Consider the following 72089-nt stretch of genomic DNA (forward strand, 5'->3'; position numbering starts at 1 on the left):
CAAGATATGGTCAGATTCATTTCTTGATGCTCGATGTGATATTTCACTTCTTGAACATTTTTCTTCTTGATATGTTCTTCTATCTTCAGAGTTTGAGGAGTGGTAATTCTTTCCAATGCTTTACAAGATATGGTCGGATTCATTTCTTCTTTCTCTGGGGTTGGTTCCTGGTGTATGTCCTCTTCTTTTGATGTTTCTTCATCCTTTTCTTCCTCCTCTTCATAATCTATGTAAAATAATTTCTTCTCAACACACTTATGACCTTTAGTGTATTTCCTATCACAATTGTAACAAAGCCATTTTTCTCTTTTTTCTTCCAATTCTTGTGGTGTAAACCTTGTAGGTTGTGGAAGGCTAGGAGAAAAAACTATTCCATAATTATAGTTATGAGTGGTGGGATTCCTTGTTTCCATATTTCGCTTTCAATTTTTCTTGCCAACCTAAATGCCTTCTCCAATGAATCAGGTTCCCAAAGATGAACCTAATGTTGAATGTTATCCTTTAAAGTCCCCATGAAGACATCAACCCTTTTCTTCTCTGGAATATCATTTACCCTTATATTCAATTTTTGAAAGTACTCAATGTGCTTTTCCATTGAACCCTTTTGTTTTAGATTTTTTAATTGGCTAAAGCATGTGTTTCTCCTTGTATCCTCATAATGTGCTATCATTTCCTCCATGAAAATTGACCATGTAATAAGTGGTTTACAAGAACAGAGCCCTTTATACCATAAAAATCAATCTAGTTCTAAATATGAAGACATAATACGTACCTCTTGTAACAGTTGTGCCTCATGTACATCAAAATATTGCTCCATCTGTAGTATCCAATTTACTGGATTCTTGCCATCAAACTTCCTCATATTGCCTTCTCTTTATTTTAGGAGCTCAATCTTGAAATTTTTGTAACTCTATAATTTCAGATCTACCAATTCTGAAATTATGACTTGTAGTAGTTCTCTGAGTCCTCTTTCTAACCCCACAAGTTTGATCAATATTGGATTCTATAAGGAAGAGTTATGTGAAAGCTCCCACAATGACCTGATTATAGACTGATTCAGTAGAGCGAACTTGTACGAAGTTCCATGTGTCACTATTTCAACCTTAGGAACTTCAGCTGATACACAGAAAACTACAGTCCGTCCTCTTTATGTAACTTCATACAATTTCAATCTGATTCTCAAAGAGAACATTATGATAATTTTCCCCAGATCATCTATTTAGGATGTAATTTGGGAGCCTGCAAAAACCCTAAATGGCTTGGACTGTATCTCCTAAAATATATCGAAAAAAGATCTAAAATTTGGACCCAAGTGTCACCAAGTTTTTGATTCAAATGGGTGATTTTTTTAGCTTCTAAAATGTCACATAAACACAGTTATAGTGAAAATTCCACGATGACCTATTTGAGATGAAATTTTGGAGCTTGAAAAAACCTTAACTTCCTCAGATCATATCTCTGAAAATATAGTGAGACAAGATCTAAAATTTGGACCTGAGGCTCAGAATGATCTTGGCTCAAATGGGTTTTTATTTTTAGCTTATAAAACCTTGTAGCGAAATAATTATAGCGAAAATTCCACGATGACCTATTTGGAACAGCGAAGCCCTAGAATCCAAAGATCTGATACCAAATGTTATGAAACCAGCTCACAAAAAGATAGAAAAGAAAGATCAACGCCATATAATTCAACCTATTCAAGGGGGCAACCTCCTTTACATTACACAAATGAACAATTCTTGGATGATACAAATGACAAGACCTCCTTTCTATATATAGGAGTCTAAGGGGACATAATATAATCAAAGCTGACATAACAATAATAATGTAAGGGCACAATAATAACAATAGTGGACTTCTATGCAGCACAATAATAACAATATAGGTACTAGATGGGCACAATAATATAATAAAGGGGTTGTACTAATAACAATAATGGTTGAAATTAGTAGCATAGGGACCTAATAATTTGTTTCTCCTTCTTACGTTCCATTCTACAAACTCTTGGAAATATTTTATATGCTTAGGGATTATCATCCACTTAAAATCCCACTCTTCCCAATCATGGTTAGGAATTATTGTGAAATTCAAGTCCAAGCTACAACAATGGGGAGTGATTTGGTTGAACTTTATTATGCATAAAGTTCTTATTTACGTGGTATAATTAGTATTTCCCTTTTACCAGTTCATAGCTTTCCTATTGCCAACTAGGACTCTTTGCAAACTAGCTAAAATTATGAGGAAAGTTTTATTGGAGGGTGGTAAGAAGAGCCACGAAAAGTTTCATCTCATCAAAGTGGCTTGGGGATGTGGGATTCTTCCCTTATGAATCTTGCATTAGGTGACAATTTGGTGTGGAGATATATTTTAAATCATTCTTCCTGATGGAAATAACTTTTGTATACATATATATATGGCCTCAAATTATTTTCATTTTACTCACCTGTTGTATAATCCATGATCTACGCATGAATTTTGATTTAATACAATATTCTCATTACTATTTAAAAATATGTAAATTAATTAGGGATAAGGTGTATTCTTAAGGAACTTACAATGTTATTAATTCAAACCCCTAATTAACCCTATATTCCATGTGAACAACATTCACATTTACACCCATCTTAGCCTGTCCCAAAAGTGTAAAAGAAAATTGGCCTTAAAAAAATCCATAATTTTAAAATTACCCATCAATTAACAAGGCTAAATTAAATTTTGGTTTTTCAAAAGAAGGGTAATGTTTTTTAAACCTGCTAATATTATTTTTTTAACTTAATCCTAATATCCATGTTTTCCAACTAAATCCCTCACGATTCCTGGTCCAAAAGAAAGATTCAGTTGTATTCATTTATGGACGAGAAGAGATCAATTAATCATTTTTATTAATATTATATGTATTATATGTTTAATTTAATTGGTTTTTTTAGTATTATCATGTGATGGATTTACATTACATCAAGGTTATTTAACATAAAAATTTGAAACCCTCTGCAATTTGATAGAAACCCTTATTTCGGTCAGTTGACAACAAATCCATCTTGAACACTTATAATGTCTAAGTGCTCACACATTTAAATACAATTTAGATTCAACTTCAGATCTAATCTCTGTAATATCAAGTTTTCGAATTTTGAATATGCCATTGATTAAGAGAATCACTCTCCATGGTTTAATCCATTTATTTCAAGGGTTTAAAATGTCAATCTCCATAGGCTTTCAAATCTACGTTTTTTTTTTATAGCCATGTCACTTTGACCTAATTCCTAGATTGAGGTCTGGAAGAAGAAATATAAGTCTCTAGTCAATGCAGAAGAATATAACCTTAAAAGAGAGGACAATCTAATAGAAATACAAAAAAAAATAAAAGGGAAGATAATTTGCAGAAGAAGAGAAGAGAAGGGATGCAAGCCACAAAACAATTCTTTCAACAGGGGAACTTTGCTACTCTCAATAAGAGGGTATGTTGAACTCATCCATTTTTCAAATAACTAATCTAAAAATTAGGCTATTCAGGTTATATGTTTGTACATATGCTTTTTGTTCTTCCATATTTCCTTCACTTAAAATTTTAAAATATCGATTTAGTTGGCACCAAAAATAGTGAAATTTTTTATCAGGAGGTTTTCAATTAACATAAAATTAGAGAGGGGGGACCCTCAAAATATGTTTTTTAATAGAAAATCAAGATCATATGAAACTTTGGGTTTGACATATCTTCTATAATTGTTTATGTTTTACAATTTCAAAAAATTAAAAAAAAAAAAAGATTAGGGGACCCAAATGAGAGAAATTTCATTCATAAAGCTTTCAAGAATTTCATAATTCAATAGGGGAAACCCTGAAAGCTTGTTTCTTAAAATGGTTCAGGCCCCAAATAGATTTTTTGTTACATGTTATCACTTAAAACTTATGTTCACGTTTTTGTTTCTCATTCAGAAAATATTGAAAATAAAAACAATTTCGGCGGTCCCAAAATAACAAATTTTCATTCACAAGGTTTCAAATAACTTAAATTCTATGTAGCTCACGACTTGTTCTTGTCTTTAAAACCAACATTTTGTTGTTTTGGGAACTATGTTCTTCTGCAAAAACCTACCAAACAAGCAAGAACTCCATCGGGGATTCAAAAAAATTTCTAACTGTAGCTATGCGATTCCTTACCAAATTTGGGGAATTTTTGGGATTTTGGAGGGAATTCCTAGATTATTCCGAGCAAAAACCTTATTTGTAATGTTAAAAAATGGGGAAAATACAATAATGATTACTTCTCCATTTTAATAATGATTTGGCACATATTGGCATATTTAGGTATGGATTTTTTTATTCAGAGACGTACTTGTTGCAACTAATTTTGTGTTGTATGGTCAAAGGCTTGGAAACACTACAAAAAATATTGAAATCTCTATGACAAGATCAAGGCTAGGTGGATGGAATGGGGTGATTTTCCTCCCATCAATGGTGAATGTGATTTTAATGAAGAAACTGTTTTCAAAGGTAATTTTTGACTTAAGAAAATATTAAGATCTGGCAAGTTGCAAAATCATAATAAAAAATGATGTTATCTTACCTCAAGTCATGATTCATGACTCATGAGTCTTGTAAATGGGGGAATGGACTTTTTTGCTACTATAAAGGAACTGTAACATTGTTCTTCTAGAAAGACTATAAGTGAAAATGATCATATAAATAATGCAAGAGCAATGATGATCATGCCAAGCCTAATGGGTGAAAAGTGATACGTTGAAATTAGTCCAGGTGATAAGAAAATACGTGAGAATAGAATATGTTCCAGACACCACAAATGACCTTAGTGAGATTTATGATGCTTATGATGAAAGATTTTTTGCACTATTCATGGTTGTAATGATCGAAACGTGTGAAAATGATAGCAGTAATAGAACTCAACTCATATTGAATCCTCGACCAATTACGAGAAGGAATATTTATCATAAGATAACAAGCTCATGCAAGGATAGTGGTTGGGATATTGAATTTTGGAAAGGCAGGTGTAATAAAATAAAACAACTTAAGAACTAGTAAATAATTAATATGTAGGTATATGCAGTATGTATGTATATGTATATGTATACATATGTATACGTATGTATACATCTAATTACCTATGTATGTAACCCACTTCCCTTGGAAAGGAAAGTGAAATCAAATAAAGAAACTAAAGAACTAGTAAATATTGATATTTATGCAGTAAATTAGTTCTATTTCATGAGCCACCAACTAACCAACCAATGAAATGATTGGGGGTATTCTCTAGTGGTTCTAAATTAAACATGCTTAAAAGCAATGATAGATTAAGACTTTCAATGGAGATTCTAGATATGTTGATGTTCCTCTCTCTTAGTTAACCTCATGCTCTAAATGAGGTAGATTGGAATGTTATTTATGATGTATGGAAACAAATGAAAACTAGAAAGACTTTTCCATTTGGAAAATAGATTGAAATTTTCAATAATGTAAGTCCAAATATTTTTGAAGATCATCTAATGAATGACACAAAAATTTTCTTAAAATTTTTTATTGAACACTCTCGCAACGATATAAAGGAATATCGTAAGGATCCTTGGATTCCATCTATACTCTCCACCCTCGAAATACCTTGGGGTTCCCCTAATTAACAAATCATTAAGGAAATCAACCTGGGAGGGCCTCGTCAACAAGTTACACAAGAAACTATCTAGATGGACATTCAGATCTGTCAACCTTGTTGGTTGTCTCATATTGGTCAAGTTTTTTCTTCAAGCCATGCCTCTCTACCTTTTCTCAGCTCGTGTTTCTCCAAAATTTGTCATAACCCCATACGTAACCTCCAAAGTAGCTTCCTTTCGATGGGCTCCGAAACAAAGAAAAAATGGGCCTTCATGGGGTGGGAATAGATTTGCAAACCAAAGAAATAAGTGGGCTTGGCCTCAGAGATCTTGATCTCTTAGGGAAATCCCTTAGGGAATAAACCTAGTGGAGATGGTTGGATAACCCCAACATGCCTTGGGGAAAGCTCTTACTAGAAGAATATGCTCCTAATTACACCCACAAAGATCTCATTAGGCTCTCAAGGCAAGTCCATGGCTCGCCCATGTGGAACCAGGCATAGAGGAACAAAGATGTAACTTGAGGGTTCGGTTTCTTGGAGATTTTTAATGGGGAAAATGCCCATTTTTGGGAGGACACCTAGCAACAGCTTATAATCCTCACCAAATATCATCATTCCTATCTCCAAAGAGTCGTGCAAGAAAAAGGTAAATTTTAGGTAACCTATTCTTGGAGGTCTATCACTCCTAGAAGTCGATGGAGAGAATGGTTGAATAAGAGGGATTATCTTGCCTTACCCGAAAATTTGGAATGGAATTATTTTGAAGATCTCCTCAAAGAGTGTCAAATTTAAGTTGACCACAGGGATGTTAGGTTAATATGGGGAAAAGATTCTGCGGGACTCTTTAACCTTAAGGAGGGTTATGTCTATATCGCCAATCATGATTAGATGTAACAACATCAAAGGTGGAGCACCCTCTAGGGAAGACAGAAATGGCCCAAAATCAACCTCTTCCTTTGGCTTGGTATGCATGGAAAAATCTTCACATGGACAATCTCTAGCGAAGAGACTTCACAGGTCCCTCTAGATGCTCTTTTTGTGAAACGTAGCTTTTGAAGACCTATGACTACACCAATAAGTTATGGGGTTGGGGGGATGAAATTTTCAGGACAATAAATAGGGATATAGACTCAATTGATATCACCCTGGACAATTGGTGTTAAAGCATATCCCCTCACCTTGTAGTTAACTAGGCCTAGAGCCTCTTACCAGGGGCAATTTTCTAGGTAATTTGGAAGGATCACAATGAAATAATACTAAATAACATGAAAAAACTAGTACACAACCTCCTTACAATGATCAGGTAGACTATTCATGAAATTGTATCCATATCCAATCTCCCCTTCGTGCAAGCCCCCCCCCCCCCCCACCCCTCATGTTTTCAACCTTCACATCTTGCATCTTTTGGATCTTCAGAACCTTTCCTCAGTTATTCCTACCCCCCACCCTCCTCTCCTAGAGATTTAGGATTTTGGTCTCCCCTGGAAGGAAATGTGATTAAACTGAATTATGATGGAGTCACTAGAGGAAACCCAGGAAATGCAGGTTTTGACGGTGTGTTTAGAAACCACAAGGGGGGGACTCTATGGGTCTATTATAGGAAATTAGGAATATCCACCAACAATGTGATGGAGCTTCAATCCATGGATCATGGTTTAGCCATTGCAAAAGTGAATCACTTCACACCCCTGACTGTGGCAGAAGACTCGACATTGGAAACTCAATCTTCTTGTAAGCTTCAACATGGATCCACAACTAGTAAGATAATTGACAATTGGAGGCTGACAAAAACACTTCACCACATTTAGCAACACATCAGTGTATTTAGTGGGCTCCACTTTCATGTGGTGAGAAGGAAATTGAATGGCATTGAAAACGTGCTCACCAACAAAGTATAATTGGGTAGGGAAGCATAGCAATCCCTCGCATCGAAGGACTTCAAGGAAGGCCCCCTCTATCGCGACTATGATTTAATCAATTTCAAGGATAATGAGGGAAACAACATTAATGATCCCTCCACCAGCTTGCAAATCTCCCCAGCTCAACTCATACATTCCCCCTAAGTATGTATGATGAACTCTACTCCAATAATCAAATCTCATAATTTTTCCATCGTCCCTTGGATCTCAATCATATGTTAGGTTTGCAAGCATCACCTTCTCGACCAAAGTACTAAAAAAATCCCTCGATCTACTACAGGAATTGATTACATGTCCCTAGAAAAATTTTATAGTTTAATTTCTGCTGCCTTTCTCCTCGCCATGTTCATTCCCCGATCATCCTATGAATACCCCATGCCTAATGTTATCCACCATCATTCCTATGTCCCTCACTCTCAGGGTCTCTCTATTGTTTCTTCATGTGCCCCTGGTTTCTTCCCTCTACATAACTCCTCCTGCAAAATTCCCCTCTCTCTATTTATCAGCATTACAGGTGCCCCTTGCTCTAGAAAACCCCATTCTACTAGTCAGCACTAAGGGTGGAATATGGAGTGTTGGAATCACGCCAACATGTGCCTGAGGACCATGGTTGTGGTGGCTACCAGGCAGGCTGCCCTGAACTACAAACACATTGTCCCTCAAGTTACCCGTGAGAATATTTCCAGGTTGGAGAATCAAGTCAGGGTCATTCGACGTAGAAAAAGGACTCATGATATTGATGCTCAGTTTGAATGGATTCCCAACCCGAGGTTCACCAAGGCCAATGAAAAATTATATAGCTGCACTATCGGGATTTCTTGGAAAATGAAGGCAACTATGGCTTGGATCTGGAGGAAAACATCCAAGCCAACAAAACCATAGATCATAATTTGGATAAGTGCAACGACAAGTTCATAGTGTATGTGCAAACTGTCCACCATATGTGATTCGTCACCAGAGACTCCACACACTATCTCTTGCTCAAGCGATGGATGGTGTCTTCATAGCTAGGACATGAGAACTCGCCAATGATCAAGTGGGAGACGGGAGGTGCCTTGACTAACCATCCGACCACTAAGGGCACTCTTGCTAGAGGCACTCCAAAGATGCCCATAACATTGGAAGAGGACCTCGTGAACTTACTAGTCTTATGTGGTCTGAGTCCATGCAATCTTGGCTAGCCCTATGGGCTAGTTATTTTTGTTTTGTGTCCAAAATTGGAGAAATCAAGTTATGTGTAAGAGTTATAGAGACCTCATCGATTGCCTAATAGTCACCAATTTTTCCACTGTCTCTAGTTTTAATAAAGAACATGTCTCTCATTTTGTAATCGAATTGGTCAATTTGAGTCAGTCTAGAGCCATGATGAATTACATGGTAGATCAATGCAGAAAGCCTGGGAAGACACTCTACCGCCATTGGTCAAATATGGAATTTGATAAACTAAACATGCTGGAAGGCAATTGTAATCTTCAGATTTATATAACATAATGCAAATCTTTCCTTATTTACTAGTTTTAGTGAAATTTTAGAATATTTTGATATAAACATGATCTAAGTTTTTCAATATGTAGAGATTTAAAAAGGTGCTACTTTATTTATGATTTTTTTAATGAAGGGTTTATTTACTTTGCACTTGTCAATTGAGGTACAATTTTCTCTTAACCTTTCATCCTTGAAGGGTTAGATGAATATACACCCTTCCAAATGAAATTAATATCATCCCTTCAAATTTGATCATTGCATGTGAAGAGTCACCTTTATATGTGTAAAGATTATACAAATTTAGCTTAATTATCAATTTCTCTCGTTAAAAAAAACAAATATTTAAGAAAATATAACAAATATAAAATATATGTGAAATATTTAAGAAGATATAACAAATATAAAATCTATGTAAAGGAATTTTCCAAAACATTATTAATTTATAATTTTGAAATAAAGGTAAAGGAGATTACATTATATATAGCTAAATTAATCAAATTTAATCTAATAATTTTAAAATTTTGCAATAAAATCATAATAACCACTAATATTTTAGATTAATTTAAAATTATATATAATAATTTTAATAAATGTTAATTTAAAAACAAAAAATAAGAATCCATACTTTGAACTTAATTTCAATTTCTTTTCAAATCATTTGATAAGATTGCTTTTACCTTTTGATATTTAAATTTTATTCTTTTTATCTTATATGATTGGGTAATGTTTATTTTTATTGATCTAAAAATATAGTGAGTATTATTATTTTTATTAAAAATATATTATATTAAATATTATTATATTATTATTTTAATAATAATAAAATGATGTTTAATTTAATATTATATATATTATTTAAAATGATTATATAATGCTAAATTAAAAATATATATAAGTAATTCAATATATACTTATCTATAATAAAATTTTAAAAATCATAAATATATCACTCGTCTTAACAGTCATGGAATTTTAATTTTGGGATGAAAAATCTGAGCATTGTCATGAAATCGAGTCTCAAGAGTGTGATTGGCTGTCTAATTAGAGCTTCAGGGGATGTTTCTATTGATTGTAGTAGTGATATTTTTTTTCTTGCATCCTCTCTTATTCATTAGATCTGGAAAGTGATGAGATTCTAGCATGGCCAAAGAATGTTGTGTCTAGTGAATACACAACTAAGTTTGGCTATTCTTGAAATATGGAATTAGATTTCGTAGGTGGGTGGTAGTTTTTGTGGAAACACATCGGACCACTAAAATCCAAAAACAATCTCTAGCCCTCCCTTAAAGACAAGCTTTTAGCTTCGAAAAATTTCCAAAAGCGGGGATGGTCTGGCCCAAAAAGATGTATCCTATTTAAAGTTCGAGCTTAAACAACCTCACAAAACTTTATTTCATGCAGTTATATAGTTCATGTTTGGGCGCTAATCAAAAATATTTTTAAACATATTTCTTCAAACTAGAATAAGCACACTTTATTGGATTGTGTCAAAGATTTGGTGGATGATGTCTCGGATAGAGAGAAACTTGTTCTTCCTACTGCTTTTGTGAAATCTATCTCATGGGCTCGTAATCAATATATCTTCCAAGATTATTATATTCCTATTGAGGTTTTGGTCGCAATCATTTAAGGGCATCTGCACAAATTTCAAAGAACAATCTTAAAAGAAAGAAAGAAAAAAAGAGTCTCAATTATGCCTCCTCTTATCCCAGACATTCCTTGGGTCTTCTTCCCAGATGTTATGTGGGTGTTATCATATAGTTTCATCAGAACCACCATATGTTGATTGGATAATCCCCTTCACTAGGAAAGAACACAAAATTAGAGTTTACAACCCTATGGATCTTGTTATATGTGGCAATTTTTTTTTTAAAATTAAGAAGTTACAAATTATGGGAGATTTGAAATTGGTGGTAAATCTAGTTGAAATAAAGGAAAGCATTGTTGTATGGAACACATTTTTTTTGCATATCAGCAAGGAATTAGGGAAGCTAGATTGGTATTCAATCAAGCATATTTTCCAAGAGCTAAGCATGAAAACAAACACCTTATATAAAGAAACTTTACAACTTCCATCAAGTTCCTTTGGCATTTATGAGGTATTACATGGATAGGAGACCATATCTAAGGAATTTCATCTATAGCAATTGTATGAATTACTGAATCGATATATGTTTCTTTATAAAACTTCTCATTTAAATGATGAATGTGATGATTTAATTTTGAATTGATTTGACAATGAATATTTCCTATTTTTGGAAATATAAGTTGTTTCTGGAAATATATATATATATATATATATATATATATATATATATATATATATATATATTCATCTATAGCAATTGTATGAATTACTGAATTGGTATATGTTTCTTTGTAGAACTTCTCATTTAAATGATGAATGTAATGATTTAATTTTGAATTGATTTGACAATGAATATTTCCTATTTTTGGAAATATAAGTTGTTTCTGGAAATATATATATATGCAAGATAAAGAAAGTTGGAAGACCATAGAGAAGAGAAAGAAAGCTACATCACCAATCTCGCCAAGAAAGATGAGGAGCCAAACAATTAGAAACTAAGAAAATTATAGGTCCGATATACCAATTTGGTCTCAATGGACGTTAACCATCATCATCATCATCATAATAATCATATGTATATATCTATCTATCTATATATATATATATATATATATATATATATATATATATATATATATATATATATTAACTATCTGTCACACATTCAATAGGTATTGCAAATAATATCTCATAAACTAATCCTTCACGTCGTTACCTTGGAACGATGCAAGGAGGGGACTTATGGGAGGATGAGAGGGAGTTAATAAATTATTCATCACATCCACTTAACATATTAGTATAAAATAAAAATTGATCTGGTCTCCTCCTTCCTTCAAACAAAAACTAGTGGCATGAGGTTGAGAAAAAACAATCCAAGGTGGCACAAATTTTAACTAATAAGTTGTCTCCCTTTGTAAACTTATGCTTCTCTTCCAACATTTGAGAACTAGGGTGCTTACCTTCCCTCATCTTCAGTGATTCCAATATTTCTCAAGCAGGATATTGGCTTCAACCTTTATTGTTTTCTTGTTTCCTTCATTCATTATTATTCAAAATAGGTATTTCTCCTCCAACTTTAAGGAGAGGTGTCCACTATACTCCCCAGAGTAAACTTAATCCATTTCATTTATTGAATAAATAGTACAACAGATGAATTATATAGCTATCTCGTTTTATTTAAATAACTACCATAACCATATCAAATTAAATTACTAAATATTGATAGGTATCAAACCATTTATCTCACAATACATCTAATATTGTTAAGACTAAAAAAATCGTAAAAATTAACTAAATTATAACTTTATTGTGTCGGGAGGTACATTCTACAACTCAATATGAGGGAGATATGTAATTCCTTGTTAATATTACAACTTAGTATGAACAAGAGATTTGGTAAAAATATTTAACTCACTTTTTTTCATAAATAAAATACTTGTATATACATGTTGAGTAACATAATTTTATATAAACATTAGAGAGATCAACTACAATAACAAAAAAAAAAAAAAAACTTATATTTTAAATTTCAGTGTGATGAATATTTATAATCCTTATAGTTTTTAAATATTTCAATATAAAGCTTAAATAAATTGTTTGAATAGAGAGAGAGAGAGAGGGTAAAAAATATTAATTATTTCATGAAATAAAATTGATGTGGCATTTAAAAAATGTTATTAAAAAAATCAATATGGGTTATAAATAAAGTATTTCAACATGCAATATTAAGCAATATTGATATATTTTTTTAAAATTATATTAATCACCATAAATATTTTAATATAAACAATATGGCTCATAAATAAAAAATTTCAATGCTCACATTAAGTATAATATATTAAAATCAACTATGTATATATTATGTGTGATTAAAAAAAATTATAATTATTGTTTGGACGTGGAATTGGCACCTTTTTGTACTGATTTTCCCTACCTTTTGTAATTATTTTGACTCTCAAAGTCATGCCTTGCCACTTTGAGAGCTATCATTGGCTAAGGAATGATTCCTTTTTGTATGGCATCCTTATTATCTAGTTTTTCTTATAATTTTACACAAAAACTAATTTGTTTAAACTATTTTATTAATGAATTGACAAAGGATTGTTTTAAGTTTTGTGGCTTGTTGAGATGTTATTACAGGACAACATTTTCCCTAGATTTTCCTCACCAAGGATGGAAAAGAAGCTCAATTGTCATTGTTGATACACATCGACATTATTTTGGATACTCTCCTATCTTTAGTAATGGAATTTGATTTGGAAAAAGACCCGATCAAAGACAACTCGACTATTGAAAGGAGAAAATTGTGGAAAACACAGTTGACTCAGTTGAAATAGTTAATATTCCCAAATGATAAATCATTGTAATTTCGAAAATTTATTAGAGTTTTGTTTCAATTAGGATTTTTTTTATCATACAATTGTTATATAATTTTGATTTAGATCACATGAGAATTGAAATATTCTCATGACGATCTTACTTATTGAAAACATGTTTGTACTCTGAAATTATAAAAGAATGTACTCCCATCCCAGGAACACATAGATAGGTTTGGAAGGGGAGTAATAGCATTGTAATCATGTATTGCAAATTTTCATTGATGTAAATCTCTACCATCTGTGGCTCCATATATTTCTCATGATTGGCCTACATGTTGTGCAAATCACCAGCCCCTGTTAAGGAGGAAGGCACCTCCTTCTTAGAAAAGGTCACTGGTTATAGATGTATTATAGTTCGATATCATTTTGGGATTCAACTGCATTAAGTAAGTCATTCATGTATGACCATTTCCATGAGAGGCAGTCGTAACTGACTAAATTCTCATTATTTTTGAATAGCTCAATTAGCACTCATTGCATCGGGTGATGCTCACAAGGGTGAAGAAGTGGGATTGAAACTAGTGAAATAAATCACATAGCATCAATCATCACTTCTGGGGCTTGCACCTAGTAACTAGGACTTCCTGGGAGGTCACCCATCCTAGATTGCCTCTAGATAAAGTGTGCTTAACTATGGAGATTTCCCCACAATCAGGCCCACTTAACTTGCTACCCCATTTGCAAAACCTTAGCAAGTATTGTTCCTCGTGAATCATTCAAGTAGAGATCCCTTCACTCTTTTTGAATTTAAGTATTAGGGGGTTTACGCAGTGCATTATATTAGATATCAATTCAACTATATTAAGTAAGTCATTCACGTATGACCATTTCCATGAGAGGTAGTCGTAACTGACTAATTTATCATGATTTTTGAATAGTTCACTTGGCACTCATTTCATCAGGTGATGCTCACAGGGGTGAAGAAGTGGGATTGAAACTAGCGAAATGAATCAGATAACATCAATCATCACTTCCGGGGCTTGTACCTGGTAACCAAGACTTCCTTGGAGGTCACCCATCGCAGATCGCCTCTGGCTCAAGTGCGCTTAACTATGGATTTTTCTCCATAGTGAAGCCTAGTTAGTTTGCTACTCCATTTGCAAAACCTTAGCAAGTATTGTGCTTCATGAACCATTCAAGTAGAGATCCCTTCACTCTTTTTTAATTTAAGTATTAGGGGGTTTATGCAGTACAATATATTATATATCAATTCAACTCCGTTAAGTCATTCAAGTATGACCATTTCCATGAGAGGTAGTTGTAACTAACTAATTTCTCATGATTTTTGAATAGTTACACTCATTACATCAGGTGATGCTCATAGGGGTGAAGAAATGGGATTGAAACTAGTGATTCATGTGTGATTTATTGTTAGTGTTACAGATCTTGTCCATGCATTAAGTAGTTGCAAAATTATAACTTCTATTATTATGTAAAAACATAGGTCTTGTCCCCGTCCCTTCATTAGTCTGATAGTTATTTGATTTTTCTTATAGTTCTTTGGCTTGTTCATTTTATTGAATGAGAGTTTCATCAATTATCTAAAGGTTGAGTGGCTTTCAGGAGTGATGTTTATTTTTAATAATAGTGATTGTGTGGTTGAGAGTAATTTATTCCACAATTGAGTGTCTTTTATTTCATCAAGTGAGAGTAAGGTTTGAGGTGTGACAGAAACAATGCTTTAAATGCTGAGAGTGATGTTACAATGATTGGTTTTGATTTCATTAATGTTAGTTTCCATTTATTCCTACATATAATTTGCATGATAGCCTTGAAACAAAAAACCTACCCGGATTGACAATTTATGTGAGTGGATCAGATGTTCTAATTAAAAAGAAAAATTGATCCACCCAACAATCATATTGCATTTTTTTCACGGTTCTTTTTCATTAAAAATAGTGTGGAGAAATCATTGCTCATCACATTAGAGAAATCACAGCAATCTATCCCCTAAACAACAAATGAATAGTCAAAGAAAACACTAAAAAAAACCATTCTTTACTTCTCGTGATCCTGAACTTGATTTTTTACATGGGAATGAGAACAGGCATGCCTAGAATCAACATAATCCTGTAAATCTAACAATCTAGATCATGTTAAGTGCTACTTGCAACTCTCTGTCATTCAATTGTCGATGAAGGGAATCTTAAAATTTTGCATGGCAGACACATGTAGGGAAATAAGAATATGTGGCGGAACAAAGAGATGGGCACACTAATGGATTCAACGTTAGCAAGACCAATATTATTAGAGATTTTATTTTTTATTGAGGGATTTTTTTTTTATTAATGATTTTTTTTATTAAATTATTTAAGAATATATATACTATATAAATTTATATTAAATTATAGCAATTAAATTTACTTCAGTTGGTTGGGAAAAATGATTGTTGTCATTTATATTTAGGTTAAATTTTTATAAGTGATATATCAAGTTTATATTGAATATGTTTTTATACAAACTTGAGCCTATTACCATAACTAACTGGAGAATAAAGTGTTTCATTACATTAGGGAATAAATATATTAAAATGTTTTAGATCTATACTAATTTTGAGTTCTTACACAAAATAAATTTATATCAAAAATTAAAATGAAAATAAATCTCTTTATTTAAAGGAATGGATAAAAAAAATTACTCTAATGCGATTGTTTTATCTATAGTTATATGATAGTGATATAAATAAATCAAATGTGATATTTTAAAAAATTTTATATAAACTATTTAATTTTTATAATACATATGTTGAAGAATAGATTAGGTGAAAAAATTGTGAATAGATATATGAAGGAAAATGTACGATTAGAATATGAAGTGACCTTAGAATATGAATCCTAAAGGTTATCCCTCTTAATGTTATATAATTATGTTTACATTAATACAAAAATTAGTTTTGGGAGTTAGTCCTTGGTGTGACATGGTATTAGAGCCATAGGTCCTAAATTTAGGCACTTCTTCCCTGCTCAGTAAGTCCTTTTACATTATTTCCATATGATCAATCTTTCCATATCTCAAGTCCACCTTTCAATCTTTCCATGTCCTAATAATTTTTCTCATTCTTGCCATATCTCGAGTCTACCTATCAATTATGCCATATCCTATCAATTATGAGGTTAGCATTTCTCTCAACATGTTCATTCTCCATGCACTTAATTTGTCTAAGGTTCTTCCATTTGAGTGGTATTCTACGAGTTTTGAAATAGTATTATAGGAGGGTGAGCCCAAGGCTTCACATATCCCCCATGTACGTATTACATTTTCCATTACCCTTAATGAGCCTAATTCTCTTGGGGCTCATGTATGCATCGTTTTGATGTCGAAATTGCAAGAACCTAACATCCTTGATAGATTCTTTCTCACACTGGAATCAATGATCTTAGCCAGTCCCACATAATGTAGCAAAATATTTGAAGGCACCTTGATGTCTCTATGGTGTAGTGGTTAGCACTTTGGACTTTGAATCCAATGACCTAGGTTTGTGCACCACAGTGGGCTCCATTAGTGTTTTCTGTCTTTTAAGCTTCAGATAATCATTGATATTTCTTTAAAGAAAGTAGAGTCAACGCCAAGGAATATGGGATGCATGTTATAGTTTCAAATGAACTCTCAACATGGAAATAGAAGGTTATATTTTTGACAAATCAAAGTCAAAGAATTATTGAGAAAGAGGGGACGTTCAAAATATGTTGAAGTTGTGAAGAGTACCATTCAAGAGCATAAATCTATAATAAACAAAGAAGTATCAAATCTTTATGTTGGTAATTACCTTGGGCTTGGTGTTTCAATGTTCTATAAGCTCATGTTTGGATTTTGAATTAGATCTTTTTGGCTATTGATGATTTGTACAGAACAAGAAAATTAGTTCTAATATTTTGTAAAGGCATTTGATTTGGACAGGTATACTCATGTATGGGTATTTTTTAAGGTTTCCGAGAAACCTTTCCTATTAAACATTTCAAGAAACAAATATTACTATTGCAACATTTTTTTGTGTGCTCTAAGTTCATCCCGAAGGTGCATTCTATCATCTATATAGTTGGATTAGTATTGAGTGGCAAAGAGAACTGCCAAGAATGATCCAGAAATGTTAGGCACGCTAATATTTAATGACTTATAAAAAGGAATATGTGAAGGAGAATGTGAAAATGTACTTGTCAAGCCCACATCAAATGAGGAGCTAGCCATTTACGAGAAAAAATACAACAAGGTCTATACGTTAATTATTGCTTCTATAAATTCCTCGATGTGGGTGGAAATAGCAGAAGTTGAGGTGGCGATCAACTGGGTTGGCGTGTGAATGTTGGCATTATGTTTTCTGGTATGACTGTATGTTACAGATGTTGTACTTGATGGCAACTCCAGTGGTAAGGCTCTCAGTTTGATGAAAATTAAGAAGGACGCAGGCAATCGGTTCAGAAAGTGCGCCCCCGCAATTATACCATGCAGAAACCGCGTCCAGGGACGCCGGCCGGCCGTTCAGGGGGTGCTTCCACCCAGTGCACACATTTCAAGGCAGAGAAAAGCACGTGGGGGTTTCTTGTGTGGTATCTAGCCGACGGTTTTGTGTTTCTATGGTGTCGGCTCGTGATATTGTTCCATATTTTGGGGAGAAGCTTGCCTATATAAAGCAAAGGAGTTCATTTGGGTTGATGAATCGTCTTGGGTTGAATATCTTATTTGGTGAGATCTAGTCCAGATCTAAAAGGCGAATCTTCTAATGGACTGTGATCTCTATGGCGCATGAACAGATCGATAGATCTGACTGTTTGGGTTTGTTCTGAAGTCTTCATATCATTTATATCTGAAGGGTCGCAGGTTCAGTGAAGGGAAAGTGCGCCGGGACGCAGGTACTGTAAAGGGCAATTGCGCCAAGACGCAGTACAGTAGAGAGAGACCTGCGTGGGGACGCAGGGCGATCAAGGTTCAGGTGCGTCTCTGAAGCAGAAGGACGCGGTGCGATAGTGTTTTCAGGTGCGTCTCTGTAGCAAAAGACGCGGCGCGATAGTATCCTTGGGTGCGTCCCTGAAGCAACAGAACGCAGAGCAGTCAAAGGAACAGTGCGTGGGCACGCAGCGAAGCAGAAGGATATCTACGGGTGGACGCAGAGTAGCAGAAGGTTAACAGCGTCTGGTCGCAGGCCACAGAAAGGAAAACTGCGTCTCTGTTTTAAGATGTTCTGTTGATTGAATTTCTCTATTGATAAGGTGTTCTGGGTTAGTTCTGTTGTTGCTGATCTGATATCTGTAGTGATCTATATCTGTTATGTACTTGTTGATCATCTGATGCTTTATGAAAAGAAGTAGGGGGTTGTAGCTCCCTTCCAGGAGTAGACTGGAAAACAAGAGAGAGAGAGAGTTGCAGCTCTCTGCAGGTTGCAGCCTGCGTACTGGTAAAGGACTGCACCAGTACAAAATCATTGTAAAAGAAGTTTCTAAATTGAAAGAAGATAGAGACATATTGCAGCAGGTGGTTTTCACCTACATTGGGTTTCCACCTTACATCTTGTGTTCTTTGGTGTGACTATCTGTTTTTCATGCTCATTATTTTATGGTACTGACATGCTAAAATAATTCAAAGATCAAATAAGGAAGATTTATTAAATTGCTAGATAATACTGATTCACCCCCCCTCTCAGTATTATTTCCAACAATTGGTATCAGAGCAGGTCCTTCAGAGAAGCTTGATCGCTTGAAGGTAGATCGTTCATCATGAGCAACTACGAGAGAGAAGCATCAATCAAGCCACCGATTTTTGATGGGACAAACTTCAATTATTGGAAGGTAAGAGTTACTGCATATCTTCAATCTCTTGGTACAGAAGTTTGGGACATTATAGAAACAGACTATGCTTTTCCTTCAGCTACTCCTATAGATCCAGCTGAGACAAAGAAGTATGAAACAAATGCAAAAGCAGTCAGTACTCTATTAGGAAGTATATCCCAAACAGAATTCATGAAGGTCATGCACTTCAAATCAGCAAAAGAGATATGGGACAAAATGATCACTAGCTATGAAGGAGATGAACAGGTAAAACAAGCTAAACTTCAAACTCTCAGGATTCAATATGAGACTCTCAAGATGTATAATGATGAAACTGTGGCTAATTATTTTCTTCGGGTAGATGAGATTGTTAATTGTATGAAAAATTTGGGTGAAGAAATAAAAGAGACTATAGTAGTTCAAAAGATTCTAAGATCATTATCCCCCAAGTTTGAATCTAAAGTATCTGCAATAGAAGAAAAGGAAAATCTCCGTGTTCTCACTATGTCTCAGCTACATGGAATTCTAACTGCTTATGAAATGAGAAATGGAGGTCCATCAAACAGAAGGGAAGCTGCTTTTAAGGCATCAGGCAAAGAAGATTACTATGAAGCAAGCTATGTTCCAGAAGAAGAGGAAGAAGAATCAAATTTTGTCAGAAGTCTTCAAAGGGGTTCTGGAAGGTTCAGAGGTAAGCTACCTTTCAAATGCTTTGCTTGTGGAAGAGTAGGTTATTATGCTGCAAAATGTCCTTATAAGGATAAAGGAAAAGAACCTGCTAGATGGAACAAGAAACAAAGTGCAAATAAGAAAAGCTACTACACCCATGAAGATAGTGATGGCTTATCAAACAGTGATGAAGATGAACAAGGTAATAAATATAAGCTGTTAATGGCATTTGAAGATGATGATTATAAGGATGCTATAGATGTGGATAATCTCTATGATGAAATTACTAGACTCAAGAGATGCATAGAAGAAAAGAATGTGATCATTGATACTTTGCAATTTCAAATTGATGAAAAGGAAAAACATCTTGAAAAACTAGAAGGTGAAATTGTTGGTCTCAGAAAAGAAATAGAGAAAACAAAAGCTATTAATCTTAAGTTTGTCAAAGGATCTGAAACTTTGGATGAGATTATCAATGTGCAGCGGTCTCCTCTAAACAAGACAGGTTTGGGCTATAATGGAGAAACCTCTCAAGCATCCACCTCAAAAAGTTATCTTGATGTAGCAAGAAGAAATGAGCAGAAGAACAATGAAGATAATCAGGTAAAGCAGGGACGAATTACAAACAGAAACTATCATGGACAATCCATCTTAAGGGTGAACAAAAGCTACAACCAGCCACAGGTAAAATCTTCTCAGTTTGGTTCAAGAATAGATGAAAATAGAAATTACAATCAGTTGGCTGGTAGATTCAATAACCGCAGAAGCTTCTTCAATGGACAATGCTTTTCTTGCCATAACTTTGGTCACAAAGCAGCTCAATGTGTTGCATATAAAACAATCATGACTAGGGAAGCTCAAAAACAAAGAAGTATGACAGGGATTACAAAAAGGACCTATAACAACTTTTCGGTTCTTGAAAATGAAGTTGAATGTTCTATTTGCAATAATTTTGGTCATGAAGACTCTGAATGCAGGAGCAGGTTTTAGGAGAAAAAGGAACAAGCCACAAGCACCAAAACATGGAGAATAAAGGAACCTCAAACAGAAAGATGTGGGATAGCATTTTATGCAGAAGGACAGGAAAATCTATGGTACATTGACAGTGGATGTTCGAACATATGACAGGTGATAAAGAAAAACTTGAATCTTATTCTACTTTAGAAAAGGGAAAGAAAGTTTCTTTTGGAAATGATACTCCTGCAACTATAAAAGGAAAAGGTATTGCTCCTTTAAAAGAAAAGGTCAAGGCTGGAAATGTTTTGTATGTTGATGGATTGAAGCATAATCTACTAAGTGTCAGCCAGATGTGTGATCAAAAAACCGAGGTTATTTTCAGATCGAATGGATGTCTTGTTCGTGATCTTGATACAGGTAAAATAGTACTCAAAGGCAAAAGAACTCCAAATAATCTGTACATATTTGAAGAAGGACAACAACAATGCTATCTTAGCAAGGATGAAGAGCACTGGTTATGGCATCGAAGGTTGGGACATCTAAGCTTCTCACAAATAAGGAAAGCATGCAAATATCAGGCAGTTCGCGATCTTCCAGATATCAAAATTCCTGACAACACCATATGCAGATCATGTCATTTTGGAAAACAAACCAGGACTAACTTTCCAAAGAAAGAGGGATCAGCTAGCATGCCTCTTGAGCTAGTACATACAGATACATGTGGCCCATTCAGGAAAAGAACACCTAGAGGAGAGGAATACTTGATATTATTTATTGACTATTTCTCCAGGTTTGTCTGGTTAGGACTTATGAAGCACAAAGATGAAGCATTCGAAAAATTCAACACCTTCAAAGCCTTGGCTGAAAATGAATCAGGTCACAAAATTAAGTGCCTCAGATCCGACAGAGGTGGGGAATTTACTTCAAATGAATTTTTCGATTTCTGTGATGAACATGGGATAAGGAGAGAATTCTCTACAGCTAGAACTCCTCAGCAAAATGGAGTTGTTGAAAGAATGAACAGAACAATCCAACAAATGGCTCGTGCTATGCTTGATGAATCAGGAACTCCCGCAACTTTCTGGGGTGAAGCTGCACATGCTGCGGTTATTATTCTCAACAAGACAAATGTCCGGGTGAACAGCACTCAAACTCCTCATGAGCTCTGGAGTGGTAAAACTCCTTCGGTAAAGCACTTCAAAATCTTTGGGAGCAAATGCTATATCAAGAATACTGATGAGCAGCTTGGCAAACTTGAACCTAGAGCAGATGAAGGCATTCTTCTTGGCTATTCTCCACACAGCAAAGCATACAAATGCTACAATAAAAGACTTGGCAGAATTGTTGACAGCATTGATGTAGTGGTTGATGAGAAGGGATATATTCCTAGGCAAGTACATCATGAAGATATAGAAGAAGATGAAGGCTACCCTCAAAGACAGAATAATGAAGAAGAAGAACCCCAAGGAGAACTTCAAGAAGAACCAGAGGAGCAGAAAAGAATAGAAGAGAAAACTCCATCCAGATATGTTCAGAAGAATCATCCAGAATCTCAGATTGTGGGGCAGAAAGAAGCAGGTGTACAAACAAGAAGAACAGCTGCAGAAGCCTCAAGCTATTTCGCATTACTCTCCTCTACTGAACCACAAAATGTGAAAGAAGCATGCAAAGATGAATGTTGGGTGAAAGAAATGGATGAAGAACTTGAGCAAATCGAAAAGAACAACACTTGGGAGCTGGTTCCTAGACCAAAGGATAAGAATGTTATCGGAACAAAATGGGTCTTCAAAAATAAATTGAATGAAAATGGAGAAGTAATTAGAAACAAAGCCAGACTTGTTTGTAAAGGGTATGCGCAGCAAGAAGGAATAGACTTTGAAAAAACTTTTGCTCCTGTTGCAAGACTTGAGGCCATCCGAATGTTCTTGCTCTCTCAAGTTTTCAAAACTTCAAAGTATTTCAAATGGACGTGAAATCAGCCTTTCTGAATGGAGACTTGGAAGAAGAAGTGTACATTGAACAGCCAGATGGGTTCATTCTTGGAAATGATCCAAATCTTGTATGGCGATTGAAAAAGGCTCTCTATGGTCTCAAACAAGCTCCAAGGGCTTGGTACTACCAGTTGGACAAATATCTTCATCAAAAAGGTTTCTCAAAAGGTTCAGCAGATAGCAATCTGTATATAAAAGTTGAAAATGACAAATTGCTAATACTTGTTGTGTATGTAGATGACATTATTTTTGGCAGCAATGAAGAAGCTATGAGTCAAAGCTTTGCCTCGGTCATGCAGAAAGAATTTGAAATGTCCTTGCTAGGAGAACTGACATATTTCCTTGGTTTGCAAATCCAACAAAAGGAAGGAGAAATCTTTTTATCTCAAACCAAGTATCTCAAGCAGATTTTGAAGAAATATGGCATGGAAGATGCAAAACCTGTATGTACACCCATGGTCACAGGATGTAGTCTCAGTGCAAATGATGAATCTGCAGCAGTACATCAACCAACCTACAGATCTATGATTGGAAGTTTACTATATTTGACAGGTACCCGACCAGACATCATGCATGCAGTTGGAATAGTTGGAAGATTTCAGGCAAATCCGAAGGAGACTCATCTTCAGGCAGTAAAGAGAATTTTCAAATATCTTCAAGGGACTCAAAATTATGGCTTATGGTATCCTAGAGATACAGATCTTACTCTTCATGCTTATACAGATGCAGATTGGGCCGGAAGCGTGGATGACAGGAAAAGCACAAGTGGTGGTGCGTTCTTTATGGGTTCTAGACTGGTATCTTGGTTCAGCAAGAAACAGAGTTCGATTGCCTTGTCTACAGCTGAAGCGGAATATGTTGCTGTTGCATCTTGTTGCACTCAACTCCTTTGGATGATGCAGACTTTGCAGGATTTTCAAATCACTTGTACACCACCTATCCCCATCTTATGTGATAACACAAGTGCAATCAGCATCTCAAAGAATCCGGTCATGCATTCAAAAACCAAGCACATACCAATCAAGTACCATTTTCTCCGGGAACAAGTGCTTGAACAGAAAGTCAAGTTGGAGTATGTTCCTTCCAAGGAACAAGTTGCTGATATTCTTACCAAACCATTGCCCAGGGACACGTTTGAATACCTCAGGCAAAAGCTGGGGGTTGTTGATGCATCATCTTGTTGAACCTCTTCTTATTGGTGGTACAGGCTCAGGGGGAGCACATAATGCATTGTTGGCATTATGGAGAAGGAGATCTTGGAAATAGCTGCAATATGTCTCTATCTCTTTCATGGTGGTGTGTTGCTACAGATCTGGTTCATATTCAGGGGGAGCATGCGCTTAGGGGGAGCATACCCTTTGCTCTTGATGTCAAAGGGGGAGAATGAAGCTGAAGTTTGTGAGGTTGCCATCAAGTCCAAAGGGGGAGATTGTTAGCATTATGTTTTCTGGTATGACTGTATGTTACAGATGTTGTACTTGATGGCAACTCTAGTGGTAAGGCTCTCAGTTTGATGAAAATTAAGAAGGACGCAGGCAATCGGTTCAGAAAGTGCGCCCCCGCAGGTATACCATGCAGAAACCGTGTCCAGGGACGCTGGCCGGCCGTTTAGGGGGTGCGTCCACCCAGTGCACACATTTCAAGGCAGAGAAAAGCACGTGGGGGTTTCTTGTGTGGTATCTAGCCGACGGTTTTGTGTTTCTATGGTGTCGGCTCGTGGTATTGTTCCATATTTTGGGGAGAAGCTTGCCTATATAAAGCAAAGGAGTTCATTTGGATTGATGAATCATCTTGGGTTGAATATCTTATTTGGTGAGATCTAGTCCAGATCTAAAAGGCGAATCTTCTAATGGACTGTGATCTCTATGGCGCATGAACAGATCGATAGATCTGACTGTTTGGGTTTGTTCTGAAGTCTTCATATCATTTATATCTGAAGGGTCGCAGGTTCAGTGAAGGGAAAGTGCGCCGGGACGCAGGTACTGTAAAGGGCAATTGCGCCGAGACGCAGTACAGTAGAGAGAGACCTGCGTGGGGACGCAGGGCGATCAAGGTTCAGGTGCATCTCTGAAGCAGAAGGACGCGGCGCGATAGTGTTTTCAGGTGCGTCTTTGTAGCAAAAGACGCGGCGCGATAGTATCCTTGGGTGCGTCCCTGAAGCAACAGAACGCAGAGCAGTCAAAGGAACAGTGCGTGGGCACGCAGCGAAGCAGAAGGATATCTGCGGGTGGACGCAGAGTAGCAGAAGGTTAACAGCGTCTGGTCGCAGGCCACAGAAAGGAAAACTGCGTCTCTGTTTTAAGATGTTCTGTTGATTGAATTTCTCTATTAATAAGGTGTTCTGGGTTAGTTCTGTTGTTGCTGATCTGATATCTGTAGTGATCTATATCTGTTATTTACTTGTTGATCATCTGATGCTTTATGAAAAGAAGTAGGGGGTTGTAGCTCCCTTCCAGGAGTAGACTGGAAAACAAGAGAGAGAGAGAGTTGCAGCTCTCTGCAGGTTGCAGCCTGCGTACTGGTAAAGGACTGCACCAGTACAAAATCATTGTAAAAGAAGTTTCTAAATTGAAAGAAGATAGAGACATATTGCAGCAGGTGGTTTTCACCCACATTGGGTTTCCAGCTTACATCTTGTGTTCTTTGGTGTGACTATCTGTTTTTCATGCTCATTATTTTATGGTACTGACATGCTAAAATAATTCAAAGATCAAATAAGGAAGATTTATTAAATTGCTAGATAATACTGATTCACCCCCCCTCTCAGTATTATTTCCAACAGTGAAGAGAGCACATGGTCTCCCATAGGGTGGAACAAAGATTCAAATATGGAATTAACCATAGCCATAAATGTACCTTGAATGAACACTGCTGCCACTATGATAACCAACCTCAACCTCAGCTCAAAGCAATGATTGGCTCTTTTGAAAATACCACTGCTACTCCTGCCATTCCTCCTTTACAACCTTAGCCCCTACAATGCCTCTGCCCTCATGCAGTGGTGGTTCCCAGTTCCCACACAACCACTGGAAGACGTTGCAATCTTTATTGCTGCATTGATTTTGGTTCGAGCATCCATTTCACCCACAACTTGAATTTTGAAATTCGCATTCCCTCAGCCTTGGTAGCTCATCCCTCTACTAAATTTCCTGTTAGCTATGCTGCAACGCTACAGCCCATTGCACCTAATTTGGACCAAAACTTGCCTCCAACTATAGAAAGCATGGCGCACCATAGAATGTGCAGCCGCAGAGGTGGGAACCGAGGAAGCTTGAGTCACTCTAGGTACTCGCCTGCTTCGGAGACCACCTCCTCTCTGGTTGAGCAGAACACTAGCCGCTACCCCAATACTTGTAGTGGCAGAGGTCGTTTCCACTCGGGGGCCTCTCCTATGCCTCCCTCCACCTCAAGCCCTTCTCCCAAAAGCACTCTGCCAGCTCCTCAAACACACTCCCAGAACGCTCAATTTACCTTTTGCTCTACCCTGAACTAGCCCCTCATCGCTACAACCATTACCATTAGTTTTCATGAGGAGAAGCAAAATTCGAAGGCACAAGACTCTGAGGTTGGTGATCGAATCACAACAACTAAGGAACATAGAGTAATGGGTGAGGGCTGCACTGAAGAAATGAGGCTCTTAAGCATTGCAGCAGGGGTACACACAACTATGGGGAGTAGCCAACCCAAGGCCAAAACAGAATTAGCATAGTTGATTCTTCAGGGTGTAGGGGAATGAAGCACAGAGCTTCCAACTAGATGCGTAGGGAAGGAAGTCGAAATGGCTACACAGATGAATTGGGTCATCGATGAATACTACTGCATAATCGAGGAAGAGCAACGAGAGCTGTAGGTGGGCAACACGGAGACTACGCCACTGGCAAGTGGCGCCATGGACGAATACAGATGCTTCATTGTGGAGGAGTAGACTCCGTCGCCGCCACGTCCCTAGCCGCCACCTGGATGCCATGTGCTCGCCACCTAGACTGCCACCTTGTGGACATTCAACGTGCCATGCACCTACCTAGTAGACTACCACTCAGCCGCCATGTGTCTCAGGTTCATTGGGACTTGTTCTTCAGTTTCTTTTTTTAAATGGTTTTTTTAGGGAACAGTACAATTTTAGGCTCTTCAGTTGGGTTTTCCTTTTTAGTCTCTTCAGATACAATCATGCAAAACTTGTTAATTCGCTAGTTTCCCTTGCGTGGGCAGCAAGATCATATTTTTTAGAAACTTCGGTTAAGAACTGGTTTTCGTTCTGGGCAGTTCAATTCTAGCTTTTTGCTATTTGATGCCTTTCTTCTGGCATAGCTAAGTATAGGCTTCAAACCTCTGTGTATGATAGTTTTCTTACCTTAATATAATTACCATAACTTAGGAAAAAAATAAATCATTGCTTCTATAAATGAAGAGGTGAGTCATCATATTATTCTAATTATAAATTCTTATGATGCATTGAAAATTTTATATTTATATGATTCATGCTCATAAATAGAAGTGGTTCAGTTGATCATTAAACTATTAACCTTGAGTTGAAAGATAATGACCCCTTGTCCCTAGCCTCAAATACTAGAGTCATCATGGATGATGTACAGCCACTCCAATTAAAATGGGAATTTATCTCATAACTTTCTTCAAGGCCCTCTATCCTACATGCTCTCACAATCTTGAATCATTACAAGCTAGTTCCCAACCCAAGGACATTACTTTTTACACTCTTATGAGAAAGTTTGCATGACAAGAGAAATATTTTGTTTCGAAATACTAAGAGGGAGGTGAATCGATATTTCTTATCAATTATTATTTTTAATATTTTAGAGAATTAATTATCTTTAAGATTTCGTCAACATAAACAATAAACAACACCATTCAATAATGCATAATAATCGAGACAATAGACACATATATTATTAGTTGGAAAACCCCCTCCAGGTCAAAATCCACCAAAATCTTCTTAATATTTGTCTTCAAAAATATTTACATCAAGTTTCCAGCTCCAACTCAAAGAGAATGAAACACCCTATTTATCAACTGCAACTTCGAGGGTGCTCCAATGAGCTAGATCTCAAGCTCCAAACTAATGGATGTTACAACACCCTATGTACAATTTGTAGCTGAACAGATGCTCCAATGCCCTATACAAGCTCTAACCTACCCTAGCACCACCTTGTTTCCCTGAAGTGTTCTCAGGTACCAACATAAAGGTGACTCTAGTCAACTACCTTGCACCACCCTACCACCCCAATTAGTTAGTGGACCATGTTTCACAATTTTCAGATTAGATCCCCCTAGGCTTAAAATCAACCTAAATAAGTTGTAATGAAATTTATGTTGTTTGATCGGTATATATATCATTGTCATGTCCTGGAAACCTCACTACTTAATTCTTCTCAATCTAACCACTATACAATCTTACCTCAAACACAATCATGCCCCTACTCAATCATAATGACAAATCAAGCCACTACATAAACTGCATATCAAACCCTAGCTACCACATCATCTGACTACCATACAATATTTCCAAGACAATCTCTGTCGGGTATCACTATGTTATGTCAATAAAGTAATATCATAACATCAAACCACACAATTTGCTTAAAGTATAGTTATCATGAAGAAGTTGTCATGCATAAGGAACATTGTCAAGTACCAAAAGACACTTTAATGTCACAATTCTACCAAGGTCAAATCATAAAGTGTATTTTCATGCCATAAGGTCATGCTGCCATGAAGTGTATTGAGTGGGCCTAATGGTTAAGAGAATATGTTTCCTCCTAATAGGTCATAACTTCAAAACAAGGGGGGCGTAGAGTATGTATTCCTTCATAGACTTAGCAGACAAATCACTGAATGGAGGCGGGTCCCTTGTCCCACAAATAAAGGGGTCACATACACCAATTTGGTGTTTGGCTTGGCTGTGACCTTAAAATTGCATAATAATAATAATAATCAATAGAGTCACTTTTCACAAATCATCAAGAGTACCATCATGTCTCACTAAGACTTATTGTATAGATTTTCAATCACAATCACATCTTCAAATTATTCAAACAACACTTTTTAAAATTATCACAAAGGTTATCAAGGTAAGATCATTGATACTGTCACAAATTCACTAAATAGGAGATCATTATCACATCATTGTGTTCATTGACATATGAGAGGAACATTTCCTTACTAAATCTCTGCTATATTGTTACAAATATCATATGTATAGATCATTTCTATGTCTATGATGTAGTTAATAAAATATCAATCTCATAAATCAGTCAAATGTTACTTGCAAGAATTGTTACTATTATGCACAAAAAAATAGGAAATCACTCATTAGCTTTGTGCATTTAATCTATAGAGTCTTGTTGTAGTGGCTATAACCATCCTCCAAAATTATGGCTTAGCTTCCATCCCTTCTAACATTCACAACAGCTTGCCTTGCTTCATCAAGTTCATAAGCTTCAATGTCTTTCTTGCACAAAGGCAGCCTATTGATCATAGCTTGATCTATTCCCCTCACAGGCCATTCACCAAACTTGGTCTAGCTGTAGGATGAGAAGCTTCCCCAAGAAAATTGTGCATTTCTAAAGGAAAACCAGCCTTCCCTCTAGGAATTGTCCAAACTTGTATGGTAGCCTGCTGGGCTCTAATATTGTGCAATTCTTCCAGTCAACACTCTGAGCGAGAATTATGCAATTTTTCCCAGCAGGGCTACTCAATCTAGAATTTGCGTAAATCTGGGTAGCAGTCAGCTGCTCTGCCCAGAAATTATGCAAATATCCTAGGAAGTCAGCCCAGCTCCCAACTAAAATGTGCATTTCATTCAAGTAGTCAAGCAGTCTCTTGCATGTGCAGTTGAGTTGACCAGTTCCCTCCGGGACCGATAAAAACTGACTTGCATGCGTAGGCTACATCTCCCAAGGCAACGTGCAAAGGCATCCCTTGTTTCAGGGATCTAGGTTTCACAGTTGGAGTTTACATTCAAGGATCATTTTAGAAACCTCTCACCAAGTGTCGCTTTCCCTAGATTTGTGGCATGAGCGTCACAACCTCGATGTTATCGAAACTCATCAGTTGGAAGTTGTAGAGCTCATTCCTCACATCAACCTTATAGCTCTAACAACCTACATCACATCTAGGAGTAGTTGGCACATTCAACTCAACTGTTTCGGGGTAAGCCCACTTCCCATGCCTTGTGTTGCATTTCTGTCGCTTTGTGTTTACGCTTGTATGAGTATTCTTTTCTTGATTTCTTTGAACGCCTATTGTCATTTACATGTGTATTAGATTTTCCTAGCACTGTTTCAGTTTCCATCAATATCTCACTGTTGTCCCATGCATGAAACTATTTTTCTTAAATGGTCGCCGATTTAGTGACTCTCCTCACGAACATGCATGTTGTTCTATTTTTTGAATCTATCATTCACCATTTTCATGCATGATAATTCAATTATTCTTACACTTAGTATCAGCATGCATTCATGCTCACATTTACTTTCAGTTGCCTATCGGCGAGTCTGGGCAACCTTAGCCTAGACTCCGCCTCACCAAGAACCTAACCAAGACATCATAGCGTAATCATGGGAGGGAAGGCTCTACCTTCCTCTCTAGAAATGCACATTTCTTCCCAGAATTTTTTCCCCGAGTCTACTTTGCACAATGCAATCACTGTGCCTGTAGCCATTTCTAGATGAGATTGTGCACTACACAATCCCAGCAGTCAGTAGCTAGAATAGACTGTGAATTGCGTAGTTTCAGTAGTTAGTCAATCTCCCAGCAGCCTAGACTATGTCTTGTGCAATCTTGGCAGTCGGTCTCCCCACCTCCCAGCCGAAATTGTGCAACCTTCATGATCATTCACATAGGTACGTTTCCAGTTAGTTCTCAAGTTCCTTTTGGTTTTCGACTCATAGATTGCTTGCCATGAGTGTTTCCATATCTCTAGGTATTGTAGGTGTTCATCCACCTCTCAACAGTGCAGGTACAATGGTTTCCAAGAGAGAAGATTCAAAGACACCATCCAAAGCACACCTGGAGATGAAATCGGCTAGATGTCTATGGGCTTGCCTTCTCACAAAGATATCAGGTTGTTCATAGACAAGGACATCAAGATATGACATCAACAGCATCACAGTAAGCGGCATCATGAACAACAGCTAAAGGAAGCATACCGAACACAACAAATGCATCAAATTCAGTGAACACAATGAACACATCAAATGCACCAGATGCAATGAATGCAAGGGGAAGGATGTTGACAACATAGAGGTGGAACAAAGTTGCAAGCTCAAGGAGATCCACTGATGATGAAAAAAACTTTGGATTCTCAAGCTATGAGGTGACGACATGACATGAAGATCGCATGAAGACATGGAATGGAACAAAGAAGGAGTTGCATGTGCTGAAGCAGCAACTCAAGGAAGAACGTGAAGCTGCATAGATAGATGAATGAGTTGCCACAGGATCGGGAACAACAGTGGGCGCAACATGCACTCATGGATGAAACTATGCCCATACAAGTTAAAGATCCATCCCATCAGCTAACACGGAGCATACATGGTGAGCAGTGTTGGTTATCGCATGAAAGGGATTTAACATCATGCATGTCATTGTGCACACTCATGCACCCCAACTCATTCAGCACACTCACTAGGGCAAAGACAAGAAGCAATTCCAACTGAAGTTGAACATGTACTTCAGCAAGTTGATGTGCATGACCACTACCACACACTTGAAGGTGAACATAGACATTATGCATCAATTTTTTTCGGTTTAGCTGCACCTAAGAATACCATGTGCATATTAGCAGATGATTTGGATGAAGGGGCCGAACCAATGCACCAGTTGCAATGGAGGAAAGAGTTTGATTCAACAAGATGTCACCATGAGGTGCATGCACACCATCACGAACGACCAAGCTTGGCATCATCTCATCACCTTCACCATCACGAGCATGGCAAAGAGTTGGTATCATCACAGTAGACCGATTGTTAGTGATATCTTGCATGGCTTGATCAAGCCATGTTATCTCACATGAGTACATGTGCATTGTCATGTTGAGTCATGTCAAGTGTAAGTCAAGTGTCAATAGTTGGATGTAACAATCATAGAGTAGTTGAAGAGTCATGAGGGTAGTTGAACTATCATAAAGGGGAATGTCAAGAGTCACCCCACCCTTTGCTATAAATAATCCGTCATAACTCATTGTAAGGGCTTTTGGTCAAGCAAGCTTCTGATAAGACTATCTTGGAAAGAGCTTGGACAGTATTGTAATGCGCCTTAGCTTCTCCACTACATAGAGATAGTTCATCTCTTTGGAGGAGCAAGTGGATGTGACTGTAATGTTCCACTACTGGGGCTAGTAGGTTTACATGGATGTATTGTATAATTGGAACTTACACTTCTTTATATAATAAGATCCAACACCTTTTCACACATGTATTATATTTGTTGAAAGACTCATTTTTAACACTTGTAATTCATGTTTCTTTAACATCTGTTCTAAATATGAATTGATTCATTTGTTGTAATGCATAATCTATTAATGGAAATGTGTTTTATATGCTGTTAACGTTGTCTCATCCGTGTCGAATTCTCTTCCAGACATCAGATAGACCTTTCACATGAAACTTGTTGTAACAACTGTTGCACTCAGTCATACTGATCCATGAGTGTTGTACGTGTTATCTTACCTTCTAATTTGCGACTATCGCATCCGAGTGGACTGATCCCCGGAAGCTATGTATGTCCTATGTGTTGTGTGTTCCTATCCATGTTGGGACTGATCCCTTTCAATATGGAACTCACCTCATCCTCATCTCAACCCACCTGTGTTAGAACCTCTCATGCACGTTCCTTGACTCACTGCAACGGTCACACCCTTTCTACTGATAGAGTTATCTTACTTTCCTCTACTAGACATCGGAGTCAAGGCATTACTATATGACCCACTGTTAGGACTCCTACAACAAATGGTCTGAGGTCTAATTCATAATTCTTACCGAGGAGATCCCCTTACATGTTGGTGGTCCAGCACCATCAAGAAGTCCCAAAACTGCATTATATTGACATCCTTTTTGTCCATATTTACCTCCTTTTTCCTACCACTATCATCTAAATAAATGCAACATACATAATGCTTTGACAAGGTAAACATTCATATGTCCTCTTTTTCATATTTTGTCAACATTCCTTATTGTTCTATTAAAGTGTACATGAAGCTGTAGAATTAATCTGAATTTGCATCTAATCCATAGATCTACATCCCCTTCCATTTTTAACAAGGTTCTAGTGCATCACCTTAGCAAAGGAGTATATGGGTAGATGGAGAATCATAATCTAATGGATTTCTTCCTATTTACTTGAACTAATTCATCAGGATATCCACAATATAACATGGTCAACCATGGAGGTAAACAGCAGGATAGCATGCTGGAACAAGTTGGAATTTTAAGAGATTTCATCGATTTGCATTTTCAATAGAAAATCGACAAATAATCAATATGATATAGTTTTGATAAGGACTATAGTGAAGTCCTGTAGGATTAAATTTCTCGTATTGTTAAAAATAACTCTTTAAAAACATTGTAATCTCTGTATAATGGGTGTGTCACCATATGTAGTTTGAGCATCTTATAGAACTCTTTTTCAATTAATGAAAAGTTCGTATTTCATATATTTTATGTGTTGTTAATCTAAGGCAACTGATTGCCCCGTGGAGGGCCCCTGTGCGTAGATCGAGTCTCTGATTCATAGTAATTAGATTTTCCTTTTCAATTTTTATTTCGTAGATTTAATTCATGGATGTCGTATTTTGATGTTTTCAAGATGTAGCCCAATGAAGATCATGACTAGGATCACTTGATTGATTTCTTTATCCTACATTTCATTTTCTTAATACCTAACATAAACTTAGTAATTTCATTTCATTCATTTGCCTAGCACAACTTAGTGATTTCATAGTTCAGTAATTTCCTTTCTGTTTTGATTTTTGCATTGAAATAAAGTTGCAGTACATAAGAGCGGCAGTCTTTCTCAGCTTCCGAATTCAAGCACATTTCATTTCCAAATTAATACATTAGGATTTTCTTTATTTCATTTCATGCTTTCATAGTTATCTTTGTTTAGCTACAGCATAAAATTCCAAAAACAATTGAGAAGTTGAAAGGAATATTAACATAACACATTTATTGAAAAGAGTTAAAATCATTATCCAATCATTCTAGAAACTTGATTCAATCAGAACTAATTCTAGAGATAATATTTAGGATAATCAATTAACAATAAAGTATTAGGAATAACATCCTAGTATAGATAATAACATCACCTCAACGTTTATTTTAGATTTTGATGGTAACTTAGAAAACGCTAACATAATCACCTTAACGACATAAAATACTTCTAGCACATACAATGCACTTGCACTTCATCAGTTTACCTTCCATGGCTGATAATTTATGCTTACAATTTAAGAACATTAAATTGACTAAACATTTTGGCATCATTGTCAGGGACGTTCAAATAGAAGTAAAAATAAATCAAATAAAAACATGATATGTGTAAGGAAGAGACTCTACAGGTAGATTTGTTGTTTGAGGAAGAAGCTTAATTCCCAAAACTCCGCTCACTCCACCATGACTTTTAAGTTCCACACCACCCACTCAAACTCGAATTCCATCCATAGGCCAACAAATACATCCTGAAGTATTAAGATCTGAAATCCAATCCAAAACTTCACCTACTTCATCTACTGAGGCTATAAGCAAAGTAGAAGAAGATCCTACATCCCTAACTATAGCAGTAGTTTTTCTATCCTCCCATGGTGAGAAAATTCTAGGAGAAGAATTAGAAATTCCCAGTGAGGAAGAGGAACAACAAACTTATCTTGATTATCCATTAATAGAAGAGCCAAATAATGAAGAATCCATCATGGTTGAAGAAGGAGATGGAGAGGTACACAATGCTAATGGTGAACAACCTAGGATTAGAGGAGGAGGTAGAGGTAGAGGAGGAGGCAAAGATGGAGGCAAAGGAAGAGGTAGAGGTGTAGGAGATCAAGACCCTTTTGGATTTCCTATCTTTTATAAGGACACAACCCTCACAAGGAAGAATATTCCACCTTCTATTCTTCCTAATTTCCATGGAAAAATAAGTGAAGACCCATAGACATTTCTCTTTGAATTTGAAGTATTATGCAGATCATATGATTATCTACATGATGCTCAAAAATTAAAATTTTTCCCTGTTACCTTAAAGGATTCAACATTGAAATGGTTCATGTGTCTATGAACGAATACTATAAGGACATGGGCACAAATGAAGAAAGCATTCTTACATAAATATAAGGACTACTATATGCCTCACAACATTAGGTACGAAGTCTTAAAAATGACACAAAAATAAGATGAGAATCTTGAATATTTAGTTGAGGATTTGTTTATAATCTTAAAAAGGAAAAAATGGATAGTCTCGATGAGAAAATTTTGAAAGCCCTCCTACTCAATTCCATTAGAAATGAGTGGATTGATCTCCTTAACTTGACAATAAAGGGAGATATTTCTCAATTACCATTTGCATATATTTTTTATCTATGTTTACATATCTCAAGGGGTAAAGCGGGAGTTGGAAAAAGTCCTAGGGATCCTCTCTCATCAAGAATCAATAAATCTATAGCTGGGTCAGTTAGTAGGGAAAAATTAGGAAGCTTTCTTGATACTTTGAAGACAACTATTTTAGGGACTCTTAGTGAAAAAATTGACTCCCATGAAATACAAAACAAATAAAAGGCCGAAAATGTCGCATTATCCATCTTTTGTTCCAGGTGTAGAAAGAAGCATGCTCTGAGAGAATTTCCTTTAGACATAAAACCCATAGAAACTTATGCCATATGTGAAGATAACCATGATACTAAAGAATGTCCTTCTCTACCAGGTCTTAAGGTTGTATTTAATGATGAAGGAATACCATAACAAGTAGAACCTCTTTGTTTTATTTCCAAAATACCATTGCAGAACTCTCAAGCAAATCAACCACAAGGCTTTAAATCACAACAATTTTCTCAGTCTTCACAAAGCAATTGGAATCCATCTTGGTAGCGTTGGTCTCAGCCACATACAAAATCTTGGAACCAAGGATGGCAAAATCCTTATGGGGCTTATGCTCAATATAAACAATATTCACCATCCTATCCTAATTTCCCACCACAATTCTTACCTCAATCTAATAAAATCACTCAACCTAATCAAATTCCTCAAGATAATAAATTACCTCAAGTTCAAATCCAAAATCAAAATCCATATCTCTCCCTATCCTTTGCACAAAAACCAAATCAATTTGCCACTCAACCACTTTCGAATCCAAATAATAAAATGTCACAACCTGTTTACAATATGGAAGGGCAGAATCCTCTAACCTATGTAATAACTCCACTAAATCTAAATAATGTTCAATTAAGATCTAGTAGAGTATTACAAAGAAAACCCCTTGTTTTCATTCATGAAGCAAGGACAAATCTTCAAAAAGATAAAATCAATATAAAAAAATATAAATCTCTCTTCCTCATAAAGAAAATAACCAAATAGGGAATGTTCCTATAGTTTCTCATGATACTCCTATTATAGAACAACCCTCAGTATCCATTAAACCACCTTTTCCTGAACAGTTGAAAATTTATGGAGTAGAAAAAAAATCACATTGCCTAATTATAATATGTTGGATGAATTAAGAAATGTTTGTATAAAAATCCCTTTTTGCAAGATATAAAAGAAATACCATTTTTTTGCATAAACAATCAAGGAATTGAGTACTCAAATATCAGGAAGAAAACGAAAATACATAAAGAAAATTCAATTAGTTGGAAAAATCGCAGACATCATGATGGGGAAAGCACCAATACAAAAATATCTAGGTCCAGGGAGACCCGTTGTGAAAATTAACATCAATGGAATTGAAATACCAAACAAACTAATTGATCTAAGAGCTGCCATAAACATAATGAGTAAACAAATCATGGATTCACTAAGGCTTCATAATCTTCAATACACACCAAAATTGTTGCAATTAGCAGATAGGTTTGTAATTAAACCTGATGGTGTGTTAGAAGATTTTTATGTATCCTTAGATTCTTCAAAATATCCTGTCAAATTCATGGTTTTAACACCCAAGAATAATTTAGGAGGACATCCATTAATCCTAGGAAGACCTTTGTTAGCTACAATTGATGCTTTCATCGGTTGTAGATCAAGTGAGATGTTTATCTCAGATGGAATTTCTAAAAAGAAATTTACATTGTATCCACCTGCAAAAACAACAATAGAAATAGAGAGTGAGGAATGGATAGATCATGATGGTTTTATACAACCTGTTTTCACTAATTAACAAGTAAGTGAAGAGCACTAAATTTTAAATCTAATGGAAAATAATGAACCCTCCTTACATTATGATCATAGTAGAATCAAATATCTATCATCTAGACAAATTTATTTATACTTTATGAAAAAATTTGGAAATTCTTCAATAGAAAGTTTTTCCAGGCAAAACTTTGAACAATAATGAAAACTGGAAGAATTACCGAAAAATCAGCTCGTAGAAATTTTACAAAAACACTCTTCTGCTTATGCATGGGAATACATTGATATGAGAGAAATTAATTCTAAAACTTGCATGCACCATATATATACATTGAACAAAGTGCAAGACCAGTTAGATAGCCACAAATAAGAATGAATCCAACTCAGAAAGAAATTGTTAAGGGGGAATTACAAAAACTGTTGAATATAAACTTCATCTATCCAATATTAGATATTCAGTGGGTTTCACCCCCATTAATCATTCCTAAGAAAAATGGGAAATGGAGAGTATGTAGAAATTATAGGGAATTGAATAAGGCAACATTAAAATACCACTTTCCACTTCCTTTCATAGATCAAGTTTTAGATACATTAGCATGGAAAAATCATTTTTCATTTTTGGACGATTTTAGTGGATACAATCATATTCAGGTAGCACTTAAGGATCAAGACAAAACCACATTTACCTATCCATGGGCAACTTATGCTTACCGAGTAATTCCTTTTAGATTATGCAATGCTCCAGCAACATTGCAAAGAGGAGTCCTCAAAATTTTCTCTGATCTTATTTATGATTGTGTGGAAGTATATATGGATGATTTCACAATTTATGGAGATCATTTTGAAGAGGCACTTGAAAATTTATAAAATTTTCTAATAAGATGTAAAGAAACAAATCTTTCGTTAAGTCATGAGAAATTTTTTATGATGTTTAATGAAGGAATTGTTTTAGGTCACGGTATGTCAGGAGATGGAATTAAGGTAGACTCATCTAAAGTAGAGCTCATTTCTAAATTATCAGTACCAAATTGTCAATGAGATGTTAGGAGTTTTCTTGGTTTTACTGGATATTATAGAAGATTCATATAAAACTTCACAAAATTTGCATCTCCACTCTTCAAACTACTTACCAAAGACTATGAATTCAGTTAGGATTATGATTGTCAAAATGAATTTGAAACTTTGAAAAAGAAAATCTCTGAAGCGCCTATTTTAAAAGAACCTAATTGGAAATTGCCTTTCCATATATCAACCGATGCTTCAGACACAGCCTTAGGAGCTTTATTAGGAAAAAAACACCTTACTCCTCATGAAATCTATTATACCAGAAAAAAAATTAACTCCATTGGAGCTAAATTATACTATAACTGAGAATGAGTTTTTAGTTGTAGTTCATGCCATTAATAGATTCAGAAATTATATAACTGGCTATGAAACTTGCATTCACACAGACCATTATGACATTAGATATCTAATGAATAAACTAATCACTAATAGTAGAATAACTAGATGGCTCTTACTATTGCAACAATTCAACATCACCATTCTAGATTGACCCAGAAAACAAAATACAATTGCCTACTTTTTATCTAGAATTCAAAATTACAACAATGATAAACATGTGGAGGATAAATTTCCTCATGAATATCTTTTTGCAGTATCTACTAAATCATCTTGGTATGTAGATATTTCTAATTATTTAGCTACATGGAAATTACCATTTCATTTGTCTCCTATATGAAAAAGGAGGATAATTCAAAACAAAACATCTTACTCATGGATAAACGAATAGTTGTACAAAACAGGACCAGATCTTGTCATCAGAAGATTTGTTCTAGAAAACGAGATACCGGAAATACTTAAAGCATGGCATGATGAACCATGTGGAGGACATTTCTCTAACAGAAGAACTACTTATAAGATCATTCTCTAAGGATATTATTTTCCTTTCATTTTCAAGCATACAACGGAATATGTTAGGAGATGTAATAGTTCTCAAATAATGGGGAAACCTACTCTTTCAAATGAAATGCCATTACAAACTCAAGTACTCATTGAGCATTTTGAGAAATGAGCGCTAGATTTTGTTGGTCTAATAAATCTACCTTCAAAACAAAAAAGGTATATTCTAGTATGTACTCATTATGTCACTAAATGGGTAGAAGCTAAAGCACTTCCTTTTGCTACTGAAAACATTGTAGTTTCATTTCCATTTTAGGATATTTTCACAAGTTTTGGTGTCCCAAAAGAAATTGTAACAAATCAAGGAACACAGTTTACATCCAAAGTAGTGCAGAAGCTCGTGGAATAGTACAAAATCAAGTATCGGAAATCTACTCCATACCATCCACCAGCCAATGGATAAATTGAGTCTACAAACAAGGTTATTGAAGCAATTCTCACCAAGGTTGTACACTTACATAGGAAGGAGTGGGCAGAAAATCTTCCAGAAGCTTTGTGGGCTTATAGAACTACATGGAGAAGCACTATAGAACATACTTCCTATGAACTTGTTTACAGGAAGCAAGTCTTACTTTGAATAGAGTTCCATATACAAACCTATAAAGCAACAGCCCAGTTGGATCTTGAGTTATCAGAAGCATAAAAGCAAAGGATGGGACAACTCAATGAGCTTGATGAAATAAGATAAGATGTCTTCCAAAAGACCATCCTAGTTCAACAAGAAAGATTTATATGGCATGACAAATATATCAAAGAAAAAAATTTCATCCAGGAGATTGGGCATTATTCTTTGATTCAAAGTTCAAGAACTTCCAAGGAAAAATCCTTGGCTTGGACCTTACGAAGTTGAAAATGTCTTTGACAATGGTGCAATTAGAGTCAGGATTATTGATGAAGATAAAATTCCTCTTTAGTGAAGGAACATTGACTTAGACTTTATCAGAAGCCATTGACAAAAGGGGAATTTGTCAAAATTTTCCAAGATAACTCAAAATTGAAGATGGTTGAGAGTAATTCTTCTTCTTCTCCACCTTAGAAATTTTATTTTTATTTATTTCATATATATATAAATAACGTATAAACATGAAAACCAACAAGTTTTTGGCATGCTTATGCATAAAATTTAAAGTGAAAACCAACTCCTTTTGGCACCTTAAATTTTCCCCTAATCATCTAAACAAATCCGTTTTTCTAAACATCCCTTTCTTGAAAGAAAAAAATTAACTACAGAATTAGTGACTTTCTATAGCTCTATTAACTTTCTGCAGCTCTGGCAAAGTTTATGTAGCCAATCTGACAGGCACACTTAGTTGCTCAAATTGAAGAAATGATTGACTCCTTTCATGTGCAAAGTACCTGCGAATGACATCAAAGGACAAATAAAGGTTAGGAAATAAATATAAGGTATGTAACACTTTAATTTTACAATAGTGGTTAATATGTTGTATATATGAATTACGTGGACATAACATTACTGAAAAACTAAAATCATTGCAGTTCATGGATCATAGTCACTTGTCAAATCCATTATAATATGCCAGCATTTTAACTCATATCTCAAACTCATTTCAGATTCATCGATTTGATCACCAAACCATTGAATTAAACGCTTTCAAATGGCTAACTCAACCCCGTGAACCTCCATTATACTTTTCCATCCTCTCATTCTTTCAGTTCATACAGTCTCCCCATCCTAGAGAGAAATCCTACTGATTATTTTTCCTGTCAAGTAAAATAGTTCTGGAGACGAAACATCTCTCACCATGGGCGTTATTGTTCAAACAAAGCCAACAAGAAGGAAATTTTTGGAAGGATACCCCCAGACCATAGCATTGTTATAGAAAGTTTAGTCGTTAGATTTCATAGAAAATTTTGATGGTTTCCACGGTGAGGTAACAAAAACCTTTGCATGATCTTCTGATGGTGCGAGCGTCAAAATGGGCGATGTCAAGTTTGTAGTGACAGAGTCCCTGATTGCAGAAGCCACCAGATTACACAGAGCTAGAGAAAAGTGATTCAGGAATAGAGGAATCGAAGGGTAAGACTGGAAAATTTTCTTAAAAATCCCAAGGATGGATACTGCTGCCTTTAGAAAAGTAATTCCTAGCTCTGCCCTCAAAAGTAAGTGGAGAAATTTGCTCCTTATCCTTCATAAATTTGTTACTTGTGAAGGTTGATTTGGGTGTATGTTTTTCTATCACATTACACTATTGATGAATTTCCTTGAAAAACATCAAACGAATCTTCCATACTTTTTGTTTAACAGCCTTAAGAAAATGTCAGTATGTATTCAGAAGAAAATCTAGTTTATAGACAACAAAATGGACCATCATGGGTTAGTAAAAATTTTGATCGAGTTTCATCTTCAAAGAATATGTGATAATTGAGAAGATTTTCTACTGAGAAATCACTTTGAAGAGAAAACCCGTGAACAACCAAGTGGTAGTAGAACCCTAAGGGGAAGAAAGTGAAAAATTGAGACAGTAATAGAACAAGAACCACAACATCAACAATATTTTGTGAGAGCATGATCTATCAATTATAGAAATTTTGCAGAAAATGAACACATAAAGTATTAAAAGAAAGAAATCGAGCAAGAAAACAAAGGTTTTACCCCAAATAAACATCCTACCTCAAAAATAAATTTCAAAAGTTAAAGAAAAGAAGATTCAAAGGATATTGACCACAGGTTTCAGAAGAAGCATCAGATTGAACACGGTAAAAGAGGAAACCTCAAAATTTACAGAGCATATTGATCTTGATTCAATGTAGCAATCTGAAGATCTCAAGAACTCTCCAAGAGTATCACTGAAAGTGTCACCAAGCGTATAACCACCTCCCTTCATTTCACCTCTAAGGAGTCGAGTACAAAGCCCAAGTATTGATCTTGTACAACAATAAATCTATGATTACATAGAATCATTAGAGAGAAGGGAAGTAGTAGCCAAAGGATCAATTCAGAGCCTGTAAGAAGAAATAAAATAGTTTAATGAGACACAAGAACCTCCAGTATCTAATGTCTTCAATCAAGAAATATTTCAGCTAGGGACATTAAACAGGAACCTTAAAACTTAAAATCAAACTCTGAAGGCACAAAAAGGAATTCAAATTGCCAAAAGTGGTAACCTCATACTCCACTTAAGTCTATGGTATAAAAATAATAAGACATTGAAGAAAGAAAAAAAGGCCATGAAAAGGGAAATCATTAACTTGAAATGCAAGATCCTTATGAGGAAGCCAAGGATAGCAGTAATTGCTAAGAAGAAGAAGAAAGTGAAACTTGGATGTGTTGGAAAAGGTATCTAAAGTCATACAGAAAAATGACAATTATGTGTTGCATGAGGAGATACAAAACCTCAAGTGTGGGAGAATGTAGAGTCCCAGAACTTCTTTATCTTGACATCCTTTTTGTCCATATTTACCTCCTTTTCCAACCGCTATCGTCCAAATGTATGCAACAAACATAAGGTTTTATCAAGGTAAACATTCATATGTCCTTTTCTTCATATTTTGTCAATATGGCTTATTTTTCTATTAAAGTTTACATGCAGCTACAGAATTGACCTGATTCTGCAGTTAATCCACAAATTTGCAGCCACTTCCATTGTTAACAGGGTTCGAGTGTGTCAGCTCAGAAAAGGAGTATATGGGTAGATAGAGAATGATCCTCTCATGGATTTCTTTTATTTACTCGAACTAATTCATCAGGAGATGCACACTATAACATGGTCAACCATGGTGGTCAACAACAGGATAGCGCACTGTAACAGAGTCTAAATTTTAAGACTTTTCATCAATTTTCTTTTTCAATAGCAAATTGACAAACAAATGATATGATCTAGTTTTGTTAAGGACTATAGTGAAGTCGTGTAGGCTTAAATTTCTCGTATTGCTAAAAATAACTATATAAAAACACTAGCAACTCTATGTAATGGGTGTGCCGTCATATGTATTTTGAGCATCCTGTAGAACTCTTTTTCACTTAATGCAAAGTTCTTATTTCATATATTTTATGTGTTGTTGATCTAAGGCGAATGACTGCCTTGTGAAGGGTCCCTATGTGTAGACTAGGTCTCTCATTCATAGCAGTTAGATTTTCCTTTCAATTGTTATTTCATATATTTAATTCATGGATGCCCTGTTTTCATGTTTTTAAGATGAATTTCAATAAAGATCGTGACTAGGATCACTTGATTGATTTCTGTATCTTTCATTTCATTTTCTTAATACCTAGCATAAACTCAATAATTTCATTTCATTCATTTTCCTACCACAGCTTAGTGATTTCATAGCTTAGTACTTTCGTTTCTATTTTTATTTTTTCATTGAAACAAAGTTACAGTAGATAAGAGTGGCAGTCTTTCTCAGCTTCTGAATTCAAGCACATTTTATTTCCAAATTGATAAATTAGGATTTTCTTTATGTCATTTCATGCTTTTATAGTTATCTTTGTTTAGATGCAGCATAAAGATCCAAAAAAATTTGATAAGTTGAAAGGAAGATTAATATAACACATCTATTGAAAAGAGTTAAAATCATTATCCAATCATTCTAAAAACTCAATTCAATCAGAACTAATTCTAGAGATAACATTTAGGATAATCAATTAACAATAAAATCTTAGGAATAACATCCCAATATAGATAATAACATCACATCAACATTAATTCTAGAGTTTGATATTAACTTAGATAATGATAACATAATACCTTAATGACATAAAATACCTCTAGCACATACAGTGCACTTGCACTTCATCAGTTTACCTACCTTGGTCGATAATTTATGCTTACAATTTAAGAACATTAATATGACTAAACATGATCCTTAAAGTTGTTCACTGAAGTATAATTGTGCTATTTTAGAAATATGTAATACGCCACCCTTCCAGATCTCCATAGTTGTAGATGAATTCAAACTCATAATTGCTCTTAGTTTTAAATATTCAACATTATTATTGGACTTTCATTACTATTAGATATTTATCTAACACCCTCCTCCCTTATCTACCCAAGTAACTATCCAACCATGGTAAACATGAGATGGTATGCCAGTATGGTTGCATTCAACCTCCTATCTGACCTTAAGGAAGTGGAATCAATAGAAACATCACGCACAATCAACCAACATTAGCTTCAGATTCCTAAGGAGACATGTAATTCACTAAAACAACCTATACCTAGGTCCCACTGATGTTATGGACATCTTAGACCTCCGTTGATCTCATGTTATAGGCAAGCGAGCGACCAAAAACCCAAATTCACTCTCACAGGCTTGCTTGCCAGTGACCAGAGACCAAAATTGCCAGTTCTATTGCAACCACCCTCTAATTTAAGCCAATTGTTCAGGCCCAGAGCCCGGGTCACTTCCCAAAATGGAGTGATAGCTTAAAATCAGTAGAAGTACATGGAAATAGTGATTCAAAAGTAATAAGTTGAACAAAACCTTAACTTGACCCCTACTAGCCATGACAGACATTTCATCTAACATATCATCAAAAAATAACCTACAAGTGTAAACAACAGAATTAAGCGTAGGGATCTCATACTCATCTGAGACTTGTTATGAACCATTGTTCCCTTATGTCATTTGTTTCATTATCATCTATTAGGTCATAAACACATTATCCCTCCATATACAAGTAAAAACATGTTGAGGGCCACACATAGTTTCCTTCATAAAACATACATATAACTAGCATAATAGGAACAAAGATATCATAAACATATCAGTCATAAAATCCACATATGCATTTGTACATTTACACATGAAAATTAGGGGAATCGATTTCTCATTAATTAATGTAATAAACCAACCAGAGATGGGACTACCACGTTCAAACTCACCCAAAATTAGCTGAGCCAAGTCTCTCTTCATCCAATCACCCCCATGCCATGCTCCAAGCATCAATGTGGGACTCATCGAACACACCAGAAACACCAACAAACATGAATACCACCAAAGTTTTTCTCTTACATTGTGAGGAATTAGAGTGCCTCCCAGTCTCTCTGGATTTATTGCAATCCACAGTCCAATACAAGGATCACTAGGCCCTAGAACGGGACATACTCTCCAGGCTTTACTATGCGTCCCATTCCTAGACAACTAGGCCCAACAGAAAGAAGATCCACCTCTTGGCTTTACCATATATCCTATCATTCACCAACAAGTATGCCCAGGCCCACAGAGACACATAATCTATCTTTCCTACAACCCATAGTCTGCTTGAAGGGTTACTAAACCGGTGGCTTTATTGTGATCTATAGTCTAGTTCATGGACCACTAGGCCATGTGTTTTTCGATCCGTATATCCACCCCACTCAACTTCAAATCCAATTCGGTCATCCCACATTAACCAAGTGTGAGAACCCATCTCATTAAAGCTATCAGGAGATGGCAAGGCTAGGCTGAAGAACACTCTCACACTTGGAAAAACCCATGCCTGATAGAAAATAACCACATGTAATCCCATCCATGGAAAATCTAGCAAGGAAAATATGCATGCAAGTTGATATGTACAATGATGTCTATTGTAGCTACTTTATCCTACGTTCCCCTGCCTGATCTTTGCTTCCTCTTGCCTTCTTTGCCTTTCTTGCTCCAATGCCAAAGTGCTCCAAGAAACTCTAAGTGTCTAAGGGTGAGAGAGACAGAGTGACATAATAATGAAAAAGCTATGAAAATTAATTCACAAAAGGTTACCATCTTGAAGATCTTTTACATCCTGAAGATGAACCATCATTGTTGGTTCGAAACGCCAATTGTAAAGAAACCTAATGTGATGAATCCGGAAGAAAGTCTACAAAAAAAGGTTACCAACTGATCCTCAAAACGTTTTTATGAATGAGGCCTCTATTTTCTTCATTTTCCATTATTTTCCTCCAATTTCCTCCTCACATGCAACTTATGACCTTTCGCCTCCTTTTTCTCCTAATTTCCTTTATTTTTATAAATTATTGTTCCAAAAATGTCATTTTTCCTTTCCAAGGCCTTAGCCATTTCCTTTTTGAATTTCCTTACCCATAATCAACCAAATGGACAACCCCTAGGATGTCTTGCGCAACATTCAGCTTGGAATAAGTGTCCCATCAACTGTGGTTATTATTTTTAACTTTTATTACATGGAATTTTCACCAAGGTTGTTATAGTATTATCCCCCTTGGGGGACACCATCCTTGGTGTTCAATCACACATATACCTCAGCAACCCACTAAAAGAAGACATACTGCTCATGGAATATTTACAATGAAAGACCTGCTCAAAAGAAAAACAACATGACAACATATTGTATACTAGCTCTTTATAACATATCTCATTACGGTATTTCCAATGATCATCCTATTACGTTCCAACACACATGACATCATAACATCATGATATCCTAACCACATGATAGCATAGTAACATGACAACATAATCATAATGACATGACACCCATACCGCATAGTGGAGCTTTATAACATAGCCCATGGTGGTATTTACATCCATACACATGTACATATAGCATCACTAAAAATATATACCAAAAACATATACCAAATCATACACTAAAACATATGTAAAAGCATATACCAAACACCATATCTAATCATATACCAAAACACCATATTAAATCATATACCAAAACACCATATCAAAGCATATACCAAACCACCATATCAAAGCATATACCAAACCACCATATCAAAGTTGTTTTGCCTCAGTTGGCAAACAAGGAAGGATACATAACCCTCATCTGATCCACCATCTCCCAACTAGCTTCATCGGGCATAAATTCCTTCCATTGCACTTTAAATTGCTCAATTTATCAGTTCTAGAGCATGAGCACCTTTTTCTACAATATGCACTAAGTCTCTTTCTAGAATTCTCCATCTGGTTCCACCTACAATATAGACTAGTCAATCACATGATCAACATACTTAACACACTTCTTAATCAAATATACATGTAAAACATCATGGAATTTATTGTTGGAGGTAGTGCAAGTCGATAAGCTACTTGCCCAATCCTCTCAATGATATGGAAGGGTCCACAAAACCATGGTGCCATCTTAGCACATGGTCCAATCCGGAAGGAGCTCTTCTCTGGTGATGTGTAAGTACACTTGCTCCCTGACCTAGAACTCCTTGAACAACTTATTCCTATCTTCATAACTCTTCTTCCTATCCTTTTTTTCCTTTAGATTCTTCTTGATCACCTACATTTCATGTTCCATGTCTGCTAACATCTCTAGTCCAATCAACACCCTGCTAATCGGATCACTCCAACTGATAGGAGTGTTACAACTCCTCACGCACAATGCCTGAAAAGGACTCATCCTCAATGACTCATGATAATCATTGTTGTATGTGAGCTATACCAAATGGAGATACTCTTCCCACTTTCCTTGTTGATGCATCAAATACATCCTCAACATGTACTCTAATATCCTATTGATCCTCTTTTTTTGTCCATCTATCTACGGATGATAAGCTATTCTCAAGGCCAACTCTTTGCCCAAACCTGAAAATAACTCCTTCCAAACCTTGGAAGTGAACTTCACATCCCTGCCTAACACAATATTCCTTGGAACACCATGCAATCTAAGCACATCTCTAATGAATACCAATGCCACATCACTAGCTGAGAATGTAGAATTCACTCAAATGAAGTATGTAGCATTTGTTAGCCTTTCCACAATGACCATGATGGAATCATGTTGCTTCACTATCTTAGGCAACCCTGTGATGAAATCAATGGAAATAACCTCGCATTTCCATTATGGAATCGCAATTGGTTTTTGCAGTCCACCTGGATGTTTACTCTCTTCTTTCACTCACTGACATTCGAAACAACTTTCCATAAACTTTGTTACATCCCTCTTCAAATTTGGCCAATAGTTAAGTGTCTGCACTGATGTCAGTGTCTTCTGATAACTTGGATCACTTGAGTAAGGTTTTGCACGAAACTCCCTCAAAGTCGCCTTCTTGAGATCATTGTCATGTGGTACATATATCATGTCTCGGAACATGACCAATCCATCCACTGTAAGACAATAATTCATACCTTGTGCACCTGTAGATGTAGTTGTACCTACACCTGTACTTGTACCTGCACCTATACCTTGCTGCAACCTATGCACAATCTCCATATACCTAACATCTTGTTGACCTGCCTGCAGGATTCTATCTTGTAACTCTAACCATAGGAGCTCATGGATGCCAAGTGATGTCCCTCTAGCCATCTACGAAGAGTGTCTACCACCATGTCCTCTTCACCTTTGATCTACTTGATCTCAAAATCAAACTCGTTGATCATGGCCAACCATCTAGCCTACCTAGTGTTCAGATTCGACTGGTCAAACAAATACCTCAACCCAATGCGATTACTCATATGTACAACCCTCCTGCGAAGAAGATAGTGTCTCTACATCTTCAATGCATGGATCACTACTAACTCAAGATCATGTGTCGGGTAGTTATGCTCTTGCTCGTTTAGTCTCTGGGACTCGTGGTATACCATCTCTTCATCCTACATAAGGACTCCACCAAGCCCTCTCTTGTAAGAATTTATTCATACCACAAACTCTTTGTCCAGATATGCAATATGTAGCACTGGTGCATGTGTCAAGAACTACTTGAGCTACTCAAATCTAGCCTCACGCTCCTCTCTCCATTTGAGATTCTTACCTTTCCTTTGAAATAATTTTATAGGATAAGAAATCTGTGAGAAGTTCCTGATGAACCTCCTATAGTAACCTACCAGAACCATGAAATATCTCACCTCATCGACACTGTTAGGAGCTACCCACTCCATGATGTCTCTTATATTCTCTATATTTACTACAGTTCCCTCCTTGGAGAGAACATGCCCCAAGTAATGTACCACAGTCTGAAAGAAACTGCACTTCATGAGCTTAGCATAAAACTGATTCTCTCTCAACAACCTTAACGCTGCTACTAAATGTTCGACATGATATTCCTATTTTTTATAATATTCCAGTACATCATCAATGAACACAATAACAAACTTATCCAAATATGGATGCAACACACTATTCATGAAGCACATGAATGTAGCTAGAGAATTATTTAAGCCAAATGGAACAACAACAAACTCATAATGGCCATACCTAGTGTTGAACATATTCTTGTAAATGTCCTCGTCTTTGATGCGTACCAAATGGTATCCAGATCTCAGGTCAATCTTCGAGAACAATGTTGCTCTCTTCAGTTGATCGAACAAGTCATCAATCCTCAAGGAAAGGGTACCTATTCTTGACAGTCACTTTCTTGAACTTCCTGTAATCAATGCATAATCTGATAGTACCATATTTGTTCTTCATGAGAAATACCAGTGCACCCAAAGGTGATACACTTCACCCAATGTATTCCTTTTCCAAAATTTCCTCGAACTGCAACTTTAGCTCAACCAACTCAGGTGTGCTCATCTTGTAAGGCGATTTTTATGCTAGAGTTTCACATAACACTAACTCAATAGAAAATTCTACCTACCTGTTAGGTGGAAACTATATAATGTCCTTAGGAAATACATCCTGAAGATTCTACAAAAGTGGGTACCTGTTCAACACATCTTCATCCTCAACCTCCTTACCCTTATCACTAGAAATGTGTATTGCAAATAACATACATCCCTTCCTAAGACTATGACTTTCTTGCATAGTTGTCACCATCCTAACGAATGTGGCTTTCTTCTTACCCTATAAGACTCTTGGTTCCACATTGTCATAAACATATTCAATGGCTTTTTCATAGTAGTCTAGCTTGGTTCTACGAATATACAACCAATCCATGCCCAACAACATACTATATGATTCCAACGGTAACACATTTAGATGTGTTGTGGTAGGTATTCCATTCATGTCAAATGCGCAAGCTCTTAGCCAATGATGAACTCACTTCTTTGTACCTATAGCCAACTTCACTAACCAAGACTCTGCATGCAATTCCTTACTCAATTCGCACTTATCCACCAAGTCAGGACTGACATAGCTATAATTAGATCCAGGGTCAATAAAAATAGAATAACTTGATCACAAAGCTTACCGTCCATCTAAATGATAGATGTTTGGTGTTATGACTGTCTATCGTCTACTGCTGCATAAATATGTGTAATACTTTGACCAACATCCCAATAGTCTGCGCCTCATGTACACTATATATCTTAGCCTACAACCCTACGGACAATCTCTCCTTCGGTGCTCCTCACCACGTGTCCAACACTCCAACCGACCAGTGCCCTCACCTCTATGATGTTATTTTTGTGACCCATGTCCCTATCTAGTTGCATTAAAATTCTTTTGTGGTGTCATATTTTCCTTCTCATATTCATTCTGAGGCCTTGTTCTCTTAGGCTTCCATTTACCTCTACCTTTGTCTTTTCCCTTCCATCCATGCTAAGATTCATTCTTATGCTTTGATTGTTCAAAGTAATGCTTCAATTTCCCAATGACTTCCTCAAGTGACCGAGGCTCATCTTCCTCAATCCGATCTCTAAATTCTAATGAAAAACCACTGAAAAAAATCTCAACTTTAGCCTTCTCATCAGTAAGATACAGTACATACCTCAGTAGCTCCAAGAACATGGTCATGTACTCTTCATCAATCATTGATCCCATCTTTAACTCATAGAATTCTTTAGCCTTACTATCGTAGTACCTCTTTGAAAAGTACTTCTTCCTGAAAATCCTCTTGAACTACCAACTCAAGTCATCTGTCTTGATGTCTCTAACCCACTTAACATCTTCCCTCCAAATGTTTGCTTTACCTTTCATCTTTGCAGATAGATATTATGGCCTTCATGTTATATGTGTACTCATGCAACTCAAATAATCTGTTCATCCCAAGTATCCAATCCTCTTCCTCTTCTAGCTTCACATCTCCATCAAAAGTAGGTGGCTTTTCTTTCTCGAATTCATCCAGAAAGTATCTCGTATCATTCCTTTTGTAAGGATGATAGTGATGAAGATCTTGATGTCTATCAGAAGCATACTATAATAGTACTTGTCCTCATCACCCATCCTATATGGAGTGTGGAACAACCTCCCATCTCTCATTATGTAAGATATATCTGACCTATGTCTACTGTGATACTTGCTTCCATATGCCCCATTAGTTCCATCCCCATGTCGATGGCTGATCCGAATTGGCCCTTGTTGCTACAAGTCTGACAAAATCTGAAGAAGTATAGCATTAACCTTTGCCTGCTTCTCTTGTGCCTATATGATATGGTCATTATCTGCCTTACAACTCCTTATATCTTCCTTCAAACTTCTCAATGTAACTGCCAAATCGGAAGAGTTCCCAACACCATGCTTCTCTTCGAATTCATAGCGAGAGTATTCATACGCAACCATCATGCTAGCCATTTGATCTATTTCCCGCAATGAATAATATGTTAGATGAACCAAATCACAATAAATCAACATAGCTTAGTATATACTGGGGAGGATACCTTGTCTGTAATATAACCAAATAAGCATGATACATGTATAACATAGACATAATATCATATAGACATATAACAAGTATATCGAGGCACAAAAATAATTCTAGCTAGGGTCTAGCCATCGATGCAAGGCCATATCAACAATGCATGTCATGAGCTCATGCATGAAAACAATCTTTACTCCATTGTACACATTTCCACATGCAACCAATAATATGTATAAGCAATGCCTAACCAATTACACATACACATAAATGCATGTAGTCAAATGTAAGCGGTTAATTCTTGTAATCAACTTACAAGACTGATACATGTAATCAAAATATTAAAGAATGTAACCTAACATACAAGGATGTAATTAGGCGACATAAAATCAACATGTAAGTGACATGTAACAATATGTAACTAGTCATATACTCATTACAACTTCATTCCACAAAATCAATATCCAATTTTCCATGGCAACATTACTACAACCATAATCAATCATCAAGAAAATAGAACAAGCACACGAAATGCAAGTGTAAGAGACACACGTGAAACTAAAATGCATGCATGACTAACACACACCACCCATCAAGTCTGAGGGTTGAACAATGCTCTGATACCACTTTGTAACACACTCCTCCCTTATCTACCCAAGTAACTAGCCAATCGGGTTCAACATGAGATAGGAGGCCAATATGATTGGATTTGACATCCTATGTGACCTTAAGGAAGTGGAATCAACAAAAACATCACACACAATCATTCAACATCAACTTCAGAATCCTTAGGAGACATGTCAGCCACTCAGACAACATGTCCCTGGGTCCCACTAGTGTTCTAGACATCGTAGGCCTTAGTCACTCTCATGCTATAGGAAAGGGAGAAACTAGAAACCCAAAGTCACTCTCGCATGCTTTCCTGCTAGTAACTAGAGACAAAAATTTCTAGTTTTGTTCTAGAAACCCTAGCATTTAAGCCACTTTTTCAAGCCTTTTTATACAGGAAAATGACCTCCTCAACAGCTCAGAGGAGAAGGGCAAGAAGATTGAAAGACTGACCAAGCTCAGGGGCCTATTTGTCAAGCTAACACTCTTGAGGAACTAGCAAACAGCTTTATAAAGCTTCCTATCCAGGCATCGGGTGCATTAGTCCCTAGGGTAACTTTATATGTTGCCTCGGGAAAAGAGATAGTCAACTTAAGTGATTTTATGAAGGTCAAAGGAGCAAGTTGACTGAGAAATATCCCTATAGTCACTCCTATGTCAGCTCATAAAAGTAGGGAAACATCTAGATTTGACCTATTTGGAGGAATTACTATTCATAATGGAGTCTACAAATGGGGAAAGAGCACTAAAGCATGGAAACATATCTTCTTTTTCCCAAAGGAACTCGTGAAGGATTGGCAAGCCTTATCCTCTCATGCTATATATTTGAGGTTAGGGCTCTTATGGAAGGGGTCGAAACTATTGAAAGGATTGCCTATTGACTATTGAAGCTTGTATTAGACATTGGCTCTTCAATAGGTTAAGAAGAGAGAGAGAGGGGAGCTGGAGGAGTAAGGGAAGGCTTGTGCAACCGATGGTTGTAGTCACTCTTTTCTATCATTAATATTGACCTGCAATTGCGTTGTCCACTCCATGGTATTGGTATTGTGATTTATTTACATTTTTATGCAACATTAATGATTATGAGTGGCTTAGATGTATGCAGTTAGATATCTTTACATATTAAAGTATTGATTGTTGAAGTTATATGATGTGATATTACGCCTCATATTTTTTGTGTGCAAATATTGATATTGGAGCTAGCTCAAGGGTCTTCCACTCCACTACGTCGCGCTCTCCAGCAACACCACACCAAGACCCGAGGTAACAATCCTTCCTACTTTGATTCTCATTCCACTAATATCGATATGTGAATGTATCTTTGGCCCAATTGCAACTAATCTAACTTTCTGCCAAGGATCACAGGAAGATCCTTGAGGGTATCTCCATCACCAAACACCTGTGCATTAATCCCTATAGTAGAATTGGTGACTCCACTGGGGACTACACTTAGTTCTTGGTTTTCTCCCAGAAATTTCCTAGATCTCTCTTTCTTCCAGGCCTTCCTGTACTTCTTGATCCCATTTCTGACCACTTAGGACTATGCAACACCCTTCTCTCAGTGCTCATCCTTAGATCTGATCCCCACAGCCTTATTTTTCAAGCTTATTCCTCACTAATGCACCCTGCCAGTGTAAACAGTGCTTTATAAAGCACTGTGGCCTTGCACATAGAGCATTAGTGCAGTCACTAACTCTCTGTACCCTCTGTTACAGTGTGTTATCTGGCCATTTCTTGATAAACAGATAGTTTTGTGACCTCATGTGTTGGGAAATTTTCTTGTAGAATGATCAAAGATCTGCAATTGTTCATGTTTGATTGATATTTGTCTCCTGAACAAATTTTTCTTTTGAAGAAACAACTTTACTTAAAGTTTTTTTTTTATATATAAAAAAGAAAATACAAAAACATTTACAGTTTTCTACTTACTTGGCTAGATTTTCATTTATTTTCTTTCAAAAGTTGTTAGAGAGCATTGTAGTTATGTTGGTTGTGCTTGTGTTTTGCTATAGTAGATGCATGGTATATATATTGACGTATAAATGACTCCTTCCTTGTAGAAGAAACTTGTTCATCGAAGGAGATATTTAAAGCATTGTTTTTGCATGATTTGAGTGAGAGTCCCACATAACTTCATATGTCAACACCCCCACCGAAGACTTTAACAAAGTACATTTAAATTTACATAATAAAATCAATCATCAACTCTTTTTTGGGTAAACATATATTATTTTAGGCTGGGATCTTGGGTTAGGAAGTTGTGAGTTAACTTCCCAAGATCATACACCAAAACTAGTGTCATTAACGAGTGAAATCCTTCTACACTCATACTATCTGGGGCCACTCCAGTAAAAATGGAGCTAAATATGAGACAACATCAAACTGTAAATTAAGGTATCCCACCTTCGCTTACATCTCCTTTTGGTATTGTTTGTATCAGGGATCCCTTCATGGATATTGGAGTTGAGTCCGGGACTAAGGTTGTTGATCTAAATATGATCTAAGGTTGTCATTGATCTCAATCCAAGTAGCACCATGAGCTACCCTAATCTTGCAAGGGAATTTTGACTTTATAACTCACTCTATTTTGAGTCAAGGATCTTCTAGATGCATTCTACTCGTCGAGATGTTTCCGTTTATACATGGCACACTAAGTAATTCTTCACGGTTTGAGAGATATTCATGTTTGAGGTTAGTAACCCCAGTTAGTGGGCTAAAACCCTATGGATTGGTGGCATGAAACTCATAATTGTTTAAGCTCTTAAAATATCTCCACCATTCTCTATAGAAGCCCCTCTCAACTCTATAAAAAGAAATCTCAGATATCCTCCAAATGAAGTGATCATGGAATTTTGTCTAATTCATTTTTGCGAATTCGTAGATTATGAAATGAAAACTCATTTGATTCACAATCCTGATGAACATCATGACCAAATTTCATATCTTGGTTCACTATATTTTTGGATATATGATCTGTGGAAGTTATAGTTTTTTTAGGCTCCCGAATTTCATCTCAAAGAAGTGACCTTGGGAAAATCATCATAACTCTCTCTCAGAGAAGAGCATTGGAATTATGTAAAAAGTGGTAGATAGTGCATGGACTATAGTTTTGTGTGTATTAATTTCAGAGCCAAAGGAGGAAACAGCGACACATGGCATGCCATATAAGTTCACTATACAGAACTAGTCCATAATTAGGTCATTGTGAGATATTGGGCATAACATTGTCTTGAAGAGTCCAAATCGGGGCATACCTATGGCATTGGAAAGAAGACTCAGGAGGCTTCAATAGGACCGAATATCACATGTTGGGGATCTGAAATCACAAAGATACATTAGATTAAATATCGTGCTCCTATAAGGCAAGAAAAACTAAATCAAGTGTTGTCAAGGGGTGCAAAGGACCAGACTTTCTAGGGCAGAAAAGAGCAAGGTCCAACAAAATGATGCATTAGAGGTAAGCTACATGTAAGTATCTTTTGTATATGCATGTTCATTTCTTAACTGCATTCATTTATTTGTATTCTAATTTGTCTTTTTTGTTTAGCACTAACATATGCTCTGCAGGATGAGGTACGTTTTACTATTATCATGTCATGGGCATTTCCTTGAAAAAATTTTGTAGATATTATATATTAATCAAGAGAAGACTCAATGCATAATCTAATTTTTTGAAGAGTGAGAAAGGTTAGCATGACAAGAAAAGAAGTCAAGGTGTAGAACAACAATAAGAATTTCACCATATGAAGTCTTCAAGTGGAAAGCATTGCATACAATCATTGTACAGAGTCATTGTAAAAGCATCATCATAAAATTTGTACAAGTGTCTATCTTCCGAGAGTTGAAGAGGCATTGTTGGGAGGTCTAGGATCATCATTACATCATTAGGTGGTTGTTTCATAGTTGGGGTTATGGTCTAATGTGTCTTCTTCTTCTACATCATTCTATATCATTGTAAAGTGGACCATTTTACCTAGTCCAGGAGTCCATTCTTCTTTTATTCTTTAAAAGGGTCGTATGGTGGTGCTAGGCTGGTGCATGAAGTCACCAACAGTTTCAAGCCTATGAAAAATTCAGGGTGGTAGGGTGGTGCCAGGATGAATTGTAGTTCATTGGGTGCTGGGGCATCCGTTGAGTTGACTACTGAAGAATCTCGGGTGTTCGAGAATCCATCTAGTGGGATCTGGAGAAGAATGTTTTTCTAGATTCTAGATAGTTGGAGCTTTATTTTCAATTAGAGTTGAAAATTAAAGAATTATTAGAAAAGCGTTTGGTGGTTTTTGACCCAGAGGGGGTTTTCCACCTAAAATTTTTGTGCCTCCTGTGTTCTTTTATTCACTATTGTTACTGCATAAACATTAATGGTAATTGAAGATTAATTAATACTCTAAAAAGATTTAAAGGTGCTAATTGATAATGAATACTGATTCAACCCCCCCCCCCCAAGTATTTTCCAAAAATTAGTATCAGAGCTTGGTTCCTTCAGTAACAACTTAACTGTTAGAAGTCAGTTTTCAGAGCATAGAGATGGGAAAGTCAAAGAAGAGGGTTATAATGATTTCAAAGGAAGGTACAGGTACAAAAAAATCTCAAGAAAGTGAGTATTGTGTACCAACCCATGATTTTGATGTAGATAATTACTGGATATGGGAATCCAGGATGGAAGTATTTTTTCAGGCACATGGAGTATGGAAATTAATTGTTTCTGGAGAAACATCTACCGACGAAGCTAAAGGTACAAATCAAAGGCAATGAATATAATTTTGATTTTTTTTCCAAATTCCGTGAAAACAAAAGTTGGCCAATGTTCAACAACTAAATCTGTTTGGGAAAAGTTTCACAATATCTATTCAACAAAGAAATCAGGTCAAGATGTTATTGAAAACTTGGATGCTTCTGAGTATGATGAAGACAGGTTGACCATAGAATAATTCTCTATGGAGGCAATCAAGATTATAAAAGAGCTCAAGGCTGAGAACATTCATTCCGATACTCTTGAAGAACAAGTTCAAGGTCTCAAAATTGAAGTTGAAGAAAAGAAATGTGTTGAAGAGTCACTTCAAAATAAGTTGGAAGAAATCAATAATACAGTGACACGAGACCTCAATAGAGAAGTCCCACAAATGCAACAAGAAATCGAAATAGAATTTGTAGAGATTGTAGGATCACACAACAGATGCAGGAAGTAGAAATTGAAAGGAAGGAATCTGATCAAAGATACATATCCACTATTGACCAAAAGGAAAAGGAATTAGAAGCACCCTCAATAGAAATAAGCAGTGTTAGGATTGAAAATGAGAAGTAGAAGGAACATATATAGATTCTCAACAGAGAAGTAGAGAATACCACTCTTCTCAAGCTACAGGTCGATGAGGCAGAAAAAAGGAAGATCTCGAAAATATGGTTTCAAGAAGATCTTGCTCAAAAGCAAGAAGAACTTGATGCAACTCATGATGAGATAAACAAACTCAAGGGATCGGAAAAAGAATACTTACAAGATAAGACAGATGGAGAAGTGAAAATGAAGCCAATTAAAGATGGTAAAGCTCTAGTTGATGAAGGTACAAGCTCCACAACTTTGTAGGATGATTCGAAGAAGGAATTTGATCAAAGTGAAAAGCCAAAGAAGAATGTTGCAACTCCAAATAACAAGACCAAAGTAGTCAAGAACAAAGGACAACAAGGAACTACAACACTACCTCCAAAGAAGAATGAAAAATCATCCAGGTATGTTCATTTGTTTAATGTTTGTTGCTTTTTATGTGCTAACTATGGACATATGGTTGGGGATTGTGAAGTTTTTGATAGGTACAATCATTATCTTCAAAACCCTAGAAGCAAGTTTGTAGGATCACGAGACAAGTTCCATGACGATTTTGTCAGAAGAGAATACGTGCTAGATGGGCCAAATAATGAATGTTTCAAATGAGATAACTATGGCCATAGCACTCATGGTTGCAGATATCATATGCAATCACCTATGGAAAAAATTGAATTCTTCAAGTGTCATAACTATGGGCACATGGCTCGACACTGCAGGAATAAGAAGTTTTGGAAAATGAAACAGGTACACATAGACAAAGTAGATGACAAGGTTTCAATAGTTATGCTTTTAGGATTTGTAAACGAAAGAGGTCATGAGGAATTAGAAGTTGCTTCAGATAATGACTCAAGTCAAGATGGCTCGTTAGGTGACTCACTATTTTCAACAATTTGGCTTATTGACTCCTTAATGTTTGTACAAGAGGATTCTATTCAGTAGTATATGTCACAAGTCTACGATTGAGAGGAAGGTAGTTTGAAAAAGATGGTAGTTTCATTAAAGGTTCAGGGGGAGAAAAATAGTTGAAGGATTATAGGTTACCAAGAACAAGAGAATATTAATCTACAAAGAATATGCACAAGTGGAAGGAATTGATTTCGACGAAACATTTGCACCCGTTTCCATAATGGAAGCCATCTGTATGTTTCTTGCCTATGCATGTTCAAGAAAAATAAAATTCTACCAAACGGATGTTAAGTTAACATTTCTAAATGGAGAATTAGAAGAAGAAGTTTACATCAAACAACCTAAAGGTTTTCTACTATCAAAAAAAGAATACTACGTTTGCAGGTTGAAGAAGGCTCTATATGGTATCAAGCAGGCTCCCAGAGCATGGTATGCTCATGTTGATGGATATCTACGTCAACAAGGGTTCAAGAAAGGTACTATTGATACAAATATTTACGTACAAATAGATAAATATAATTTAACAATCGTTTAGGTATATGTGGATGATATAATCTTTGGTAGCAATGATGATCGACTAAGTAAGAAATTTGCTACAAATATGCAAAGTGAGATTGAGATGCCTTTACCTGGTGAGTTGATATACTTCTTAGGGCTTCAAATATCTCAGCAAGAGTAAGGAATATTTATATGTCAAGCCAAATACATCAAGGAAATTATCAATAAATTCAAAATGGAAGATTGCAAACCCATCATTACTCAGATGGTAACATGTTGCAAATTGAGCGTAGATGACGCATCTAAGGATGTGGATAAGAGGTTGTACAGATCTATGATTGGTAGTCCTATATATTTAGTAGCCTCACGGCTAGATGTTATGCAATCATTTGGACAAGTAGCAAGATTCCATGCAGCACCAAAAGAATCACATATTATTGCCGTCAAAATAATTCTTCGATATCTAAAGGGCACAACAAAATATGGCTTGTGGCATCCCAAGGGAAAAAATCTCATCATTCAATCCTTTACAAATGTACATTCGGCAGGAAACGTTGATGATTGTAAGGGTACTAGTGGAGCAGAATTCTATCTAGGTGGTTGTCTCGTATCATGGTTGAGAACAAGGAAAACCTCAATCTCATTATCCATAGTAGAAGAAGAATATATCACGAAAGTAGCGTGTTGTACTCAAGTTCTCTAGGTAAAGAAAAAATTTTAAGATCTTCTAGTCAAGTTTGATGAGCCTATTCCCATATTTTGCGATAACACCAGTGCCATTAGTATCTCCAAGGATCCTATGATGCATTCCAAAATGAAGCACATTTTGATTAAATATCATTTCTTTAGAGAGCAGGTCGCCGAAAACAATATCAAGCTTGAAAATGTTGGTACAAAAGAAAAAATCGTTGATATCTTCACTAAACCTTTAGCTCGTGAAGAATTTGAATATCTTCACCAGAAGCTTGGGATTCTCTCAAGTTCTCATTAGATTTTCCTTATTTAGAAAATAAAGGAGTGGAAGTGTGTGGTGAAGTAAAATTATAAGTGCAGAAACAAATGAATTCCTCTAGCCCAATGATGGGTATAGCCACAACAGATACATTCTATGGAAGATTTCCTTAGGTTAGAAGTAATTAAGAGGGTCTACCTCTTAGTCCACTTATCCTATTTGATGATGTCCTTGCTTGCTTTCTCCAGCTATCTCTCACTTCTTTCTTCAAGCACCTGAAACAAGTAAACAACAACAAACAACAAATGTGATAATAGATAGATTGTAATTCAACCTACTTAACAAGTCAAGAAACATAAAGCCATGAATATGAAAGATGAAAAATCCTGTAGGAAATCAATCAATAGTTGCATATATTAATATCAAAGAGATATTACAACCATTTGTCTTGACATTGCAATCCTCCTCTAACAAGACTAGGTTCCCACACACTTCTTCTAGCATCCCATGATGGCCTAAATCCACAATAGTTTTAAGGCTCTTCCCTTTAGACTTCACTACAAACGAAATCACACCTTTCCCTCACACAATTACATAGCTACAACTAGTAATAGCTTGTTGTCTACTCCAAACCAAAATAGCATTAACACACCAATATTAACACTAGCTTGTGCTTGGGAAGAAGGGAGGTTTATATAGGCTGAATGGATGGGAGATGGATCCTCTTCTCATGGGAGAAAGGCTTATCCCTTGATGTAGTTCCATCATTATAGGGGAAAGGAGCCCAAACTGACATCAAAAACCCCATCCGACCAAACCATTTACCAGACTTTCATTATGAAGCTCCTAGAAATAGAAAGTTCGGCTCCTAATTTAAAAAACTTTCCATAATAGGATCGACACGACTGGAACACACCTCAGTCACTCCTGTCAGCACTAGGGAGTGCTAATATCTGCACATTGGTGTGGGGGAGACAAAGGCCATTAGCACCAGTCTTGTAAACTGGGAAAAACAGAAGTTTCAGGGGAAATGATGCAAAAGGGAATTGATTTTCTCATGAAGAGGGACACAATGGGAGTTTCTTCATGAAGGAAAAGCATGTGGGGTTCACTATAGAGCTCCTCTAGGATCAAGGAATGGGGAGTATAGGGACAATGAAAAAATGACGTGTAACAGATGCCCCCTAAAGCGTGAAGGACAAGCTAGAGTGAGAGTTGAAATGCTTTATGAATTAGTGTGGGGAACTGGTCTGTCATTGGAAATCCTGCAAGGAAGTACAGATACATATACCTAGCTGAGATTTCTGTCAAATGATACATGAATCATGGCACGGGAATAGCATCCATTAAGGAGGATCAAAATGAAACTAGGGTATGGTCAAATCCATCCAATAATGAGAAGGATCACATATGATAACTCATGGTCTGCTCACAGCCACCCATCTAAAAGAGACATGCATACCATCATAACCATGTCACACCACTTCACAGCCTAGACTTTTGTGATCTGACTCTAGGGTCTTGTGCTCCAACATGACCCATTCAAAGTAAATATTCTAACATGTGAATAGATGTGTTGACATCGAACATGCTAGAAAGTCGCTTGATTACTAGTCGATGACGTAAACTGCTAACAAGCATGACAGAAACCACCAACAATGGCAATGGTCCTCAAGGTGCTATCAACACAATCCATGGAATGTGAATAGAGGAACTAAAGTCAAACACCTATGAAATCCCTTGATTGAAATCCAATGATGTGAACTTGTCATCGAGTGTGAAGAACTTGCCATTAGGGCATGCAGGATCTAAGGTACCAGAAAGGAGTCTCTAATTCAACTTCCCAAATAATGAGTTGAAGTCGATGGAAAGCAACCATGTCGAAGGAGGGCCATAATGAATATCACATCCTCGATGTGAGAGGAAAGGATGCAAAATTATTTTGCATGATACAGAAAATCAGCGGTAAGTGTAACTACAAAAACACAACTCTTGAACACATCGGCGACACAACTGGAAGTTTGGAAGCTTTTGGATCCATAGGATCGGTGGTCAAGATGATGTGGAAGAGATCAAATGGAATGAAAAAAAGAATGGAGCAAACCGAGGAAGGTCAATGATACAAAGGAGGATATACCAACCTGACACAAAGCAAAGAGTGTCATGTTCAAGAGTGAGCTGCCGACATAACTGATAGATTTCCAAATTTTCCCCCATCATTTTTGGCAGGTACCCCAATTATTTTTTAATCACAATCTTGAAGCGGATAGCATATGATTGCACTGTAAGTTCATCCTTCAGACGAATCTGACCTAGTAAGTTTAACGAGCCCTAGGAAGGAAAAGCTCATGTTCGTCATGGTGATGAATCTGATGTCGTTTAATAGTTTAACGAGTCTGACAAAGGTGTAACTCAGTATCTTTTTAATTTTTAGAGAGTTTGAAAAAGACACATAAAAGAAAACTCTACATAGTCCCTTTTCATACATTTGTGTCTCTCGAGCCCGAAAAGATAGAAAATAATACTTGAGAGAACCGCTTGAGCATTTCAGTCGAGGAGTACTTTTTTCGTAAATAGTGCCTCCCAGCCCGAAAAAGAGGTAAAATTATACTTGGCACATGAATTTTCACATCCATTAACGAGTTCGAAACAACAATGGCTCAACCATCTTTTTTCTTTTAAAGGGTTGGAAAAGAGCTGAAAGTGGACCCCCCATTTTATTTTATTTTACGAGTCAAAAGGGAAAAACACTTAACAATCTTTTCATATGAGTTTAACGAGTCAAGAAAAGAGTTGAATGTGACTCGTCATCATCATCGAACATCCATCACCTGTCGCTGCACAAATAAGGTAAAGTGTACTATCCAGATCTTGAAGCAAAATAGCTCAAAATATTTACAAAAACATGATATCTTTCATGAAAAATGAATAAAAAGGGGAAAAGTAAATATATTTTTACCATTTACCATTTTACCTTTGCTATGAAGACTTTTTACTCATTTATTCCGTAATTGTTCTGGAACAATTTCTAGGAGATACGAGAGATCAATCGACAAGATGCCAGTTCCATGTAACCGCTAAAGCCCTGAGCGCCATTTCCATGTCCTTTATTTATGTTTTCAACCACTTTTTTAGTTTTTTAACGGGGACCTTAATCGGGAGATTTTTGTCACTGGCGACCAGGAGTTGGAGTTTGAAACTTCAAATGTATACTTCATCACTGGAATGTCCCGCAGAGGGGAACCAATGAACTTGTATGGGTCACGACTGATTGGGGCAAGCATACATTCTTTTCTTGCTGAACACTGCCCTGAGGCCATGAAATCCAAAAGTGGGAAGATAGAGATTTCCATTGTTCGGGATCTGACATTAAGGATGATTTTGTTGACTATCAAGAGAGTGGAAAGGTCCCAAATGGAACGTGAGACTAAAAAGTTGAAGTTCCTTTATGATATTGACCACACAACTCCTACGATCTTCATTTGGGTAGAGGCCATGAAGATGAACATCAAGTGCCAGCTATCCAAAGCCAAGTCGGGGAATCTGAAGCAATTTTGCTTCGGATCTGTACTTGTGACCTCATTCTTGGAACAGGTACCATTGTTCCAGTATCAGTTGACTGAGGTAGATCCCCCTATGCCACGTGATCCGTGGATGGCCCGTTGGAGCCATTTGATTCCCAGGATCACTAGGGGTCAGTATATGTCATACTAACCTGCATTATTTTTGTGGAAACGAAGACAAAAGATTGTCATGGAGGAGTCGCCATACAGTGGCACTAGTTTCCGTGGAGATCCAGATATGCCCTTACTAGATGGAGAAGACTTCGATGATGAAGGTAAAAATTAAAATTTTTAATTTTGAGGTTTTTTAATTGTTTTTGGTATATATGTGCTTATAACATTTCTCTTGTTAATGCATACATTGCACCAGAGCGGCCTACTGGGATGTCCCCAATGGCCAGGTGTGTCCCCAACCTTATTGATGATGTTTCTCCTTATCAGGAAGGGAGTGACAACGAGGAGGAGATTGCGAGGAACCTTCAGGGGTTGACTCGTGGTATCCCAGAGTATGCTCAGGTAGGAGACATTCCTCGTCAATACCAGAGACACATGGTGGGAGTCTGAGAGTGGATCCGCCGATTGCTGACTTGTGTTGCATGACCTGTATCGTGTTACCATGATCACCATATTGATTAGTTCCTAGGTACAGCACTTACATATTTTTTCACGCCTGCAAGCTACCAATGTTATTTTAGACACAAATATTATTTTTTGGGGTTCTGATGTATCAAACATTATCACCATATATATGCGTGTGTGTGTGTGTGTGTGTGTGTGTGTCGTATTTTCCTGTCTACTATGGTGCAAATGGTTTGTTTTATATTTTACATGTTTTGTAAATGTCTATTCAATGCATGATTAGCTAATGCATCTGTCAATGTGTTCATGCATCTAGGAATATGATGAAATCTAATGTAATAAAAATGCCTTTCCAACAGATAGATACGGAGATACATTCTCAATATTTGAAGGTTTTTGACATAATACCGCCCCTTGAGTTGAATAATGACAAGCTGTGAATCCAGGTTGAAAACCAGTTCTCTGATTTTGATAGCGATGGCTTTTGACAACAGTTCGATGACCGCACTGTATTAAGGAATGTTGTTGGTTGTGTGACATAGAAAGATACCTTGAAGGTCAATCAACTCACCACTATGGTCATATATAACCCATGTCGTGGATGATAGGTTCTGGGTACTACGACAAGGACCATTAGCAAAACCAATGTGGGGATTCGTAGACATCTACAAAGAAAGAAAAACATATTAACCAGAAATGTTTTTTGAAAACTATCGCACAAGACCACAGTGCACAAAAATTAATTATGCACTAATGTACAGAAGTAACCATGCAAGATGACCTAATCATAGTACTTCTTGAGAGAATCCATTGTCGGACTTGGGAAATTGATCAACCAAGAGGCCGACTAGAGTTTTTTTGTTGTCATGACAAGTAGGCATCGACTCAGCCAAATAATAGAGTAGAACTCATATAAGGCTTTGCCCCCATGCCCCATGGGTGAGGGAGGGTTTCAAGTTAGATGACAACCCAATTGCAATAATGGGTAATTGGTAAAAGCTCATGGAGGGAGAGAAATATTGAATCTATGTAGGGATACAGGTGCCCTCAATTGAAATAGCTTGACTGTGTTAGGATAAAATGACATGTCAAGAGACAATGGAGAAGAGGACTCTTCGAAAGCGGTATACCTAACCATTGGATAGGGCCGGAACAAGGATAAATGATAAGTGTCGATCCAAGGTGGTTCCTCGAGAGAAATGACTTCCATGGTACCTTCATTAGAAAGGAAGGTGTCCGCTAAGGGATCAAGCGATTCCGAAGTTCCAAGTCATGGGGATTGAGAGTACGTATCAAAATAGTTCTTCGACATAAAATAATAATAGGATGCAGAGCTTGAAGCCGAAACAATTTCCACATAATTGACTTTGGTGGGGCTAAGAGGCATAACCTCGCCCCAGGTATCAGCAAGACCTAGTGAAGGTATGACCCAAGGATCAGATTTGACCGAGATCATGTTGACAGAGATAACATGAGGAGGTGGGAGTGGAAAAATTCTCATTAAAGTAGAATCTTTGAAAAGACCTACCCCCACACTCTCATAGGGAGCACCAGTGTGCTTAATGTACATAACATTGCCATCTGAGGAGGAAGAGGCAAAGAAAGACAGCTGTTCAATAGTGACAATGTTCACTTGATGGGGAAATGAATCATGCAAAATAAAGAGGAGGCCATGGCATGCATGGAATGGGTCAAACTTCGACCAAGTAGAATATTATAATTGACATTGGTGTCAACAATTTCTACTTCGACTTGCACTGTCTTTCCTTCCAGAGTGATGGCAAGGTTAGGTAAGACACCAAAGGGTCAAAAATTGCACCCATCAAAAGCTTCCAAAGTGTTCAGAGATTGGCTCAGTGTAGGAGAACCAATAGCCTTCCAACATGTGGTTGACATGATGAAGGTGGAAGCACCTTCATCGATGATGGTCTAGTGGATGGTTTTCTAATTGATGATTACCTGAATAAGAAAGGAAATCCAATGAGGGAGACAAGGAACATGGTTCTCTAGGTCAAAACATATCAAATTGGAATCGATGGGATCGATGCCCCCGATAGCTGACAACAAAGATTTCCATTGCAACAGGCAACTTTGGAGTACCTTGAGAGCAGACATGGCTGACAACGCTTGAGCCAAATCCTCAACAATATGTTACTGTTAAGCAGCTTGGGCATTGGGATTATACGAGGATTTCCGCAGAACACCTCGAGAGGGTGGCCACATAGCGGAATGAGAGTTAAGGCACTCAATATGAAGACGGCCAACACTTAGGGTAGAAGAAGAAGGTGTGGCTTCTTTCTCTTTCCCAGCTATCGAAGTAGGAGTTTGATAGTCTTTTGACCTACTAGCCACATTAATAGGCGTACACATCATGAACACTTGAGATATGGAGGAAGCAGAGTGGGGTTGGTATACCATTTGGGTGTGTTGAGACGGAAACAACTCTTTGAGGATAGCGGGGGTCCCTTTGAGCAAGTGACTAACTTCGGATCATTGAGGACAATCCTTAGTGTGGTGATCTTCCTCATAAATGAGGCATGGATACTTAGGTTTCCATTGTGAAGATTCGCTAACAGATGATTTGGGAGGACCCTATTTCAGGGCATCGAGTTTAGCATTTCCTTTGCTTTTCTTCTTTCCTTTTGAGGATTTATTCACTGCAGTAGATTGGACAACATGATACTCTGAGGTTTTACCAAGGCTAGGTGGATTTTGGGATGAACTATTAGGAACAACATTTGAGACCGACTTTCGTTTGGAAGAAGATTTAGCAGGGGATCTAAGCTACTGAACCAACAACTCCATCAACAGGAGGTACATCTGGTGACTTTGATGCTGCAAGATGGGATGATGGCTATGGAGCATTGGATAACAACTTGTAAAAAGTGCCAAACTGAGAGTAAACTAGATCCGAGTATTTGGCACATGCAATGGCCTACTCTTCACTGACGCATCCACCCATAGCTATATCACAAGAAATTGGGGCCACGAATGATTTGGTAAACCATTCAGTGAGAAACTGATCAACAATCTTGAATTTGATTAGGCAATGTCTACGTCTCCGTTCATGGTTGTGATCAGAGATGTGTGTTGCAGTGTCTTTCTTAAGCGATGTGAGAAAATTGTTGTCAATTTCATAGCGAACCGGAAACTAAAAATGCGTGAGGAAAGCCATGGCTAAAGAGTTAAAGTATTGGTAAGTACTTCTAGGTAGCTTGATGTACCACTTCACTGCATCACCCATGAGGGTTCATTGGAAAAGAAGGAGATGAACGGAATCATCCATGTTCAAGTTTGACGAGCACTAGATGTGATATTTCATCGCATGGGCTTAAGGATCTTCCTTAGCTTTCCCATTGAACTTTGGACAATAACTTGGTATGTTGGATGGCACTGGAGGCCAATACGGTGAATGAAGGACCAAATCATTCATAAGGCAAGACACATCTAGCAACTCAAGTTTAGACAAGAATGGAAATTTGGTGTTAAAAGGCACGGGAGGTCGATAAGCGGGTCCATATGGAGGAGCCCATCCCTGCTAGTAAGGATTTTGGCCATATGACATCTGAGGCTGACCCCATTGTAGATTACCTTGACCATAGGGATGATTTTCACCTTGAATACCTTGGAATTGTCCAGCCATAGGTTTCTGATAAGCAACATACAGGTTAAAAGGTTGTTGAGCCTATTCACCTTGGACATATGGATATGGGACCTGTTGTCCTTGAACATACGGGTGATGAACCTGTTGTCCGTGAACAAGAGGGTTTTGGAACTGTTGTCCTTAGGCATAAGGTTGATACACTAGTTTCCCTTCAACATAGGGATTTTTTACTTGATGCCCTTGGCCAGAAGGATTCTAAACCTGTTGAACTAGGACATGAGAATTTTGAGCCTGCTGCTACAGGACTTGACCTTGAACCTACCCTTGCAAGGGTAGACCTTGTTGATATGTATAAAAGGGTTTTTGTTGTCCTAGTTAGTTTTTTTGCTGCAAGGGTTGACCTTTCGATTGTAAAATTTGTCCCTAGGGCTGCAGTGGTTGGCCTTGTGAGGACATGGGTTGAGAGGTTTGAGGAGCATATTACATCTACTATTGCGTGGTTTGCTACAACTGTTGCAAGGGTTGACCTTGCGGTTGTTGCAGTTGACCTTGTTTGTGGATAATTTTCCCTTGTTGATGCATAGAGAGCACTTGCTGCAATAAAGGCTGCCCTTGTGGTAACAAAGGCTTCCCTTGTTGTTGTAGAGGTTGTCCTTGCTGCTCCAAGGGTACTTGAACAGTGCCCGGGAAAGTTCCAAATTGAAACTCGCCATAGCCAGACTATATGTACTGCCCAGATTGGAGGGTGTAAGGTTGATTAAGCATTCCTTGAGAAAAATATGGAATGTAAGGATTTTTGTATTAGACTTGAGCCCCATAGCACTACTGATATTGAACATTGCTCGATCTAGACAGACCAACAGGATTTTGAACTGGACATTGCTTTATCCAGTAGGATCAGTAGGCTTATGAATAATACCAGAAGAAGGTTGGTTTATACCAAGCATGTAAGCTTGTGAGCTTATCACTTTTGTGGCACCTAGCACCATAGAAACATTCAGGTTCTTCCCCCTAGGTAGTGGCATGGTTTGGCCACTAAATAGAGGGACGTAGGAACTGACAGAGACATTCTTTGAAACTATCGGATGTGCCTAACGGGTAACTAGTATTGACGATACAAGGGTATTTTAAATGGTGGGTTGGACTGGGACTGAGGTAACATCCTCTTGGGAAGTCATGTTCATAATGAACGGACCTAAAGTAGGCATGGTGCCTAACACCCAAACAGGGTTATGGTAAAGTGATGAGACACTAGGTGTCCCTAAAACCAACTGTGCCAAAGACACATAGTTGGATGGAAAATTGGTGGGAATACCCCCTAAATAGGGGAAACCCTTGGTAGGAAAAGGAAACCCTTCTCCCTCGACAGCGTGTGGAGTATAAAATTTGTACTCATCCGTAAATGTGACTAGATCATTGCCTTCGGGCTCCATGTCTGAAAACAAATGACAACAAATGGCCGAACAAGTATGAGGGGATAGTTCTAAAGGAACACCCAGATGGTCGTATGGACTGTAAGGACATTGTGGTGATATCAAAATAGGGTCAAATAGAGGGTTCGGAGGGTAGATAACCAGTCCAAGTTGGGCGCTAGTGGTCGACGAGTTCTCTGGAGTTTGAATGGGATTGTCCAAAGATTTCCGGCCAAGATCAGCAGATAACCCAATACAGAAAGTAGGTGGAGGACGAGATGAAAAAGATTTAATGCTTAGAAGAATTGCGAGTTCAACACCTTGGTCCTCGACTGACTCTGGTATCTCAAGAAGCGGATCCTCAAACAATCTTTTAGACGGAGGAGAGCAAGAGGAACTAGGTGAACCAGATGGTTCAGCCACAATGACCTTGTCTTAGTTGACAGAACAATTAACTTCAAGGTTTTAAAATTTTCTTTTAAGGGAAACTCTCAATTTGGTGTCAGAAAAGGACTAAGAAGGTGTTTTGGATCATGGGCAATCAATTATTAAGATGCATAAAAGACTAGTGCTCTTTCATTTTTTAAGAGTTGAGAAAGAAACAAAGATGAATCTATCACTTTCGATTAGAAACAAGATCGAAAGGACAAGTGCTCAAATGATATTTTAAGTTTAATGAGTCAAAACGATCAAATGACTGCTCTGGGTGATCTATGTAATAGGATTACCAAGCAACCATGAACTATAGAATACATCCCGATGAACCAAGAAGTACGAGTAGGAAATCTCCTCGAATGTTGTGTTTGGTGTATCACGTTTGCAAGGCAACCGACTCGGCTTCATAAGGATAAAAGGATTGCATCCTAGTGTGTTCTCCCATTATATACACGACAATATGGGGAGAATAAATCCATACTAGAATTGTTTAATGCCGAAGCTAATGACAACTACTAGGTTTAAAGATGTCAGAACACATCTCTAGACTAGACCTTCAAGATGTGATTGTTAATGTCAAATGTTCCTTAGGTTAATTGAATTAATTTTAAAGTTTATCTTGAGTTATGTTTCATTTTTCAGGTCTTAGCGATGTGAATCGAAAAACCTTCAATGCAACTAAATGAGACAAGACCCTTTCAATTCAATGAAATTCCTACACTAGATAGGGTAGAAAACTACTCAATCAAATGCAAACAATCAAGCAACTAAAAACAAAATGATCTTTCACTACCTTACTTTTTCAAAAAATAAACTAATGAAAAATGAATTCCAATTCCGAATTTCCTGAAAAGAACTTATCTATTAGTCCTTTCAAAGGCAAAGAAGTTCTCTTCCTTTTTCAAATGCCAATGCAATTCTAGTCTTTTAATCATGTGAGTTAGCATAGCATAATGATGCAACAAACTAGAATTTAATAATTTTTTCATGAAACAACGAAAAAAAAAATTCGCATATAATCTTTCAGTGAGAACATTTTTGAGACAATAAGTTCTTCAAGCAGATGAACACATGAAAAGAGAAACTCATTCAGACTAATGAAACATCGACTTTATAAACTACAAGACAAGCAACGTAATCCATGATGGAAAATAAATGTTTAGACAATCAAATGAAAACTTTTCAAGCTTGTGTAAAAAAGTTCAAAGTCGTAAAAGGACTAAAAATGAAATTCACGGAGTAAGTACACCTACAACGCGACTTACTAAGTTGAAAAACTGCTAAATGGACAACAAACTAGATGCCCTAGTGTCACTGACCACTCAATGACTCAATCAATCAAGCAGAAAGATGATAAATCAACAACCACACAAAACAAAATGAAAAGTAGCTTTCTAATCAGGGAGAAAATGGTCCAAAAGTCTTACAGGGTGAAAACCACAAGAACAGAACACACTGGCCAAGATTGGGGTCAGGTCCTAATCTTCACTTATAGGCATCAGCGCGATTGCTTAACCAACAACAAGCGCCAGAGGCTGGTCAGTGTGACTACTTATCAGCAAGCCACACTGATTGAGGCGACTGCTAGCGAATTCAGCATGCTGATTGACGAATTCAAGGAAAAAAATAAAAAATTTGAAACAGGGGCCAGATTTTCTACTATGAATTTTAGACTCAAACTAGTAAGTAGGAGAGAAGACACAGAACCAAAGGGAAAAAGTGGAACTAGAAAATTTCTCACAAAATCATGAAATCCAAGACAAATAAAAGGATTAGGATCCCTAGTGGAGTCGCCAATTTTTGTTGAAGTAAAATTATAAGTGCGAACACAAACAAATTCCTCTAGCCTGATGATGGATCTAGCCACAACAGATACATTCTATGGAATATTTCCTTAGGTTAGAACCAATTAAGAGGGCCAACCTCTTAGTTTTCTTATCCTATTTGATGATGTCCTTGCTTGCTCACTCCATCTATCGCTCGCTTCTTTCTTCAAGCACCTGAAACAAGTAAACAAAACCAAACAACAAACGTGATAATAGACAAATTGTAAGTCAACCTACTTAACAAGTCAAGAAACATTAAGCCCTGAATATGTAAGATGACAAATCATGTAGGAAATCAATCAATAGTTCCATATATTAATATCAAAGAGAGATTACAACCATTTGTCTTGATGTTGCAGTCCTCCTCTGACAAGACCAGGCTCGCAGACACTTATGCTAGCATCCCATGATGGAATCAATCCACAATAGTTTTAAGGATCTTCCCTTTAGACTTCACTCCAAACCAAATCCCACTTCTCCCTCACACAACTAGATATCTACAAATAGCAATATCTTGATGTCAACTCCAAACCAAAATAGCATTAACACACCAATATTAAAACTAGCTTGTGCTTGGGAAGAAGGTAGGTTTAGATAGGATGAATGGATGCGAGATGGATCCTCTTCTCATGGGACAAGGGCTTATCCCTTGAGGTAGTTCCATCATTATAGGGGAAGGCAGCCAAGCTAACATCCTCGACCCCATCTGGCCAAACCATTTACCACACTTCCATTACAAAGATTCTAGTGTTGGAAGCTTTAGCTCCTAATTTAAAAAACTTTCCATAATAGGAC

This window comes from Pinus tabuliformis, chromosome J (assembly GCF_031772625.1).
Source record: "Pinus tabuliformis cultivar Carrire ecotype Pingquan chromosome J, CPIR1, whole genome shotgun sequence".
Taxonomy (NCBI): domain Eukaryota; kingdom Viridiplantae; phylum Streptophyta; class Pinopsida; order Pinales; family Pinaceae; genus Pinus; species Pinus tabuliformis.